This window comes from Phoenix dactylifera, chromosome 1 (assembly GCF_051530095.1).
Source record: "Phoenix dactylifera cultivar Ajwa chromosome 1, Ajwa_hap1_PhDact_Kaust_v1.1, whole genome shotgun sequence".
In the NCBI taxonomy this organism is placed as follows: domain Eukaryota; kingdom Viridiplantae; phylum Streptophyta; class Magnoliopsida; order Arecales; family Arecaceae; genus Phoenix; species Phoenix dactylifera.
The window spans coordinates 32,143,040-32,214,253 of record NC_143190.1 but is presented as its reverse complement, the minus strand read 5'-3'; the positions used below and the strand labels follow the sequence as shown (position 1 = coordinate 32,214,253).

General features: G+C 38.1%; 5 protein-coding genes across 10 annotated transcripts; 4 read left to right on the top strand and 1 right to left on the bottom strand.

The window, feature by feature from the left end:
- The first annotated feature begins 15,660 nt into the window (after positions 1–15,660).
- LOC103718221 (uncharacterized) lies at positions 15,661–29,541 on the top strand. 3 transcript variants are annotated; one of them, XM_008806935.6, is made up of 7 exons: positions 15,661–15,962; positions 18,340–20,601; positions 20,704–20,785; positions 20,967–21,033; positions 28,423–28,608; positions 28,737–28,797; positions 28,881–29,541. In XM_008806935.6, the coding sequence occupies exons 2-7, from the start codon at positions 18,459–18,461 to the stop codon at positions 29,051–29,053; spliced, it is 2,712 nt and encodes a 903-aa protein (XP_008805157.4). In that variant the 5' UTR covers positions 15,661–15,962; positions 18,340–18,458; the 3' UTR covers positions 29,054–29,541. The 3 variants fall into 3 exon arrangements, 2 of the variants coding, with proteins under 2 accessions (XP_008805157.4, XP_008805156.4); XM_008806934.6 differs by having other exon boundaries at positions 15,676–15,818; XR_015986984.2 differs by lacking the exon at positions 20,704–20,785 and having other exon boundaries at positions 15,676–15,818.
- A 7,095-nt stretch (positions 29,542–36,636) lies between these two features.
- On the top strand, positions 36,637–43,926 carry TRM4 (LONGIFOLIA protein). 4 transcript variants are annotated; one of them, XM_088721642.1, is made up of 6 exons: positions 36,637–37,061; positions 37,158–37,339; positions 38,168–38,235; positions 38,321–40,573; positions 41,057–41,210; positions 42,869–43,926. In XM_088721642.1, exons 2-6 carry the CDS (start codon positions 37,186–37,188, stop codon positions 43,696–43,698), a joined length of 3,459 nt encoding a protein of 1,152 aa, XP_088577768.1. In that variant the 5' UTR covers positions 36,637–37,061; positions 37,158–37,185; the 3' UTR covers positions 43,699–43,926. The 4 variants fall into 4 exon arrangements, with proteins under 4 accessions (XP_088577768.1, XP_088577774.1, XP_089786666.1 ...); XM_088721648.1 differs by having other exon boundaries at positions 36,773–37,352; XM_089930540.1 differs by lacking the exons at positions 36,637–37,061; positions 37,158–37,339 and adding an exon at positions 37,461–37,557.
- Positions 43,927–44,440: 514 nt separating this feature from the next.
- On the bottom strand, positions 44,441–53,071 carry LOC103718219 (transcription initiation factor TFIID subunit 8). The gene is made up of 3 exons (XM_008806927.4): positions 52,656–53,071; positions 51,259–52,542; positions 44,441–45,854 (listed from the first exon to the last, which is right to left on the bottom strand). Exon 2 carries the CDS (start codon positions 52,458–52,460, stop codon positions 51,378–51,380), a length of 1,083 nt encoding a protein of 360 aa, XP_008805149.1. The 5' UTR covers positions 52,461–52,542; positions 52,656–53,071; the 3' UTR covers positions 44,441–45,854; positions 51,259–51,377.
- A 1,594-nt stretch (positions 53,072–54,665) lies between these two features.
- On the top strand, positions 54,666–59,104 carry LOC103718218 (uncharacterized). Its single transcript, XM_008806926.6, has 3 exons — positions 54,666–55,044; positions 58,434–58,511; positions 58,857–59,104. The coding sequence occupies exons 1-3, from the start codon at positions 54,890–54,892 to the stop codon at positions 58,870–58,872; spliced, it is 249 nt and encodes an 82-aa protein (XP_008805148.3). The 5' UTR covers positions 54,666–54,889; the 3' UTR covers positions 58,873–59,104.
- A 2,023-nt stretch (positions 59,105–61,127) lies between these two features.
- Positions 61,128–64,387, top strand: LOC103718216 (large ribosomal subunit protein uL13y-like). Its single transcript, XM_008806925.6, has 4 exons — positions 61,128–61,449; positions 61,561–61,677; positions 61,833–61,920; positions 64,034–64,387. The coding sequence occupies exons 1-4, from the start codon at positions 61,178–61,180 to the stop codon at positions 64,175–64,177; spliced, it is 621 nt and encodes a 206-aa protein (XP_008805147.4). The 5' UTR covers positions 61,128–61,177; the 3' UTR covers positions 64,178–64,387.
- The last annotated feature ends 6,827 nt before the right edge of the window (positions 64,388–71,214 follow it).

Here is a 71,214-nt window from a genome sequence, read left to right as displayed (position 1 = left end):
CCTATTTTGTAAAGATCTGGACTGCCCAAAGGTGTCTGACTCCCTACAGAAATTGGAAACTTTAGAACTCCTAGTCTTGCAGACAATTGCTAATTGTTAGGATGGGTGAATCTAGAGGAGCTATAGATCTACTCCCAAAGGAAGAAATATGGTGTTGCAATTGGTTACTCTCCAAAATGTCATTAAATTTTTGTATACTGTATTTTGGGTTCCCAAGCATTTTTAGTTTCATGAACACATAGTGACTTGGGATATTTGTGTGGATGTCTTTTGATGTGGTTTCTTTACTTATTTTTGTTTATTTTTAGCAATGAAAGCTTCCCTATTGTTACCCATGAGTAATTCTCTACCAATCCTTAACGGTTCCAACTATATGGAGTGGAAGGAAAGAATGCTTATTTTGTTGGAGTGCATGAATCTTGATCTAGCGTTGAGAGTTGATAAGCCATTTGCTCTTATAGAAGGGGCAACGCTAGAAAAAAGGCTTTTTATGATAAGTGGGAAAGTTCAAATCGGCTAAGTTTGTTGCTGATGTCGGCGCATGTCGGTAGGAACATTAAGAGATCGATCCTTCATATCAGACAACCTACGAATTTATGGAGGCAGTAGACCATCAGTTTGCTTCCTCCAACAAAGCATTGGCTAGCACCCTAGTGGCAAAACTTTCCTTCATGAGGTACTCCGGTTCGAGATCCATTCGAGAGCATATAATGGAGATGCGGAATATAGCTTCACAGTTGAATGCGATCGAGATCACAATCTCTCTTCAAGATCTCTTATAACACGCATAAGGATATATGGTCAGTTAATGAACTACTGACCATGTGTGTTTAGGAGGAGGGCAGGTTGAAGCAAGAGGGATCTCTTAACATTCATTTGATCCCTCATAAAGGATAGAAATATATCAGAGGAGAGAGTAGTCGATTTGCTAGACGTGACTCGAAAAAGAAGAAAGCTAAATAGGCATCAGCTGCAAAGGGAAATCAAGTTGGCATTTAGGAATGCAGATGCTTCTTCTGCAGGAAGAAAGGACATGTGAAAAAGGATTGCCCTTATTTTGCCAAGTGGCATCAGAAAAGAGGTAATTCTTTTGTTTTAGTGCTCCTTGAAATGCATTCAATATTTGTTTCATTCAATACTTGGTGGATTGACATTGGTGCCGCTGTTCATGTGGCAAATTCCAAACAAGGATATTTGAACAACAAGTTGCCAAGAGTGGATGAGCACAGTGTGATTACTAGGAATGGCGTGCACTCAAAAGTTCATTCAGTCGGCACTTTTAGGCTGATTCTAAATTTTGGTTTGGTACTTAATCTAGAAAACACTCTTTATATTCTTGTTTTGTCTAATTTTTGTATCTAAGCTTGATATGCTGGAATTTTCTTTTAGCTTTAGCAATTGTCGGTAGCTTAGCCATTACTCGAAATCCACCAAGGCTTCTTTGAAGAAGATTGTGATTGTTTGAAATTCACCAAGTTATAGTTGTAGATATTGAAATCTATGAGGATGGCTTTAGAATTTACTAGAGTTGTGCAAAATTCATTAAGAAAAAAATTAAGAGTAACCACGAACTAATATGTACTTAATACAAACAAGTTTTCATTGATAAAATTTAAGTAAATAGTGGAGGGGGGTGTATATTTATAGGCTCTAGGACCCAAATATTGATAGGGACAAGCGGATGCCCATGAAATTCGACTTGTAACTTACAAAGTAAGCAATCTAGGAAAAATTCTTGACCTGAAGGGTATTTTGGATATAAATAGATAGTCTGTTGCAAAAATTTTACCATCAAAATAATTTGAGAGCTCACTAACTACCACGAGATACTTCCCACTTGACTTAGACTTGAACTAGTATTATTTTCCGATCATGTGGAACCCAAATTAGATTGCGGTACACTTTCTATCATCAAAAATAATCTACCACCAAGGGTGCTACGGTCAAATTAAACATATACTATAGATTCTACTATTAGAATTCAATGCTGGACTGCATTGACACAATTTAAGTAACTCAATCATAAGTTTCGCATTCAAGCTCCAATTGAAGCGATTCAAATAACGTTGGTGTTGCAATGGGCAGGGACAATAACAAAAGAAGAAGAATAAGAGAAGAATGAAAGCATACAATATTTATATAGTTCGGTCTATGGACTTATATCCATAGGTAGAGATAATGCAAAAGCTTCACTATAAAAAAAATAAAGATTACAGAGGATAAAATTACCTCATAAACTCTAGCTCCAATACACTCGATCTCTAAGACACTCAATTGCTCTCTTCCCTTAAGATTACAAAAAATATATATAATAGATTAAGTCGATTTAGACTCAAACTAGTATTCCTGCAATAATTATGTTAGGTCAATATATAACTGAGGTTCTAAATTGATGTGGACTTGAACTAGTATTCTAAGTCGACCTTCTACAATTGTTATGGACTTGACTTTCTAGAACTTATAAACTTAAGACATACTTAATAGTTGAAAAGCCTACCACAATATTGGATGCAATAAAAGGGGTTTGAACTTCAAATTAAATCTATACTAACCAAAATGAAATCATTTTTCAGACTGATGCATGTCAGACTATATCTATATACATCATTGCAACTTGACCTAATTTACAAAATATTATGCCCTTTAGGCACTTGTAAGTCAAGTATCACTTTATATTCTCTTATTAGCTAGATTAAAGGTAATCCAAAGGTCTCTTGGAAATCTAGTGACCACAAGGGATGCAGTTCTAGCCTATATTAGTCGAATTTGTTATTTTAGGTTATTCATCAAAAATGGAATTTGATCATATATATGTTTCATTGCATGTTTCATATATGTACTCATGTCCATTATCGTCAAAGTAGTGATGACAAGAAGTCACTGATTGCATAGATAGTGATTTCTTTTCAACCAAATTTGAAATATAATTGCACAAACTTAGCCCAAATGAGGCTAGATTAGGTCGGGCAAAACTTGCCACCTTCCATAGATCATAAATGGACAATTTCATAAAACTTATCCAGCTATGCTTTTGCTTATGTTTGTACCTTTTCATTAATCTCAAATAAACAACAATTGTTATAATGTAGATGCAAATCACGAATACTTTCCTAAAAAAAAAGTGTAAATCATGAGAATGTGTATTCCTAAATTCATTTATATGGAGATAATATGGTATACCCTTGCCCATGCTCAAAGTAAGGTATAGATCATTCTAGGGAGATTTATGATCTCATTTTAAGACATTATCCTCTGTTTTAGGTTGTATGATTATATCAAATTTGATGTTTCGTAAGTTAAAATGCATTAAGATCTAAGTTATGGTGGGTTTAGGTTTTTCTTTTTTAAATTTATGTTAAGAGATCTTATATTATGTTTTTATTATTAAGTTAAATTTTTAACTAAATTGTGATATATAAGAAGGCATTTTTCCAATTTTAATATTTTAACAAGCTTTTCTTGCTGACTTCAAAGGAAGGGTATGGAATAGAAGAGAAACTTATTTTTTCCTCCAAACCTATATAAGAGTTAGTTACTTACCATTTTAAATTTAGCCAAAATCCTCTCTAGTGTATCACATGTATCACCCCCATAAATTCTCCTTAGGACTCGTATCTTTCATGCTAGGAAACTAAGTGTGAAACCAATACAGATGACATTTCAAATTTTTGTAATATATATAAATATGCAAAAGCACCTTGCATGCTTACAATGGCAAGAAATGAAAATAAAATAGAATAAAAAAGAGGTGAAATGAGAATGGGAGAAAAAAATAAAGGATAAGAAAAGAGACAGAGGAAGAGTAGGATCCCATCTAATCTCATTCTTCTCTCCATATCTACTCATATACATTTCAAATTTAGTCAAAATTGTCATTTAGAAAAAATATTTTTGATTTAATTTTGTTATTATGCACTACATCACATGCATCACACTTCAAACACTCTTAATTAGAACCTATACTTTTCATGCACGCGATTGAACAAAAATGCATGCATCCATTAATTTTTTAGTTACAAGTATACAAAAAAGTAGTGCCACCTTTCATGTTTACTATGGAAGGAAATAAAAAGGAATATAGAACAAAAAGGAGGTGAAACAAGAATAGGAGAAGAAAGAAAGGGTAGAGAAAGAGAGGGAGAAATGTGAGGTACCCTTCTCTAATCTCATTCTTTATCTGTTATAGCATCATCAATACCAAATTTCTTTCTACTCTTCTCTTCACCATTGTTTATATTTGCCCACTCAAGAAGCATATTCAGAAAAGAAAGGTAATTATGCTCAAATCTATTTAATTAGATTTTTTTCTTTATCTATATGTTCTTTATCATCTCTGTCAGGATTAAGCGCTACCATTACACCAAAACCCGCAGGTGTTAGTGAAGGCGCAACTTTATTTCCTTAAACTAGCGCAGGGGCTCATAGCGCCATGAGTCGACTCCGACCAAGCCTCGCCCAACTCCGGACTCCGACAGGGCCTCGCCAGTGGGTTCAGGGACCCCCTAGTGGTATAACCCACTCTACTCCTCCAGCGCATCCACGTTGGCAGGCGGCAGGACTGACTCGGCCCTCCAGGCCTCCGCCAACGTTGACTCGGCCCCTCAGGCCTCCGCCAACAATCCCCCCCCCAACGTGATGCCTGGGTTTCGAACTCGAGACCTATGGCTCTGATACCAATTGTCAGGATCAAGCGCTACCATTACACCAAAACCCGCAGGTGTTAGTGAAGGCGCAACTTTATTTCCTTAAACTAGCGCAGGGGCCCATAGCGCCATGAGTCGACTCCGACCAAGCCTCGCCCAACTCCGGACTCCGACAGGGCCTCGCCAGTGGGTTCAGGGACCCCCTAGTGGTATAACCCACTCTACTCCTCCAGCGCATCCACGTTGGCAGGCGGCAGGACTGACTCGGCCCTCCAGGCCTCCGCCAACGTTGACTCGGCCCCTCAGGCCTCCGCCAACAATCCCCCCCCCCAACGTGATGCCTGGGTTTCGAACTCGAGACCTATGGCTCTGATACCAATTGTCAGGATCAAGCGCTACCATTACACCAAAACCCGCAGGTGTTAGTGAAGGCGCAACTTTATTTCCTTAAACTAGCGCAGGGGTGCTCTAATAGTACCCATTGATCTCACAATCAAGAGATAAAGATCATGACAATCCAAGTGGGATGTTCTATAGGAGAGGGACAATTAATTGATAGACCACCTCTATTTAATGGCACAAACTACACTTATTGGAAAGCTAGAATGAGGATATTCATTCAAGTTTCAAACTATGAATTATGGTACATCATTACTAGAGGCCCTCACTCACTCTCTCACACTATTAATGAAAAAGACTTAGCACAATTGAATGCTAATGCTATGAACATACTATATTGTGCTATCCATGAAACTGAATTTAATAAAATCTCTGCATGTTTATCTGCTAAGGAAATCTGGGATACTTTAGAAAATATTTATGACAATATTCTGTTTAGCTCACATATGCTTCAATTACATACTAACAGTGAGCCTGCAGAAAACGATGTTGAATCTCCCAATCCGGAAGAAAGAACAACAAATGAAGAATTCGGTGATGAAAACAAAGATCCATACCCAAACACCGAAAAATTCAAAAGCTTCCTAAAGACAAAGAAGAAGAGGAAGCAAGAAGAAAGTAAGAAAGAGATAAAAAGGAAGAAAGCCTTGACCAAGGAAGAGTCAAGCAAGAAAATAAAAGTTAGGAACAACAATGATGATACTAGCTCCAAAGAAGTACAAGGGGTAACTAACTTGTGCTTTATGGCACAAGAAGATAAGGTACAATCTGAATCTACTCTTACATCAAATGATTTTCAAGAAGAATTTTCTTATGATGAATTATTAAATGCTTTTCATGAATTGTATTGTGAATGTAGAAAACTAGCTATGAAGAATATAAATTCTAAGAAACTAAATCTAAAAATTTCAAAAGAAAGAAATTCTTTTGCTGAAATACAAGACAAACTAAATTCTGAAAATGAAAGCTTAAGGTTAAATTCAGAACAATTGATTCAGAAAAATCAGAATTTAATTAAAGAAAATCAAAACCTAAATGAAGAAATCAACCAATTAAAATCTTTTATTAACAAATTCACTATAAGTTCAGAAAAATTAAAAACGATGTTTGAAAGCCAACATGCTGTTTTTGATAAATCAAGACTTGGCTGGATTCCTTTGCTCAATAATAAAACCCTAAAGAAAAAGGTTATCAATTTGCCAAGCAAACCATTAAATAAGATAACTTATTTCAAATATAAAAAGATTGGGCATAAAAACTTTATTTATGGTTCTAATTCGAATAAATCAAATGGTAAAGTTATTACGATTAAACAAATTTGGATTCCAAAAGGAACCATATGCACTAACCCTCAAGGACCCAAGCAAGCTTGGGTACCCAAAATGAAAAATATAAGGGTATAGATGTAGGTGTGCCAAGCTACCCATGGAACAAATGAAATTTTCATACAAATGGGTGCATTGACACATAATTAAAGATAAGTCTCATTTTATTCATTAAATTTAGTATAAGGTTTAACATTCTACTTCGTGTATTGAAATTATCTTTTTTATGAAATTACGATACTCTCTGCATCAAAGTTTTTAAATGCCTCATATGTTAAATTTTATCTCAACGAGTTTAGCATGAAACTCTCTAGTGCTTGCATCATGATAAGAAAACAATGAATGGATATATATATAACCTTCTTCTTCAAGTTTACAAAAATCTAAATTTCCTCTCTAGTATAAACACTTGATGCTGATTTCATACCTTCATGTTAAAACTTTATTGAGCATAATACTTATGAAATCTTATTTCATTATTTGTGAAGGTATGAGTATAATTTATCATAATATCACTCATTCCTTATGTGATTATTTGAAATATATTATGATTTACTCTATAAGTCGCATGTATGCATCATATGTTTCAATCATAAATGATTAATGTGTCGTGATCATAATAAAAATTCTACTAAAAAGTTTTATAACAATGATTTTTTTTTGTAATTCTCAAGACTATTCAAAAAATCTAAGATTAATAAATCTGATCTTTAAAGTGTCTCATTTAGTATAATCACTGTATCCTTGATTGAATGATTAATATCCTTACATAAAATTATCTCGAATTCTATTGATTAATGTTAACACGTCATGTTTAATCTGAGCATAAAAATATTCTAAAAGTATGAATATTAATTCCTTTGTACCATCTCCCATAAGTCAAATATAAAATCTTAATTAATCTAAAAGAAAATTGCCTATCTCTCTAAAATAAGATTATTTGTATTGAAAGCCGAATCATAACCAGAATTTTGATAGAAACAACTATTTAAAATAACTTGATTAAAACTTAACTGGTATATCTTATTGATAATTATTTTAAGCAAATAGAATCTAAGCTAAATTGCTTCTGAAAATAAAAAAAAAAAATTGGTTTGACTTTGATAAATCTTCCTATTGCCTCACATGGGTGTCCTTGAACCATATTATTTAATAAAATTATCTCTTTAGTTCAAGTGACTTGTGCTTGCTTATATTTAGACAATCTCTTGAGTAAAGTGACTTAATATTCAATTATTGTCATATCTTATGTTGAGTCATCTAGCTAAAGAAATATATTGTATGAATGTTTTGTATCTTGAAGAAACTAATGACTTTCCTTCAAGAAAGAAAAAGAGTTTATTAATGATACAGGATTTATGAGCAAGAAATTTCAACTTGAAGGACACCTTGATGAAAGATACAATAAACATTCCTTTGCAAACAAAAAAAAGGAGAGAGATTTTCTTCAGCCAAGGGTGTAAAGAATCTAAAAGGTATTTGGCTTGAAGAATGCTAAATACACTGGTAATCTAAACTCTTCTCTTGTGAGTTAGTTGAGCAAAATCAATAATCTGAAATTATATGGTAGCATGATTAAACCTTTAATTGCTGATCATCTTGATATCATGCTTCATTCTCATGCTAGTGATGATTGTTTCATGGTGTGATTAAATTGAAGTTTACTTTTTCCTATATAATGCATAACCATGAAATACACAAGTTTATGCCTCAAATCTCTAATTCAAAATAACTTGTGATAAGCTATGAATCATTGGGCATAATGAAAATGCTGTTTGCATGATATATATTTATATGCAGCATATTAGATTAATTCTTTATTCTGCTCTTTCATGTAACTACTTGAAAATAACAAAAAGAGAGAGAGATAAAGAAAAAGAAAATGAACATTGCTCCGAAGAAGTAAAAGCTAAGTAAATACTCCAATCTTAAGTAAAAGCAGCACAAGCATAATATATTCAGCATATTTGTGAGACTTGTGTGAACATTCTTTTGGAAGGGATAAAATCCGTAATTAATTATATTTAAATAGGGAGAGTTTGGAGTGAATATCTTGTTGCTAAAAAGAATAGTTTAACATTTCTACATTGCTCATTATAGAGATGGTGCCAATGGAGAGGCTAGTGGTAGTACCCGGCACTATTTGACCCAACTATTCGGTGCAGGGCATATTAGGGACGGCACAAGAGGGAGGCTAGTGGTAGTACCTTGTGCCCCTTCCAACTCCACCGGATAGGGAGCAAATAGAATATAGAGCATAGAAAAGTAAAACCGAAAAATAAATGAAGATAATCAAAATGTTCATTGAATGGTTAAAGAAAGAAATTAAAAATTTGGGGAATGAATGATAAATAAATAAAAATATATAAGAAGGTTGTGAAAAATCAAATGAAGTTTGAATCACTTGAAAACACACCTTAAGGATAAAATCAGTGCTAAATTGTATTTAAATAAAGAAAATTTTATTTGAAAAGAATTGATTTTGATCCATGACATGCTTGTTATGTTTTGCATATTTTGAATTATGTGTTTTCAATATTCAAATAGCAAAGATCTTTCCTAGATATAACTTGTAATGCTTTATGCCTATAAATTTTGATTGAAACATGTTATTACCAACAACAACATCATTTTGTTTTAATGAATATATTTTGAAAAATAAAAAAAATTTAATTTGAATTTGCAAATTAGGCAAAATGGATTGATTCTGACATATCTTTTATCTTGCCTAACATTAGTACATAATATCCTCCAATTTGTACCAAAATTCAATATGAATTACAAAGATTCTGGATGTGCTCTAATGTTCTTGAAATATGTGTCTTCAATCTTAATAATTTAAGATGAGCTACAATGTAGAAGATGCATATCTCAAATTATAATCCTGAAAGGCTCCTTGAAAATTTTTATGAAATTCAGAATCTGATGTTGTATAAAAGCTTAAACTTAATTTAAAAATGCCTCTATCATTGTATTTTTGTAACCTTCATTATATGCTTCAATGATTGCATCATTTTGGGGAATAACTCAATATGAATTTCTAGATAAAATTACAGCTTAAGAAAAATAGAATAATTCTGATGCCTTGATTGCTTGCCCTGATACGCATCTGAAACATATCATTTCTTATCTTCAAAGTGTACTAATATTGGTCTGAATGATGTGTCTTTTGATGATCTTGATTGCAAACAAATATTTTTTAATATATGATTTTATTTTGATATTGAAAAGATTTATTGTGCTTCATATATACATTGCTGAAAAATCTTGATTAAGAAATTGAGTTCTATAAATACATATACTTCAATGGTCATCTATATATTTTTTTTTCCTCTCCTACATTGTTAAAGACTTTCATCAAAATATATATGTATATATATTATTAAAAGAGTGAATGATCTCAAGTCTAGAAATATTTCAGCTCACTCAAATGATTCTTAAAAGAAAGAAAATGTAAATGCTCTTGAAAGAATTTGAGCTTCAATTGAATCATTTTTTGATTAATATTTCAGTACATTTTCTCAAAGATTAAGAGGAAGCATAACTTGTTCTTAAAAGATTAAAAAGAGTGATTGCTATAAATTTTGAATAACTCTAGATCACTCTACATTCTTGATATCATAAAGGTTCAGTTTTATTCACGTTTATCATTAAAATCTGAAATTCAACTAAAGATAAGAGAAAGAATACTAAATGTAAAGTGGTATTAAACTTTGTGCTTCATTGAATATCTTTTGAAAGTTGGATTTTTATCTGTACTTAATTGGTAAATCACTTGTTTTGAAAACTAAGTGAAAAGGATTCCATTTGTCTTAGTATTGGAAATTTACTTTGGAATCTACTAATGAGCTCTTATTGGCTTGCACTTTAGTGTTTCAATCATGAGCCAATTCATTTTAATTGATTTTGATGCTATGATCTTTAAAGGAGTAAAAGAAAGTCTTTAAGAGAGGTTTAAAAGAACTTTCAATGCCCTGAATTTTATATATCCTACATTGCATAAATTCATGTCTTGGTATCTATGCTCCAATACTTTTATATCATGAAAGAACTTTGAAGTCATTAAGAATTAAGGATTCAACATAATCTTATATTTTTTGAGTATATAAGTTTTGATCTTTATCTGCTCTTATACTATACTCTAAAAATTAATTAGATTGCTCTCATGTTGCTATATACTTAATATATTAAAAAAAAAGGAGGATATTGGATTTTCATTCGTGCTTTTTTTGAATATTATTCTTGATACTCCTTGAAATAACTTGAAAAAGATTCCATCTACACTTGATTTCAAAACTATCTTTGGAATCTACATTTAGCGATCACTTCTGGCTTATATTCTAAATATCTCATTCCTAAAGCCAAACACATAGAAATAAGATATCATTTTATTAGGGATCATGTGCAAAATGGAAACATATGAGCATATATGCACTGAAAAACAATTAGCCGACATATTCACAAAACCCTTGAGTAAAGAAAAATTCTGCACTTGGGTCAACCCAACCCAGAATAGGGTCGACCCAACGTTGAGTCGACCCAAGAAATTTCTTGAGTCGACCCAACGTCGGGACCCCACTGTTAAAAGGGGGACCCGTGAGCTATCTAGGGCACTGTTTACCCTTTGTCCTCTTCCAAAAACCCTATTTCCCACTCTCAATTAGAGTCTCCCTAGGCTGATCTTAGCATCTATATTTAGAGCCTAGGCTAGAAATCTAGTTCTCGTATGTATCTTGCCTTTTCTCATATATATCTTGCTTTTTCCCTTATGAATCTTGTCTTTCCCTTATATCTTTAAATCTTGATTGTGGAACATTGTACTTTTCATCATTTTGAGCATTAATATATGAAAATGTTCCTATTTTGATCAATGAAGTCTGAAGTTTGTTCTTTATTGCATCTTTTCCCATATATATGTTTTTGATGATAACAAAAAGGGGGAGAAGAGAAGGAAAGAGTATATAAAGGAGAAGAGAAGGAAAGAGTATATAAAAGAGAAGAGAAGGAAAGAGTATATAAAGGGAGAAGAGGAAAGAGTATATAAAGGAGAAGAGAAGGAAAGAGTATATAAAAGAGAAGAGAAGGAAAGAGTATATAAAGGGAGAAGAAAAGAGTATATAAAGGGGGAGACGAAAAGATAGAGTATTCACTCTAAGAAAAGAAAGAGTATTTCATTTGAGAAGTAAAGAAAGAGTATTAATTTTGGGAGAAGTAAAGATATGTATAACAAAAAGGGGAGAAGTAAAAATAGTGTTTAGAGTATGTTAAGAAAAGAGGAATAAATGGGCAAACAAATTGGAAATCATATAAGAAAGCTTATACATTTAAGGGGGAGCAATTTGTAACAATGAAAATCATCAAATCAAAAATTTCTATCACAATTCAGAATTTGGCAAATAAAAATTCAGAATTTGGCACGCACCTCTAGCACCCCGATACATAAGCTGAAACTCATATTTTATCTCAAATTTTTGAAGTTTCATTGCTAATGAATTATAAATGAAAGGGGGAGCAATTCAAAAAGTCAAATTGGCAACATTTGAATGATATAGGGGGAGATTTCACAAGGATATATGAAAAGCTGAAATTCAGCAACTTAATCCCTTTTATAAACTGATTTTAAAGACAAGTATCAATAGGCTTATACTCTTTATTTTGTAATCATCAAAAAGGGGGAGATTGAGGATGATAGTGTTATTTTGATGATTAACAAGCAATTATCTAGAGCATGCTATAAGTTAAATTGATACTTCATTTATAAGTTCATTACTCTCAGTATATTTGTTTAAATTGAAAATATATATATGTTCTTGTTCATTTGAATGGATCTAACCTTGAGAATGCAGCAAAGTGTGGTTTGAGTCGACCCATAGGTTGATTGGGTCGACCCCGGCACATCAAGAAATCATTTGGCACACTCCTGCAAAAATGGCACAGATGAACAGTTGGTTGGATCGACCCAAGGTAAGCATGAGTCGACCCAAACTTCAAGAACCTCAAAACATGAAGGAAAAATGGTTCTCTGGATTTACTGAGAGGGTCGACCCAAGATGAAGTTGAGTCGACCCAAGCTTGAGTCGACCCAAAGAAAGGTTGAGTCGACCCAAGTGAAGAAAGGCTGAAATTCAAGGCTCTGAATTTTCTGAAGCTGACCTTGGGTCGACCCAAGAAAAATGTTGAGCTGACCCAAGGTTTGAGTCGACCCAAAGAAAGGTTGGGTCGACCCAAGGCAACAGAAGGCTGAATTTCAAGTTTCTGTGTTTTCTGAGAGGGTCGACCCAAGGAATGTTTGAGTCGACCCAAGTGAAGGTTGGGTCGACCCAAGGACAGGTTGAGCCGACCCAAACACGGGCTGAACATAACGGCTAGTTGTGCAGAAATGCTTTTTGGACTCCCAACGGCTATAAACAGCTAGTTTCTTCAATCCAACGGTCAGAAAGGACTATTTGGAGGTTGGAGAAGTATTTAAGAGGGAGTATTCATCAGAGGAAGCAAGCTTTGAGGAAAATACATCAAGTGCATTCAAGAGAGAACCCTAGCAAGACAAGCTTCATCAAGAGCTTCATTCAAGAATCAAAGAAAGGGATTGAGCAGATTCAAAGAGGCATTAAGAGCTCCTTCCCCCATTGAAGAGTGAAGCTTCCTTGACCAAGAAGAGCAAAGCGATTTCAAAGCGATAATTTCTTTCTAACTCTTCTTGTTGTTCATATTGCTTTATATGCTCATCTAGGAGTTTAAATCTTTTCTTTTCATTTGTATAAACACTTTGTAAAGGTTCGTTGGTAAGCCCGCAAAACCAACAAAGGTTCGTTGGTAAGCCCGCAAAACCAATAAAGGTTTTTGGTGAACCCGGAAAACCAAAGTTGTATAGGTTCGTTGGTGAGCCCGCAAAACCAACAAGGTTCTTGGTGAGCCCGGAAAACCCAGTGTATAGGTTCGTTGGTGAGCCCGTAAAACCAACAAGGTTTTTGGATTGTGAGCCCGGAAAACAATCCAACTGTAATCCGCAAGATTATAGTGAATTCCCAAGGGTACGCTTGGGGAGTGGACGTAGGTGCTAAGTAGAGCACCGAACCACTATATATTGGTGTGTTTGCATTGTGTTTGTGCTTTCATTTTCTCTTGCTTTATCTTCTCTTCTTGCATTAGATTAACTCACTTAAATAACCTAAGAGAGCATCCATTGCACTTAATTTAGAAAGTTTTAAAAGTACCAAAAATTTAGAAGAAATCAATTCACCCCCCCCTCTTGGATTGTCACCTTGGGCAACAATCTCTATGATGTGAAAATTTGGATATTAGACTATCATTGTACCTTTTTCTGGTGGCTAGTTTATTGGGTGCTATTTAACTTCGATTTTAGGATTTTTCACTAGTTATTATGGTTGCAAAGTATGATAAAATAATGATCTAAATAAATAAGTTTGTCTTATATGGCTAGCAATCTTATGTAATCATCAAACTTAGAAGAGATAGAGAAGAACGAATGTTCAATCTTGCTTCTTTCTTTTGATTTTTTTATAGTCTACATCATGGATCATGGTTTATGTCTCATGCCATATCAATGAATGGGTTTATCTATGCTATCTTTTTAAACCATCATTTTTAGTAATCTTGTTCATCTTATTTAGGCTGATTTCTTAATGTTTCTTTTCAAAAGAAAAGTTTTGTTTACTTTTGTGTTATTTTCATTAGAGCTGGCATTTATTAATAGAATCTTAAATCACTTGTGCATATGATTTTTTTTCTTTTATTACATCAATTTTTTTCCAACTTGCCATTTTTTAGGGCTAAGATGTCAATTTGATTTCACTTTAGCTATGCTAGGACATCTTATAATTTTAAAATCATAATTCTTTCCTCTTTATTAGTTTAACCATTTGAAGATCAGTGAGTTAAAATTTAGGAAAATGCTTTGGATTGCCTATTGGTGCATGCAACAAGTCATATGGGCCTATCAAAATTCGACCACCTTGTGTGTTACACCAATTCTTATGAGTTAATGCACTAATCCCCTTATGTCATGTGACATAGATAAACTTTGGTTGTTAATTAGGAAAGTTAAACAAATAAAATATATAAGATGATAAAAGAGAGAAATATTATAAACTTGATTATTCTAATTAAAAGTTGAAACTTCCTATTTTACTATTTTAGGAAATTTATGAATTTTACAATAGAACAAAAGTGCCTCACTTTTGTTATAAAAATCATAAATTATAAATTATCAAATATTCTATATTATAAAATATAATGATTTTACAATTAATCCACATGCATACTAAATTTTGAGTAAAATTTACCATTTGGTATATTAAATTATCATTCTTATTGGTTTGCATAAATTATTATGGACCTGAGGTGCGCTATTATGTATATGGTTGTGTTTATCTTCATCATTCTTTGTGAATGGGTTAGTTATTAATTTTGACTTCTATAATATTTAAGCCGCTTCCACCCACACATCGTAATACCCTAGTTGTGTTTCAAGCTTTTATTAGATTTAAATAAATTTAAGATCTTTTGTCAGTTATAGACAAGTTTTCTTTTTCCAAGGATAAATGATACTAGGCTTGGATGAGTTCAACAAGGATAAAATTATTATAAAAGGAGGAATATGACATCTTGTGAAGGTTATAGGTGGAACTATTGTGAAATAGAGTGAAAGAATATATTGAGATAAAAGGAATGAATAGCAATATAAATCATCAAGGATAGAAAATAAGGAAGAGCTTGTTGATCGAAAAAATGTCGGAAGAAACAAAACGGACCAAAGGTAACTTGGAGGACAACTTAATGTTAGATTGAAAACAAGTGCAATTCTTTTAGGGCTTATTTGGATCTATCCTGTTGGATCGTCAGGATTGAAAACAAAATTTCTAGTAATATAGAAAACGAGATTTGGTTCAGTTCTATGTCATACGTGTAGCTATTGTTGTGCAAAATTTCTATGGCCTTGTATTGGCTCTCTCTAGTATCTGGCAGTGGAGAGAGACTAAAGTCCGAGTTTGCCGCTGCCTCCCCTAGTCGGATAGATGCCCCTCGGATGGCGTCCTTGACATGGGATCTTTTGCTCCGTTCGGACACACGATTTCCCACGGGCGGATCCGTATGATGTAATTGGAACATGAGGGGTTCCCACAAGAGGAACACGTTATCTATCCTGTTCCCCTTTCCCCGAACATAAACAAAACCAAGCATTACTCAAGAAGGGAACGGATTCCCTGTTTCACATCCTTTGTCTACTTCGAGGGGAACACGTTTACTAAACAGAGGGAAAGGGAAGAAGTTTAGGCGACGGAGCTGGTTTCGCTCTGCTCGCCGGTCGCCAGACAAAAACCCAAAACGGAAAATTCTTTCCGAATAGAAGGAGAGTAAGAAAGAACGAAGAGGAAGGAGCGAAGAAAGAGAGAGAACGAGAAAAGAATGGGGAAACGAAGCCCGGCCTCAGGTTCGTTTCGCCTAGTCCTTCTCCACGCTCTATAATATTTCATCTAGGTTAGGCGATCAAATTCTGTAGATCTTGAATCTGTCCGAGACCGCTGTGAGGAGTGGAATCCACTGGGATTTGATCGGTATCTGAAACTCTCGTTTGGTACGATTTCTTGGAGGAATGCTGCTGATTGCGATATTTCTCGTTTCGTTTTTTGCTGATTATTTTTTTTTTAAAGTTTTTCCTTTCATGGTGTTTGTTCTTGATTCGATTCGCGATGAGATGCTAAGTGGAAATCGATGTTTTCAGCTGAGTGGGTGTTTTGGTTGAGTGATGATAATATGAATTTGATGTTTTCTGGTTATTTTTGTTGAGTTGGTTGGTGGTTTTTTTCTGTGGTGTTGGTTTGATTTCATGGCCTGCTGTTCTTGTTGATGAGTTAGGGTTTTAGCTGGTAAGATACATGCAATCCTTTTTCATATGTTTTATATAATTGGATAAGTATTTACTTAATGATATCTTATGAGCAGAATTTTCTAATTTTAGCTGAATTGACTTTTTGAACAATCTGAGTTAGTATTTTACCAAAAAAAAAATCAATCTTGGTTAGTAGATATGGAGTGACCTTCACTTTTAGTATATATCTATTCTTCAAACATGGTGATGTTAGCTACTATTAAACAATTAAATGGAGAAGATTAGCCATATCCATGTAATAGAGTTCTTTTGTGCAAATTCTAGACTACAATAAAGCAATCAGTGTTCCTCTGGCTTGTTTGAATACCAGAAATTCATGATAGGTAGCATAGTTGATATGAGTCTCCATGCCAATTCTCTGTGGCCCTCACTGTGCTTCCGGGCCATGTGGTGCGCATGATCTGTACTCGGTGCTGTTCTGCTGTTCGGGTCACTGGCACGTGGCACAAGCATGCCTGCCGCAGTGAAAAATAACTCGGTTTATACAAGAACAATGACCATTAATTATGTCGGGGAGCGATGCCACAAAATTGGGAGGGAATTGATTGGGTCTATGTTGATTATGGAAAGAATTACCTAAAAGTTTGTGGAGCTGCAGAATTTTGGTACATAAGAAGTAAAGTTTTTGTAATGATATTATAGTGGCGAAGTACGGAGAATAATAAAAGAATTTGGAGGTTTATGTACGACAAGAAACATCTTTTAGAAAATGAATTTGGAAGATTGATTACAAATTAGCTATGGTAATAAGATATAAAGCTGAAATTGACGTAAAACATGAACTGGGTCAGCGATTATGGTTAGTAATAACTGTGGGTACCAACAAGTCAAGACAAGCTGACAAGTCTGCTGCTCAGGTTTGACTTTTTAAGTTAAAGGAGTATTCAGTCTTGAGCTGAGCTTGCAATCATGTCTTTAAACTTGACTTGTTTGTGATCCGAACTGAGTTTGAACAAGCTTCTTATTGAGCTGAGCCGAGCTTCTTTCCTTCTTCTCAAGCTGAATTGTTCAGGCTTGGCTCAATGAGCCAAGCTTTAAAAAGAATTGAGCCAAGCTTTAAAAAGATTTTCAAGCTTTTCTAGTCTCATAGTCGAATCAAGCTCGAACGAGCCAGTCATAAAGAAAAGCCTGAGCTGTTCATGAACAGCTCAGTTCATTTTCAGCCCTAATAACATAGGTAGGGCGAATAATCTGGAGGCATGACCGTTTATAATAAAAATGTTAGAAGCCTATTTGAGAAAAAGTACTAGGTTTTTTGCAGAATTGTGAATAAGTTGTAACAGAGCATACTCAATATGAATTTGTAGAATAATATTCATAACCATGGTCTGCCATATCGGTCCAGCCTGGGACCGGTACCGGATCAGTGTGAAATCCGGTGTCGGTAGCTTATCGTTGGAGAACTGTTATGGAACCGATACGGAACCGGTACAGACCGGTACGAGATCGGTACGTATCGGTTTGGGCCACCACCGGTACGCCGACCGGTACCGGTACGGCGGACCTTGTTCATAACTGACCCAAGATAACTGATTGAAGGCTTTTTTGATAAAGTACAGTTCTCTTCCATGTTTTTTCTTTCTTTCTGTTTTTTTTGTTGAATATTTGTCTTGTTTTCTACACGCATAATATTCTTATCCATCCAAATTCAGTTTATGTGAAAAACTTCATAGTTTTGTTCCCCAGTCTTGATCACCTGATAATCTAATATAAAGTATCTCACAAGTAGAACTGTATGAATAATATATGATTTGCATTCTGTATTTCAATCACCTGTAATGCATGAAACCATGGGTATACTTATTTTATACTGTAATATGAAATGTATTCACTTCATGTTCCATATGTTTGGTTGGTAGATGCCTGCATAATGGAGGTAGAATCAGTTACTAATTTTGTGGTGTACTGTGATCTGATAGATCTTTCCATGAAACTCCATCACAGTCCAAGATTAATATCTGGACTCCTTTTTTATGCTCTGTTCATATATTGACTTAAGTGCTTATATTGTAAGCTTTTTTTCCCATTCAAAGAGGTTCATAAAATTGGATTCAAACTGCAGGAGATCGACCAAGTCAAGGGGAGTGCAAGAGGAAATGTGGGAAGCATAATTTGTCATCTGAAGACCATACTGATGCACTGGCAAACAAAGATTTGAGAAATTTATCAGAGGAGAGTGATATGGAGGAGGAAAAGTATGTCTTTTTGTCCAAGTTCAACAATGCTGGGGAAAAGGACCTTCAAACTACTAAAATTGTCTTGACAGAAAAAGGCAAAGAATATGCTGTACCAATTGACAGTCCTCTGTCTCAGAAAGGTGAACTTGTTTTGGAAATGGTTGAGAATCATACAGAAGTCTGTGTGGAACAGAAAGAAATAATGATGAAGCAGGAAAATAGTGCAAATGAAACTGAACCTAGCCAAAGAATGCCTGGTGAATTAACCTCTTGTGTTGTACAAGAAGACATTGCTCCAGTTTTTGAAACTGATGAAGCTAACAAAGTGAATAAGAACCTTAAGGGAGCATCCTTTAGTATGTCAATAGTTACAAAGGAAAGTGATGTTTCAATGATTGTAGGCTCTAGTGATGAGAAAAGACCTGAATTATCTTTCAAAGAGGATTCAAACTCTTCACTGCAAAATGTTCAAGACCATTCTTCTGCTGATGTTACAGCTTTATTGGATATCGTGGATATGGACTCCACAATGAAGAATGACAGGAAAGCATCCGGTAATAACAATTTTAATCCATTAGTCGGTAGGAATGTTGATAGTTTGACAGAGGATTTAAACATGGCTTCAGTAAAGACCAGCATGGTGTCTGGAATAAGTTCAAACTCACATGGTGTGAATGTCACTTATACAAAGAGAAATAAAAGTGCCACTTCAGAGGAGAAAAGTGTCTCTTTCGGCACCTTTGAATCTACTCAAAAGAATGGCAGTAGCCCCTTGTCTCAGGTTGCTGAAAATAATAATTTTGCTTGTAGCTCTGTATCACTGGAAAATGCAGGTTCAGATACAGTGTACAAGAACGACACTGAAGCATCGGTCGGTGGCTATCTGGTATTACTGACGAGGAAAGAAAGTTCATCAAAGAACAAAGATGATAATATGGTGAAGATGTGGGACATGCTACCTAACATTGATTCGAAATCCAACATGTTTTCTGAGATTAATTCAGTTCCTGAGCTTGCTAATAACAATGATTCAGTATTAAAGGAACGCAGTACAGGAGATGCATTTGCTGATGCAAATAAGAGCAACATGTTCACCGAGAATTCAGTTTCTGAAGTTGTTAGAAACAGTGATTCAAGTGAGTGTCAAAAATTGAAACAGAAGGTGGAGGAAAAGGTTTTCGACTGTTCTCAGTTTAACATAGAAGTTGATCAGGATGGTCCTCCTGTAACCACTTTAGTCTTGGTAGAAGTGGACAGATTTAATGTTGATGATTTCATCGAAAACAACCAAATCCTGGATGTCGTTGTAAAAACTAATGGTTCAGAAATGAGTGCAGGTGAGGTTTCATCAAGTGGGGATCACTTTGTCCCTGAGGTAGCTTCAAACTCATACCATGCAGAAGCTTCCAGAACCTCAGTAGAAGTTTTTGCATGTGGTGATGCTGATGGTTCTGATAGGGATCCTGTATCAGATGTAGAAAGAACAGTCAGGGAATTGAATGTAAGACAACCTATACATGCAGACCAAGAATCTGACAGTGTACCAAGACAGAAGAATGAGAATTTGTTGGATGACTTTCGAAAGGCTCCAGAGGGCTGTCTCATTTCTTCAGGAAAAAATCTGAAGATACTTCCTTCTGATAGCAAAGAGGGAGTAAGCTTGCCTCCTCCAATTAGAGGTGTCATAGAGACTTCTAGTTCTTTTGATCTACCAAGCAAACCAAAATTGGATTCATCCCATGAAAAAGGTTCTAATTTCTCACTCCAAATAGGAGAGAAAGTTCTCATGGATGACTCCCATCTGAATTATCCTGTTATAACTGGAGCTGGATCAGAGAATGTGAAAGTGGCTACTTGCCAACATAATGCTTCAAACTTTGCATACAATCATGGAGAAACAACTAATGATCAGGAGAAAGAAGTGGCATCTTCATCAATAAGATATGCTATAGAGGATGTCACCTCTTTAGGTGTAACCAAGGACCAAGATGAGGAAACAAAAGCAGGGACGATGCCACTTGAGGGGGCATTAGTAAATCGTACCGGTAAAAAGCTTCTTGTCCTTGATTTGAATGGATTGCTTGCTGATGTTAATTCAGATTATCGGAATATTCGTAAAGCACATAAAAGGGTTGGGGGCAAAGCAGGTTTGACATTTTACACAGTCCTTTAAACTTTTAATGATAAATTTGTCAGAGAATGCTTCTACTTCATAAGTACTGATGGATAATGTTATGTTTTGGACCCAGTATTCAAAAGACCTTTCTGCGACGATTTTCTGAAGTTTTGCTTTGAGAAATTTGATATAGGTGTCTGGTCATCAAGGAAAAAGTATGCCTTTGAATTAGTTCTTGCTTCATGCTTGTTTTCCTTCTTTCTTTATTCATTATTGTCTTTGTTATATAGTATCTTTTTTAGACATTAGCTTTCATGCTTTTGGTGTTTTGAAGTTCTATTTAGGTGCTGCTGAATAGTATATTGTGGTCATATCCCTTTATTGCACCTTCTGCAGATATAACGTTGATGCTTTGGTTGATTTTCTTGTGGGAAATCTGAAACATAATCTATTATTTTCTTGGGTAAGTGATCTTGAGACTACATTTATCATGACAAGTTTATATATCCTTTTTGACTTATTTAATAATGCATGATATGTTGGTCACATCCAGAATCTTGATTTTTTTTTTTTAGATGTTGTCTTTGTAGTCAATAATAACTTATCCGGCCCATAGACTGGTCTAAAATCAGCTCCCTGCTAGCGGCAAATACCAGCTTTTACTGAATTATTTCATCTATATTTAGAATTGACCATCTTCATTCTGCATCTTCCATTAATCATCAAAGCTTCACTTACAATTTGATTGCAAGTTCTAACTGAATACATGCATAAGTGCAGTTATATATATGAAATAATGCATGCATGATGTACACACTCAAAATAATGACAACCAAAACCAAGCCCAATTTTGTCAAGATGATGTCAACTTTGAAGAGTAACTCCAAATTGAGAGTGCTTCAGAACTGGTAGTTGGTTTCAAAGTCACAAGGTAGCAAAAAGAAAGGATATGGATGCAATAGGTTAAAAACTTGTGGAAATATGCTGGCTAATAGATTGTGATAGGTCTCAGTACGAGAGTCACAAGTAAAATAGATAGATAGCTCCGCTTAGGGAAGGAGCAAAGTCCACGATTACAATCAAGTTTTCTCCACCTTCAACAACTACAGACTCCTACTATAAATAAGCAACTACAATACGTAATAACAACTTCCTATTCTAATGGTAACAGACTTTCTATTCTCATGGAACACCACTCTCTAACAGTAACATAAACGTTAACATGACCCAGTCCTCACGTTCCTCACGTTCTTCATGCCTGGTCTTCCCCATCTCCCACTCCCTTAACTGTTGCCTTGCCCTTCTGCCTCCGTATCTCCCTGCTAACCACATGGTCCCCGAAATATCTGGGGTTGAGGTGCTGTGGCCTATCAATTCCTCCCCCCTTAGCAGGAACCTTGTCCTTAAGGTTCAGCTTCGGAAACCGCTCCTTCAGCTGATAAATATTTTTTCAAGTTGCATCTTTGGCTGGTAAATACTTCCATCGGACCAAAGCTTCAATAAAATACTTTGCACCATGCTTAACCCACCGATAATCCATGATCTCTTGGGGCTAATATCTGATCTCTCCGTCTTCTGCAAAGGGCGGTGGAGCTGCACACACCTGGCTGCCCTCGCCACCAACCTTCTTGAGCAATGCCACATGCATCTGGTGCCGAATTTTGCTTGTCGGGTCTGTAGATAATTTCATACGCGTATCCCATGAGCTTTGTCAGCCACTTCTGTTGTTCAGGGGTTGTGACCTGCTGCTCCAATAAGAATCGAAGACTCTTCTAATTCGTAAGAATTTGAAAGTGTCGACCCAACAAATATGGCCTCCATAACCGTATTTCCTCAATAATGGCCAGCATTTCTTTTGCATACGTTGACCATCCTCTCTTAGTTGGGCTAATTATCTTGCTCATAAATGCTAATGGCCTCCCCTTTTGACTGAGCACTGCTCCTACCCCCAAGTCTGATGCATCTGTTTCCACTACAAAAGTTTCTGCAAAGTTTGGCATGGCTAAAATGGGTGTACTAGTCATCGCCTTTTTCAACTGCTGAAAAGCTTGGCCAGCTTGGGGTCCCCAACTAAACTACTTTTTTTCAATAAGGCTGTTAAAGGTACAGCTAATATCCCATAATTCTTCACAAATTTATAGTAGTACCCAATTAGCCCAAGGAAGCCTCTCAATTCGGTGATGGTTCTTGGCGTGGGCCATTTGACCATTGCTTCTATTTTTGAAGCTCTGATTAGGGAAGGAGCAAAGTCCATGATTACAATCAAGTTTTCTCCACCCCCAACAACTACAGAATCTTGCTATAAATAATCAACTACAACATGTAATAACAACTTCCTATTCTAATGGTAACAAACTTCCAATTCTCATGGAACACCACTCTCTAACGGTAACATAAACGTTAACATGACCCAATCCTCACGTTCCTCATGTTCTTCATGCCTGGTCTTCCCCATCGCCCACTCTCGTAACTGTTGCCTTGCCCTTCTGCCTCCGTATCTCCTTGCTAACCACATGGTCCCCGAAATATCTGGGGTTGAGGTGTCGAATAGTTTGTGGCCTGTCAGAATGACAATGCTTAAGACCTAAAGTTTGCATTAAGCAAGTGATGAAGGATTTATGAAAGTAGAGTCAGCTTGTGTGAAGGCTTGGAGAAAAACATTCAAATCTATGAAGAAGCTGTAAGTTGAGACAGTAAGAGAATGGACAAAAGTGCAACAACGTGCTAAATAATGGGGATGCACCAAATTAATCCAATGAGGCACTAAAAGGACCCTCCTCGTCAAGAGCCATTGGGAAGGTTGAGCGAATAATGTGTCACGGTTGAGTGAATGACTATCTAGAGGTTTGAATAACATAAGAAGGCAAAAATAACAAGAACGACAATTAACCTGATAATGCTAAATCTGCAGTTGTGTTTGAGATGCAGCATAACAAGAAATGACATGCCTAGATTGTATGTCTTTGAAGATAATCATAAAATAGACTAACTTAATGAAGTTTAGGATCAATGTATCCTGCAAGGGGAGATTTAGGCCCTGTTTGGGGGAGCTTTTGGAGGGCCAAAAAGTACTTTCTGGCCCTCCAAAAGTACTTTTAGATAAAAAATGGTGTTTGGTAAAATTTTCGGAAAGCTGTTTCAGCTTTTGCGGGAAGCTGAAAACAGCTTTTGGGGAGAAGCTCCAATTTGGAGCTTTCCAAAAATGCTGTTTTCAGCTTTGTCGGGAAGCTATTTTTGGACCAAAATATCTCCATTTAAATCTCACTTTTTTTCCTAAAATCCTCATCCCACCTCTCTCTCTCACCCATCCTCTCCCTCTCCCTCTCTATCTTCTTCTTCCTCTCAACGTCGCCGCCTCTGTTCCTTCTTCCTCTTTTTTTTTCTTTTTTTTTGTTTTGGGAGCTCGTGGCTGCCCATGGTGGCAACCACCATGCCGGCCACCACCCATGGCCAGCGATCCTTCTATATTTCAATGAAATAAAATAATAAATAAATAAATAATTAAAATAAATAAAAAAATAATGAGTAAGTGACAAATAATCTGATCTAAATAAATAAATAAATAAAAATATTAGTAATTATTTAACTAATTTTATCACCTAGCTAGAAAATTTGTTAAAAAGATAAATGGTCATTAGAAGGATGAAAAATTAATTTACATTAATAATTATAATATTTTATATATTTATTATTGTATTATACTATAAATATAATATTATATTACATTATATCATAATACATTGATATGTTAAGTTAAATAATTTAATATTATATTAAATTATTATTCTATAATACATAATGTTATAGTACTATACTATAATAATATTATATTACATTACATTAATATTATATTATATCATATATTTATGTATTAATACATATTATATTTTATTATGTTCTGTTGTATAATACTGGTAATGTCCTTTATGGTCATTTTGCCACACAAAAGTACTTTCTCAGTTTGTTTACTAAATACATGTTAAAGTGCCACAGTATTTTAGAAATATAGTTACCAAACTGCAAACAGCTTTTTATAAATGCTCTGCTTTAGACAGCTTTACTTCCAACAGCTCTACTTCCAAAAGCTCTACTACTAACAGCTTCCCCAAACAGGGCTTTAGATTCCACAGAAGTCATTAGTCTTGACATAGATGGTGATGAAAGAAAAGGAGAAGAAAAACCTTTTATAAGTAACTGCAGTGAATTGTGGTAATTGGCTAAGGACTTGCTACTTTTAGCAGAAAACCACAAATTTAATCAAGGAATCTAGAGAGCGGAATTAACAAAAAGGTCTGCAGGAGAAAGCCATAGTCTGCAGGAAGCAACGTAATAAGGATGCAGTTCGTATTCTTGATTGAACCTTGTCAATTGCTGTGTTCAGTTTGTGATTAACATTTTTGAATCCTTTTGAGTATCAATTTCTAATGCATTTGGCTAAAGTTAGAGCCGCTAAATGAAAGGGCTCATGTTGATTTCATCAAAGAATCCTTAAGAGGGTCTAATGATTCTCCTGATGTTCCTGTAGCCATATCTCTACCATGTCAAAGAAAATGGTGGCCAATTGCATACTGGCCGTGCTGGCAAAATAATGGTAGTGCTACTAACATACTAATCCTAGTTAAGGTGTGCTTTCTTCTAGCTAAATGGACGTTCATGATCCATTTGAGTTTATTCTCTTGATGAATGGAACTTCATGGGGTTATGACCACAAGAAAATTATCAAGTCCAGTAGCAAAACCAGATGTCAGACACAAATTCGAGCTGCTGATTTAAAGTGGTTTCTTTGTGTTCCTGTAGCAAAAATGGAGGAAGAAAAGATACTCTTCTCAGATCAAGAAAGAACAGACAAAAGACTGCAAAAGAGAAGGGGCTTAAAAAAATAATCAAAAGGAGAGTCTATCATGCTCTCGACCTATCTGAGGAGTGAGCTTGCAGTCACAAGCTTCAAGAAGAGGAAAGGTTCATGAGGGGTTTGACTTTTGCTTTGGGGGGGGGGGGGGGGTCTCCTTACACAAACCTAAGTTCAAGTTTCAGCTCCTTGAAGAATGTTTGGCAGACCTCCGTAGTTTGTCAGAACCTAGCAGTTACTTTAGCTGACTATGGCAATTAGATCACTTGATTCTGTTAGCCGAACAAACTCATTGAAAGGTACAATTGGAAGTGGAATTTTGTGGTATTGTAGCCCCATGTAGAGATTCATATGGATGGATGGAATACTCATGACAGGTCTTCAAAGCTTTCATGAAGATTTTAGGTCCACAGACCATTAAGTCCATGATTCATAATAGAACGCGCACATGCACAACATGCTAAATATGTCCTACTTGTATAATATTAAAAGCTAGTTGTTGCTGCTTTTTCATTCTGTAGCATTAAGTTAGAGAAGTAAGGAAGCAATCTGCTTAAAGGTTCAAGTCATAATAAAACTCTACAAAAACTTTGTGATGCATTGCAGTGAAGACAGAACATGTTGAAAAGATAACTTTATCCTCAAGAGTTTGCTTAACCTAACAGGGAAACTATAGTAGGTTGTTCTTTTTGTCTTTAATCATCTTCTTAGTATCAAGGCTTTTTTTCTGATAAGATGCTGAAGAAAGAAGTTTGATTACTATTGATGGTTTAGGACGATCATAATTACTTTTTTCATTGTTACACCAAATCTTATATGAATTTTGATGTACAATTTATTTACAAAATCATGTAATATTAAGGAAAACACATGCACAGAAGTATGAAGATACAAATGTTGTTTTCCAAGTATATATTAGGGTTTGTTTGGTTGAAATAAGGGGCCTTGATGGCAATTAGATTCCAAGTCATTGTAGAAATTTATGACATGATGGTTAGGCATTGTAACATAAACATATAATGCTCAAGGAATATTCTACCTCCCTCCTCGAGTTTTCTTGACTTAGTAATAAGTCTTTATAAACTTAGTTGGTCTTTGCACCATTCATCTTCTAAATAGATAGAGTCCATTGGTATGTTTTAAGAAATACACTAGAGTCCCTCCTCAACAACTTATTTTCATGCATATTTTGTTGAAATTGAAGATAAATCTTCAGTTCGATTATCCATCAATGTTGTGTTTTGATAAATTAGCTTGGATTGATAGAAATATCCTTTGGTTGTTTCACATTGGAGTTGGGCAAGCAATTTAACCATAATCCTTTTTTGAGGTAGCAGTTTAAGCATACTCAAAGATTGCTTTCTTTATAAAGATATACTTGGCAAAGTTCACTGATATTGTTTAAATGCAATCATAACTAATATATATCTGAGAGTGATAATCAGCAATTCAGCTAGTGAAAAAATAAAGATGGATGCATCAGAAGTTCTAGTTAAGGTTTGCTAAACAATCCTGAAGCGGGTAGTTCAGGATTGGCCAAGAACCGAGACGGTTTGGCAACTCAATTGGGTCCTTGGTCAACAATTGTCCGAACCGGGCTGAAATGTTTGGTTCCACCCGATTTCAAGTGGTATTGGGTTGTTCCAAAGCCAAATTGGGTTTGGTTCTTTTATAACCCTTTCCTCTCTTTCAATCCTTCTGATCTCTCATGACTCTTCTCCTCTCACGATTTCCCTCACTAGGGTTAGGGTCCCGTCGCCCCCATCATCATTGACAATGATGATGACAACCACCGTTCCTCTCTTTCTATTCTCTCTCTCACCATGCCACCACCTCTCTCTCTCTCTTCCCCCTCACGACCATATTGTTGGTACTAGAAACAACAATAATAGGCATTGAGGGTTGGAGATCGCAGATCGCGGATTGGAAGTACGCTTGTCTCCTTCTTCCTCCCTCTCTCTACCTCTATCCCTCCCTCTCCCTCTTTTTCTCCCCCTCCCTCTCTCTTCCTCCTTCACCCTCTGCCTGGTTTTGATATGTCTCAGGTTGGTAAGTTCATTACGGTATTGACCTATTAACCGACTAGTATGATACTTGGTACTAGTTTGGCGAACCTTGATCCTAGGGTTGCTAAAGTTGTCTTCACGTCAAAATTCATTTAGAATGAGGTTTTTCTGGTTACTTTTGAACCATTTGAAGTTTGTATAAGCTAGGGTCCACTCTCTCAATCTTTAATGAGCCTTTGAAAGGAGATAATAGACTAATTGGATGGTAGGTGATAAACAAATAACAAAATGAATAATAAATAGAAGAAGGCTGTGTATTAGTCGCGAACTGAAACATATGCAAGCTTTTTTTCCCTCCTATGTGGATAATAATGTGAATATTTCTTTTTCCTTTTTAGGATCTTAGTTTTATATGTGATGTCTACCATCACCAAAATGAGTCCCAATGCTTATCTAGTGTTGTAAGAGGGAATTTTACAAGGTGCTGAGGGTATCATATGCCTATTTTTAAAATAAAAGGACAATAACCAAAAAAGTTTTAACCTTTAGGATGCCATTTAGTATATCTGAAATGTTATCAATTCTACCAATAGTGGATTGCAACAGCTAACCTCTGTGTATAATTGAAAAGTAATGTTCCAGATAATGGGGTGGGCTGTAAGTTTGAAGGTTCCATGTTATAGACAATCTTTAGGAACATATTCAAGGAGCGATCTTTCCCTCTTGTTTCTACCAAATTTCTCCATATACAGTTAATCTACTATTTAGGAGATATACGGTGTGCTGGTATAGAAAATCCAAGTCATATTTTATATTTGTAACATGAAGTAGACTGGATGAGGGTCGTGTAGTCTGAGTAATGTGAACGATTCATGTTATTGTACTTATCATGATTCCTTTCACAGAGTGAGATATGTGATTTTGTTATTTCACATATACCCTTCTAGATATTATGACTCACATGTTTTTTTAAATTATTTTACACAATCTTGTGCAGGATGAATCTAAATGCACTCATACTGGGTTTAAAACCATTGAGAACAAGCATAAGCCACTGGTGCTAAAGGAACTAAAGAAATTGTGGGACAAAGAGGAACAGGACCTTCCATGGGATAAAGGACGGTACTCACCATCAAATACATTGCTTGTGGACGACTCTCCTTACAAAGCCCTCTGCAATCCCGTAAGTAATCCATATGTGGTTTTCATAGTTGGCCTTATTGAACGAATCATAACACTTTAGCCATGTTTTAGTTCATTGGATGCTAACCATGGTACTCTTTTTTCCTCTTTCTTCCGTACATTTTTTAGCCATACACTGCTATTTTCCCTCGCCCTTATCATTTTGAGGATGTAGACGACAATTCTCTAGGTAAGCGTTCTGCAGTATGTGCAGTTTTTAATGTTTTACTTGGCCATACGTATTTCGAAATTTAATCAGATATTCATGAGCAGGACCTGAAGGAGATCTTCATGTCTACTTAGAAGGGCTAGCAGTGGCTGATGATGTTCAACATTACATTCAAGAACACCCATTTGGCCAGGATGCTATAACAGATACTGATCCTTCCTGGAACTTCTACCTTCAGGTCATTGAGACAATTGAGAAAACTTCAGTTGCAGCCTAATAATCATGATGATGTTTAAGTGTCCTTGCAGTGCTATATTTTTGAGAGATTGTAGGTCAATGGGCCACTTGTTTTTGGTTCCTATACCATAGATCATCTGGTGAGAGATGGTAAACTGATTCTGCTCAAGCATTGCTCAAACCGGATGAAAGACAGTGGTAACAGCTGCTGAGGATCTTTTCTTTTCTTTTCCTTTTTCACTTTTTCCTTTTTGGTGAAAGAGGCAAAAGCAATTTACTGACTATAGGAAGGCCAAATCTGTAGTATTTGACTGCTACAACAGCTCCGAAATTGGAAAAATCAACATTATGTTACAGGCTGTGGTTGATTTTCCTGTATTAAGAGAATCACAGCATCATTGTAATGAGTTTGACCACCAAGTTCTGTTGAATGGTGCAGTCTGTTGCAATCGAATTTCAGTTTTGTAAAACCGCAGCCACTTATTTATTCAGTAATTTCATACCAATGATCAAGTTGCAGAACAGAAATTTGTCTTTTCCTCTTTTCTACATCACTAGTAATTCTCGTCTTCTGTAAGGATTTTGAAGGCTGTCTATTGAGCCAAAGGTAGCCTGATGGTAAAATGTCTGGGGTTCTGTACATTGTTCTTGTTAGTCATTGCTGCATGTCATGTCATTTCATGAACTCGATCTTATTTCTGGCTTTTTTCTGTTCACAATAATTGTGAGCCATACATATCCATCAAGCCTTCAACGCTCATCATTGATGCTTTTTCATTGCTTGGATGTATTATGCTTCTTTAGTTAATTGGCCATTCATCGGCTGTCAACAGGCGGACACAAGTTTTGATCAGCAAAATTTGATTGGAGTTTGTATCGTAGCAAAATGATATGTTTTCTGTGTGATTGAAAGTGCCAAGCTCTCTGTTTCGTCACAATCTGCTGTCGTCTTTGCTCCCAAGTGATGCTACCAACTAAACAAAGTAAGAAGATGTCTATGATACATCCTACAGCAATTAGCTGGAGAAGATGAGTTGGCGGCCTCTATTTCAAGCGCATCACGGAAGGTGAAATCATCGAGTTGATCCTACTGCAGGTTTTAGATGGCTCAGTTGCTTGGACTTGAATTATTTGACAGCAAAGTCAGCACCATCTTTGGGCTTTCCTGGTGGCAGCTTTCTGGTACATCCATTGGCCTCTTGTTTCTTTGTCTGGAGATTCTTGGACCAGCATCAACCGTCAAACCTGTTGGAGATGTGGTTCATGACAAACATCACCTTATCCTATACAAGCAGCACATGATATTTTGTTCCATGTACATGTGTTGTCGAAAGTGATTTGAGTACTGATTGAGATTTTAATCCATTGCCATGTACATATTATCTTAAAAGTGAGGAGTGGCAATCGAGATGTACCTAGTGAACTAAGTTTGTCATGATGTAAGAACAGATACCGAGATTGATAAAAAAACATGAGCTAATATCTCTTAAGAGCATACTGTACTAATTTCATATCATCCTGAGGAAGATACAGGCGTCAGCAGCGCAGGAAAAACACCTGGAGGACCATTAGAGCTAAACAAATGAGATTCTGTTTGATAACAATGTAGATCAAGAGCAGCAAAATGGGGACCAATTCTGCTTCCTTGAGTCACTTGTTAGTTTAATGCCTGACGACATGATTAATTAAATTCAATTTGCCATGCGAGCAGACAAATGATCCATATGATCTAAAGTCAAATGCAAAGCGCACAATGTCTGCGGTCAGAATGCATGGATAGCTATGTTCTGCATGAAGAAAACTGAAGAATCTCTCGAAAATCCTTCGATCAAGAAGACTGGTTTTAAAACTGGTCTGGTATCAAGATCAACATTTTCTTCACAAGAAAGCCCCACTCAAGGCTCCCCATCAGCATGAAATGGATACAGTTAAAATGTCGCAATCCTTCCTACCATATCACATGGACCTTCACTTGCCTATGTCTCCAAACCACCACCAGTATAATGGGCTGAAGCAAAGGGACTGCCATCTCTTTCAGCTTCACATACACAAAGCAACCAGGATCTTTTGCAGTTAGAGGCAGTAATGCTGGCCATCTGCTTCAAGGACTCCATGATTGGGAGGATATCACATGTTCATTGAGGAAAGAGGGCCCTAGTAAACTGGCAATCTGCCCATCTCTCTTGGCCCACCCTCACATGATGTGAGGGCATTTTGGTTGGCAGTAATGATACACCTAGATGTTCTTCTGTGGATAAGGCTTAAGTTGGCATGATAGATGTTCTCCTGTGAACCAGAAGTTCTAATTATCTTCGAGTTGGGTGAGTGAGTTCCATATGTTGGGTTTCTATTTTGTCTGTCAATGTTACTTTTCCACCATGTTACATCTTTGTCATGCACATAAAAAGAGGAACAATGAAGTAGGCTTTGTAACATCAAGGGAAAGCTTAATCATTTTATTCTGTTTATCAGTCTAGGAAAACTATGTTGCTTATTGAGTGGGAGGCACCTTAAGTGGCAACCTTGATTGGATCTGAGGAGATTGAAAGATTCTTGCTGACCCACTAAGCAAACCTTATTAACATGGAAAATCCCTGGTTTCATGGAATATATGGCTCAGTCAAAATAAAAGGGCCAAGGATCACAGAGGATCAAAAAGAGAAATCAAGACCACATTGACTCCAATTTGTTAATTATAAAAAGAGGTTACTCCTAAAGATATGCCCTAACATGTAACATCCTTGTCACATGGTGAACCAATATTTTGTGAAGAGAGCGGAGGGAGCCTTATCTCCTGCAGTGTTCAATTGCTTCAACATGACAACAGAGGTTATATAGATGGAATTTTTTTTTCTATGTATAAATTCTATTTTCCCAAGAAAAAAGACCGACAAATTCCCAAATCTTATGACAACTTCCCATACTACTTATCTCATCTGAAGGGCAGATTTTTTTTTTTCAAGAAAAAACAACAAACAAGTAAACTTTCACATGAATGTCAAAGAATTAATGTCAATTACCATGTCGATGGTTTGAAATAAAGAAGAAGAACAAGAACAAGAAGATCGACTGGCGTATTAGAAGTTAAACCCTAACCCAACAAGAATCTTGAAGTCCCTGTTATGTTGCATTTATCCAAATGAGAAAAACTCTCTTTCCCAATTTACAATGGAGCTAAATAGTGCTCAGTGAACTTATTTAGCAAGCAGCCTTCATGGTATCATAAAAATTACGGAACTAAGGACCTGCAGTGAAACATATATCTAAGATGGTCAGTTCCTAGCTTGAGAGTGAATCATCATTGAAGTATGCATAAAAAGTCAAGGGGGCCGACATATGACATGTGGAACGCAGTCAATTTTGCTTATCCATGGATCCACCTTTAGATCTCATTACAAGCCAAATGATAGACTTGGGGGCTTTGAACCCACCAATACCCAACCTTCTGACATCCCTTGGGCACATGGTGATTTGGTGGGGAAGCTTCTTTAGAAAAATTAGGACATCATGTGGCAATCTAGTTGTGCAAATGGTGGTTGTTTCTTGGAACATGGATGAGATGATTGTGCTGAATAAGTTGGTCCTCCCAAGGGCACCACCCCATGTGATCTTTCAACTTTATGCATGTGGTGGTGCATCCCTTATTCTTATCCCACATCTCAGCAACTCTACATTACCTTCCTAATAGGGCATCCATTATTCCCTCATAGGGGCATAACCTATAGATGCACACATGCATGTGGGCACATGCATCTATGTAATAGTTTTTAATGTTTAAATGATCCATAGACCTTTTTTTGGGGGAAATAATCTATAGACTACTGGGCTCAAGAATGAATTATAGGTAACACCTGCCTCCCTTACAGATAAGATAATGCCTCTTGCATCATTTCAAAGGCACTAGCAGCTACACAAAGCCAACGGCCACCTAGAATTTACAAGGAATTTTGCATGATCACATTAAAGAATTGATAGTGGGAGGACATATTTCTATTCATAAAATGCTTAATGTCAAAGTCTAGGAATATATAGACAAAGTTAGATATCATTCTCATCTCAAAAGTTACAAAAAGCACACTGGTAAGACAAAAGCGTATCATTCTCACTCCGAGGAGAATTTTATTAGAGTTATTTTAATTGGATGGTGAGGCTACCATCATTAATATATTTCATCTGCAATGTAACAGCTGTAATTTGAATTTAATAGTAAGTTTGGAGACTTCATACTCCCTGTGGGTGGGTCTTGAGTTGTCTGATGAGCTTGTGATGAGTGTCAGGAGATAATATATGAGGAGAAGTTGGTTTTGTGCTCTGGGAAGTCTCTGCAAGTTCAGTGCTTTCCCACTGTCTGCTTCCAATCTGCTTTACTTCCTCACTACCTCCACTTATGTTTTGCTGCCTCCCTTGCTCATTGTTTTACCACTGTGAATTTCCGATGATGATATGCCCTTTAAAAAGATTTACCAATTACCATTGTTTTACTGCCTCCCCTGCTCATGAAATATCTATAGGTCTTTTTCTTACAGCTGCTGTAACTTATTTCAGGTCTCCTCTTTCGTTTTAGTGAGCCTATCTGTATTTTGTTGTCTACTAGTATTGATATCAGTCTTTATTCTTATTTTTATTCTAAATAGGAAAGAAGGAGTCCTTTTTGGCCCATAATCCACCTTGATTACACAATAATATGAAAGCAAATTAGTTCATTTCTCTTCCTTAATAAGATGTTAGTTGGAGTTCATACAATGTTTTCACCTAAATTAAGGGGCAGCAATGGCCGGACTCAGGTTGTTTCCCATAATAATCCAAATACACTAATAAATAGTTGGATCAAATTTTATTAGAGTCATGAGATCCAAATCAATAACTAAAACCAATGAAAGCAGTAAGTTGTAAAACCAAAAGCAAGTTCACTTTGAGATCGGATTCAATTACGTCTCAAATCTTCCTCTATTCATACAGGGCTATAGGATTTATATCTGAGTTGTTGGATCGATGTGAAGTGGTATCATCGGCCTTTGTCGCTAAAGTTACTGAAAATAACTATATGCCACATTCTGCAGGACTATTTTGTGACCACGGTAGCCATTTATATCGTACTAACTGGCAAGCAGTTTGGTGTAAATGCGATCTTCTTACAATGTGGTCCAATTCACAGTTGCCAAACAAACTCCTTGCATGAAAGGGAACAGCTCGCATCCTCCATGAACTCATTCTCATTGTCTCATTGCAGACCGCACTATATGTATTCCAAAGCAAGACTGAGCTTAATATAAAGCATGCATGGTCCTTCATGCAGAATGGTAGGGACCATAAGGGATTTCATCCTAAGATTCTTTTGCAATCAAAGCCATGTTTTTTTTTTTTTTTAATGAAAATAATCAAAGCCATGTTAGCATGCCCAGTGCTTCATGTCTTTCTGAGTTTGCAAAAAGAGTGAGGATTTATGTCCAAAACTAATATTTTCATGCAGGGTTGCATTAACATGGAAAAATGGATTGGAAGCGACATTTCCATCGAGCAACCAAAGCACATTAGACAAGGTTTGATGGTTATGCAGCCATTCGAGCCTATGTACATACTTCTGCAATGATCATTTATTTATCATTACATTTTTCACATTGGCAAAGATTTTTTTTTTTTTAAAAAAAACACTGTAGTTCAGAAATACATGCCTTTCTTGGTAGAGCCTATCAATCCTTCATGGGTGTAACTTCTTGGTGTCATTTTTGGTAGATTACTTCTTGGTGTACTTTGACAACTAGTTTTACCACATATCCAATTCAATATTCCTATCTTTCCAAAATTCAATTTTTTTCGAACCTAAAGTGAACTTGTGCTTAAAATCACCCCACGTTGCACAACATTGTAAAACACACATGAATCATCAAACTTTATCTCCACTCTACAGCTGAATAGATATGAAGCATGTAATCATTATATTTTTATTTTTAATCAAATTTGGTGGGCTTTACCCTCTTCTTCCATCACAAAAAATAAAGAAAAAAAAAGATCACACATCTCCATTTTACCATTTCCATATCCTAATGGTATGTTGTTCAATCTTTTTACTTAATTCCTATGGTCTTATTGTGAGGACTCGTGCGGGCGTGTGTTTAGTCCCACATCGGTTATTCGCTGGGTAGATCTTGGGTACTAATACAGAATCAAGGAACCCAAATAATACCTTTCGGCTAGCCATTTTGGATGAGGTCCTGGATTGTTACAAATGGTATCAGAGCGGACCCAGCCCATAACCTATGTGGACTAGGGACACTGCAGCACGGATCCATTGGAGCTGACTACGGGCCAAGAGTGGTGTTTGTGATTAGATTTGAATAGATTTGAACCCTTAGCCTGACGAGGACGTCAGGGCTTGAACGGGGGGAGTATGTGAGGACGTGTGTTTAGTCCCACATCGGTTATTCGCTGGATAAATCTTGGGTACTAATACAGGATCAAGGAATCCAAATAATACCTTCCGGCTAGCCATATTGGATGAGGTCTTAGGTTGTTATACTTATAGTCCTTTGGATCCAAATAAACATATTTAAAAAAATAAAAAAAAGGGATAAATATGTTTTCCTCTATGTCAGCCTCATACACAAATATCTAAATATTATAACCCTGACAGAAGTTAATACCTCCTGGTGAATCTATGTGCAAACTTGAGAACTGTGCATGCATGTTCTACGAATATCAATTCCAAGTGTCTACACTCCATAGGCTGAAATGGAGAAATTCCTTCTTGTGGCCTTGGGGACTATTCAGGTCATTTCAGGCAAACCAAGAGAAGCGACCCAGTGCTTGCCCCATTCTGTTCCCTGGGGCTTCAGCCTTCACTCTCTTTCTAGGTGGCATTTATGAGGAAATGAGAAGGGCGTGATGGCATGTGAGATTCCTCTGCTACATGATTGCCCACCATGCCTATGCCTTTGTCAAGAACTGCCGGCTTTCACAGGTCACCTATTAATACATTGTGGGTCACACTTCCCTCCATTCCTCTGCAATGGTTTTCCCCTATAGTTGTAAAATACATTGCCCTATACAATTAGAAATGCTATAATCGACACATGACATGCTTTGAGAGCATTTCTCCTGTTGAGATTTTTTTTTTTTTTTTTTTTTGTTACAACAGCTGCTCACACTACTTTAGCATAGGTACAGCCAGCAGAATCAAAAGCAATTTTATATCTAAAAAAATTCCTTAGGCACCTATTACCTATTGATCCCTTTGTTTTTTTTTATTTTTAAAACAAATGAACCATCTTATGGGCAATTAGTGGTTTTCTTGGAATGGGATATCAACAACAGTTGTGTTGCTTGGAGCCTACATGGAGCTGAATTGCCTCTACATAATATAAAACATTTTGGTGAGCACATAACATTACAGTGTGATAACTTGCATGAGAGGATATGTTTTCCAAGAGTTGTTTGCTCTAGTTCTTAGTTTCCAAGATTTACTAAAATAGCAATTACTTGTAAAAAAAATTGCACAGAGGAGTTGAAAACTTTTGAGACATACTTAATGCATGGATTGTTAGGCACATGGGTTAGAGTGGAGGTATCAAAAACCTTCTGACCTGTTCATACCTTTCAAAACTTGCAAGCCCAAACTCACCTCCTATTGAGAAATCTCAGTATCCTTTGGATATTTTTTGCTTTTCTTAACAGGAGTAGACCAGGACTGAGAAATAAGAAGACCAACAGAGCATTTAGCTTCACCTTCTTCTCATTTAATACTCCCTAGCCCTGCTCTCTAGGGCATACCACAATATTACAAGGCATAGAAGGTGGGCAAGGTGCTAATTCTACCTTCCTCTGTATCTCTCTTCTTCTCCTTTGTCTCTCTTCTTCTCGGAAGGCTTTAGGCGATTGAGAGAGGGTTTGGTGTATTGACATGATGCTGGCGTAGGAATCATTTCTCCTGTACTGCTGGTTGCATTTATGAGTTGGAAGGAAGATGAGAATTGGGTGGAAGGTTTATGAGGAAATGTGGAAGGGTTACCACCTCAGGATTGTGGGGGATTCTTTAAATGCTAGGCTTTAAGGTTCCTCTCAAACCCTAGAATTTGGCCCTGGAAATTTCTCTGTGAGGGAGAGTTTTGGGTTCTGTCGGGAATTATATTTTGATTCTGGGTTTTTAGGGTCTTGGGTGCTGGGGAGGTTCAAAAAATGTCAGCGAAGTTCCTTCACCCATTTGCCGACGAAACCCCGGAGTTGCAGAAGCAAATTGGGTGCATGACCGGGATCTTTCAAATGTTCGACCGCCACCATTTCCTCACTGGAAGGCGCCTCAGTGGACGCAACCATAAGAAGCTTGCTTCAGGTGCCTAGCCAACGTACTCCACTTCATGATATTAAACCATCTTCATTCTAGTAAAGGTTTTGCTTTGTTGCTGTATTTCTTATTTCCAATTGGCTCATTTCCAAAAAAAAAATTAGGAAGCAAAGAGGTGCTGGGATTTCTTAAAGTCAAAATGAATTTGCTATGATTTTCTAGTTGATTCTGTTTCCAAGCTTCTTTTTTCTACCAAATCTATGAAGGTATGTTTGTGTTCTTATTCTGATTCTTGTCTGCTCTTGGTTATTTGTTGGTAGTTTTTACTATTTCTCATCTCTAACACTGTGCGTGTAGCTTTGAGATAATTAAATTATATGTCTCATCTTTCATGACCAATTTGACGATCAATGTTGCCATCACGGAAGGAAATACTCAATTCATCATTTCAATCATGATAACATTTCATTTGTAGCTTGATGATTAGCGTTTCTTCATGGATTTTTTGCTGTCGCAGTTATATAGTGCTTTTCTTTTATGGTTCAGTTCTAGTAGAAATTAGTGGTGCTGAAGAAGCAAGGTGATGGAAATTGTGTCCGCTACCCCCTACTAAGTCATTTTAAGCATATGTTGTTTCTATGAATTATGTACAGATAATGATAGTTCATTGAAGGATATATCTACCTTCTCTAAAGGAAGCCTAGTAATCCTGGTATCTCTTTCTCACTCTAGAAATATACATATACATATGTACGTACGTATTGGCTTTTGTTAAACTTGGACAGAGTTGCTATTACTAATTTTGATTAGGCTTTATATTGCTTTACTCAATATGCCTGACTATTTCACCTAATTGATTGTACAATATTTCTGCAGGCCATGCCCTTCAAAACAGCAGTAATACTGAAGCATATCGGAGTACGTATTCTCCACAGATTGTTCTGGTAGGATTTCGAGTTGGATATCATGACAAATTTTCTTTTTTCTGCTATTTTTGAGGATTATAATCATGTAAACTGTTTGTTCCAGGAGAAAAATCACAGCAAGAGCTCAAATGAGAACCAACAAGCTTCAATGGAGTCATCAAGGACTTCTTTTTCCTCCTCATCCTGCTCATCATTTTCTTCTCTAGAGTGTAACAGATCAACTCAACAAGAGCCTGCCTCTATCAATCGAACTTTCCTAGAGAGGTCCGCAAAGAATTCACCTAGGTTGAAGCGTTCTGACATCAATAACAGACCTGTTCAGTTTGAGCCTCTCAGTGACCCACCACATGCATCCACTCAACCTGATCGCCAGTCCCTCGATTTCCGAGATGTTGTGAAGGACTCTATCAACAAAGAAACTCGCAGTTTATCAATTAAAACCACAACAAAAGAGGAGGTGAAGAACCACAAGCTGAAGCATAGAGACTCTCCAAGGCCCATGCTGCTGTCAAAGTCAGTGGATGGATCTTATGTGATTGGTGGAGATGAAAAATCCAGATTGTCTGCTGATCTCAATGAATCCCTTCAAGTCCTAGTGAAGCTCAAAGAAGCACCTTGGTATTTCTTGGAGGCTAGCGAACCACCAAGATCATCACTTGAAGCAAAAGATACCTCATTTTTTCCAGTACCGAGGGAAGCTCCACGGTTCTCTTATGATGGAAGAGAAATTTCACGCCCTTCTCTGGATTCTCGAGATGTCAGCAAACCTGCCTCCAAATTCAGAGAGCTTCCTAGGCTATCCTTAGATAGCAGGGAAGGCTCTCTAAGAAGTTCTAACTTTGGCTCGAAGCCAAACTCAATTTTGAAGGATTTAGACAAAAGTTGTATCAACCAAGGCGCACCTACACCTTCAAATTTTCAGCAAGAATGGGGAGGTCACAAGCGCCCTAGCAGTGTTGTTGCGAAGCTCATGGGCCTGGAGGCAATGCCCCACTTGGGCTTGGCTAGTCTGAAGCCAGCTGATCTGACAGAAACCTACACAAGCAAAGACAATGATCCTTTCAGTGGACAAAGGAATAGGAATCTCATAGCTAAGGCATCTCGAGGAACTCAAGACAGCAGGAAGGATCAGCTCTTGCACTCTCCAAAGAGCTCCCTCAAAGATCCTATTACACAACAGTTGAAAAAGTCTGATCCTGTCATGAAACCAGTTTCAAATTCAAGGCTTCCGATTGAAACTGCACCTTGGAGACAACAGGAAAGAATCCAAATTCCCAAGAAAACAACAATTGGCTATCGGGGAGCTCAGTTGAAGCAGCATCCTGAGTCATTTTATAGTGAAATAGAGAAAAGGTTAAAGGAACTTGAATTCCAGCAATCCAATAAGGATTTCAGGGCTCTTAAACAGATATTTGATGCAATGCAAGCAAAAGGGCTGTTAGAAACCAAGAAAGGTGAAGATCAGCGTTCTGAAGTATCAGTTTGTAAGAACTACAGTGACCAAACTACAACTGGGAATGATCAGAATTTCAGATCAACTGATGCTCGAAACCCACATAACACTCCTTCAGTTCCCACATTAATGAAAGGAAGCAATACTCCAAGAGCTTTCGAGTCTCCTATCGTAATCATGAAGCCTGCAAACTCTGTCAGCAATTCAAGTGATTCAGCTTCTTCAGATATTCCTTTGGAAGGCTTGTCTGGTCTTCGAAAGCTGCATACTAGTGATTCCATGTATAGAAAGAAGACTTCCGCAAACAACAGGATGGTTAAAGACCAAAATACTAAGGCCAGCACCAGGGAGCCTGCTTGCCAGCCTCTTGTCTCCATGGATAAGAAATCTACTGACAGGACTGAAGAAATTAGTATACAGAAAACTCATTTACGGATGGAGCAGTGCTCATATAGGCGCCATCATTCATCAAGAGAAAATAGTGGAAGCTCGCTTAAAACTTCAGGCTCTCTTAGCCCAAGACTACAGCAAAGAAAGATTGAAACAGAGAAGAGATCACGTCTGCCTATTCCTTCTTCCGAATCAAATAAGCCCCGAAGGAATTCTGCTAACAGACAAACTTTGGAATCAGTTTCTCCAAGAGGCAGGCTTAGACAAAAACCGGCACAAAAACAGCAGAATGATGACCAGTTGAGTGATATAAGCAGTGGAACAAGGAGTCTGAGTCACCCAGCTGATGAGATCTCTCTAAGGCCAGATATTAACATAAGCTTGGTGTCACAGGTTGATATCGAAGTAACAAGCGCTGATAGTGCAGAGATGGGCCTTCCTTGCTTACAGCAGGGCAGCTGGAGTCCATCAAGAAAGGCTGCCAATAGCACATCTTCAGTCACAAAACAGAAGGTATGTGCATCATAGACCCTAATCCTTGTTGTGATTAAATTCTACAATGTTTACAGTTAAAAAAAAAAATTTATAATGCCAAAAAATATTCTAAAGTTGAATTAATTTTGGGAAATGCAGATTAAATTATTTTTTTGAAATTCTAAAATTTTATTCATATGGATAATAAGTAGATGAGTCATGGCTATGATTGTCTTCCTCAACTGGTCTCTACGCATTTCACTGTCCTGAATTAAATTGTGATTCAAAATTTCATTTCTAGACTATATATTTGAATATTAGAGTCTTAGTAATCCATCAGTTTCATTTCTCTTTTACTTCCATACAGAAATTAAAGTCACAAAGACCTTCTATCTATTGACAACATGATTTTATTTTTCCAAATATAAGTTTTGTTTGCAAATAGCTCCTTGTCCTTGATTATTTACAAACGTTCCACATGGTTGATCAGTTTTGTGTTTTTATTTTCTCTGTCTGCTTCAGAGGTCCTCTTGTAGTCTGAATGAAGATGTTTCAGCCATGGAGCTTGCAGCTGTTGCTCCTGAACAGCCAAGTCCAATCTCTGTCCTAGATGCTTCATTTTATCAGGATGACATGCCACCTTCTCCTGTCAGCAAAGCTCCAAGTGTATTCAAAGGTAAGGAGATGGTTTCTGTACTGTTTTTTCTCTTTGTTTTTTCTTCATTGCACCAAAAAGGATAATGATTTGTGAAGTTCTTCATTTGCATGGTGACAATGCATACTTTTTTGCCTTATATGAAGCCATGGCTGGCAATCTTTCATTGAGGTGAAAATACTGTCACCGGTAAGTGAAATAGGCTATAGTTCACTCATCTATTTTTCTGAGGAAGTTTGCTCATCTATTTTTGACTCGTTTCAGATAAGAGATTCTTAGGGTTCATCAAGAAGTTGGTAGTAAAATGGATGGAAACTCTGATATACTATCTTCTGAATTCATCTTGCAGAGTAGATTAAACTAATTATATAATTTAACATTTGACTTAGGGTTCAGTCCCTTCGTTCCAAACTAGTACCTGCTCTGCAGCAAGCATTGAGCAGGCTCATTTAGCTCGCTCCTTGAGTTCTTCATATATGACTAAACGAGCAAGACAAGTAGACCCGACATAGTGCTGCTTCGCCAGTGGTTTAATATCTTAATTAAACAACTTATGCAGCTCCATAGGTTAAGCAAAATTTTCAAGAGAAGCCAAAAGGTTTTGGTGAATGAGCATCTATAAAAAGAACTGTGGGGCTAGTAGAAACTACTGAACAAATACTGGATTCAGCATATACTTCGCCCACTAGATGGACAGACATACATTTGTAGCTCAAGCACATAAAATGAGAGAACAAGACTCCAGCAACAAATGAGAGGCCCCCATTTTCTAACTGTATTTCAAAGGACAGGCACTATTGCCTGTCAGCTGTCTTCAATAAAAGGATAAGCAGATAACTGACAAGTAGCGAAACATGTCGGCTAAGTACCTGGTCCTACGTCATTTAACACCCACAAGAACAACTTATTTATTACCAAAAGAACACCTACAGTTTCTAACAGACCAGCTTCTGACATACATGTGATGTGTTCATTGACAGAAGCATGCAATTTATATTGGACATTGCAGTAGGTGTGACTATGAGGCCCCGCATCGTGGGATCACACATGGATCAATTCAGGGGGGCTGTCTATAACTGCTGATTAAAGAGAAGGCACTCCCAGCTGTCTCTCCCCCCACATTAAAGAAAAAACAGCTGGACGTCTCAAGCAATATGTGAAACCAAAAAACAGCACGGCCTAATCAATATGCTTGTGAAATATGTCTCGTGGTAAATAGGCTAACATAACTTTACACATAGGTCACAATTAGTACATTGTTCGTATTTGCTCATCTTATCTTTTTATATTTACATGTTATGCATGTAATCTTTAACACAAGTGGTAATGTTTTATGAACCACTGAACATAGCCATGGAGGCCTAACTTTTGGATTACCTGTGTGATAAAATTGTAGCACATGCATGTATACATACAAAGATATGCATATATAGAATATTTATACCATACAATCAAAAAGATGCATATCAAGGATCACATAACTAGTAATATAGACCTATGGACATAGCCACGTATATCCAGAATGCTAGGTTTTTGGATTTACTGATGTGATAAATTTGGAGTACATGCATGCATGAATACCAAGAATACATGCTTTGCCTATATAGATCTGCAACCACATAAACTGGCACTTAGATAGGAGAATGCGTATTATACTCTTTTCTTTTCTTGATGGATAGGTGATGAGAGTCAACTTTCAGAACATCGCTGGAGTCCAAAGACATCGCCTGACAGCTCATCACCCAAGTCAAGCTCTAAATTCAATCACAAGAAGCTTGAAAACATTGAAAACCTGGTTCAAAAGCTCAGACGGTTGAGTTCAACTGATGATGAAGTTCCAGCCACCGATCATATTGCATTGCTCTGTGAAACTCCGAGTCCAGACCATCGGTATGTGTCTGAGATCCTGCTGGCTTCAGGCCTTCTAATGAAAGACATCAACATTGGACCCATGGGTCCAATGCCTATTCAACTCCACCCTTCAGGCCGCCCAATCAACCCTGATTTGTTCCTTGTCCTGGAGCAAACAAAGTCTGGCATGCTAACCAAACTCGAGAGTATTCATGAAAACATTCCCAGGCCTAAGCCTGAGAGGGAGAAGATTCATAGGAAGCTCTTATTTGATGTGGTAAATGAACTACTAATTCAGAAGCTGGAGCTAACTAGTCCTGGTGCTCAACCCTACCTGATGCTTCGAGCAAGGAAGCTTGCTGGCAGCTTTCCTAGCGGTCAGCAACTGCTAAGAGAATTGTGTTCTGAGATTGAGCAGCTCAAAGCTGATACCTCAATCAGTGACTGCTGCAATGATGATAGCAACTTGATATCAGGTCAAGATGTGCTGCGGCAATCGAAAGGATGGTATGAGTTCGGTACAGAAGTGCCAGATGTGGTGTTGGAGATTGAAAGAATGATCTTCAAGGACCTAATTGATGAGGTTGTTAGTGGAGAAGGTGCATCTGGTTTGCAAACAAAGGCAAGCAGGGGCCGCAGGCAACTATTTGCTAAGTAACCAAAGTAGTCTAAAAATCTTCTGCTATGATTTTTTTTTCTTCCGTTTTCTTTTTACCTTGCCTGGCTTCCTAAGGGTATAATAATTCACAAAAGGAACAACTTTTCCTATCCATGTATCGTACAGACTATCTTTGTTCAAAATCTTTAAGCATTATACTGAGGACTTATAGAATAAAGCCATAAGCATTTATAAGTTCACAATCCTTACATAAAAGTGAGGTGAAAATACATTGTTTCTGTGTGGTTATCAGCTTTACGTTTCACACTTACGTGGGACGGAAATCGCATGCAAATGAGCTTTGATGAGGGTTCCAGCCATCAGAACGGAAAAAGTTTAAAGTACCAGAAGTACAAAATTCCAGTTACTGAGGCTGTTGAGATTGCGAGGCCTTAATCATTTGGGATGTATTATCAGATCATATGGATCTAGGATGATATGAGACCTTTATCAAGTGGGAAGGAAAGGCTTTATTGAACCACAAAGAATTCTCAAAGAAATCACAAATGTTTACCAGTGTTGGTGAGCTGTTACCTTGTGCCAAATTGGGAGAGAGACTGCCTGCAGCCTAGTCGTAACGTAATCAATCAACATAACTAGCTCTACAGCTGATAAAGGAGTCACCAAACGCCACCATTGCTGATATTCTACGCACCTCAAATAGGCGAGAGTCATTGGGAGGGGGGAACATGAGGCATCAGCTAGTCCTCCATTGTCAGCATTAGTAAGAATTATAAACTGATTAACTAAAGAAGAAGCCATATTTTTATATAACGTTTATAAGATATAATGTCACACCACCCTTATGACCACCATCAAGATCCAAGGTTACTGACAAGCAGAAGAGGCATAGCGCTGCCAAAACATTAACCCGCTTCATAATGAAAAGATTCCCATTAACTCAACTCCACAATTCAATTGTACTGGTATCCTGAATATTAATACCATAACCAGGACGATGGAAACGCAGTAAAGCTGGATTTACACTTGGAACTGCAAAAACTTGATCATTGATGTACGTTGCAAGGAGAACCTCTTACAGTGCATACACAACCAATTGCAGATGCTTTCTGGTGTCCAAACAGTAAGCCAGCAAAAAAAGTAGAGATTAAACCACTGTTATATCCAGCAGGGCTCCTTCAATCGTCATGCTTGTATAACCAAAAATAGCAGACATTCTTATCCCCCACATGAACAAGCAAACATGTTAAACTTCTATAATCCTCATTAGCACTAATGACTCAGGTTAGCAGTCTGATGTACACGTGTCCCACAAATAATGGTGCAGATAAGATGTTAAAAAATAGTGCCAAAAACCTAGAACACTCGAACACATCATCAAGTGCACTAACTCCATCCTAATTCCTTAGAGCCATTCACTGCACCACTAAATCAATCATGTCCATGCAGTAATAACCAAAAATATTTGAATCAGGTTGCAGCCCATGACCTTAAAACCTGAATGACTGGAATGCATTTGCCCACGATTCAACATTGGATGCATAATGATAAGTCATGAGCCTACCAAGACGTTATTGTCTTGCCATAAAGTGCCAGGCTCCTTTAATTGACCACGCCATTTTACATCTCCGAGGCTATGATCCTGCATCCGTTCTGTCAGCCTCCACCAAAGACCTCCTGCAACATGAGGAACAGCTCTCTGCAATCCATCATGGAACAGACGGTCCCACTTGCAGACACCATCATCCCAACATCTGCTCTTAAGATATTCCTGCAAATGCTGCGGCTGCTGGTCTGGTCCCAAATCCAGATGGAAAAAGGTGGAGGATTGATGTTAAACAGAACTATGGTAATGAATCCATAGAATTAACCACAAATATGTGGGCGAAGCTACATGGTTACAATTATGCAGGGAAGCAGCTTTTTATGTGATGTATCCTGACAGCTGGTCAATCTGGGGCTTTTTCATTGTTGGGACATATCTAAACTTGCTTGGCATATTTGAAAAGATTAATTCCAGCTGCCATATTACTGCTCTGTTATGGTGGTCCTTACCAAAGGGGAAACTTGTTGAGACATTCAAGCCATATTTATTGATCTCTGACTTTGGCTAGAGAAGCTTCAATCCCAATCAGCCCATATAAGGAGGAAGAGTTTTTCGCAAGTTGAACAATGGTGTATCAGATAGAGGCGACCTGCAATTATTTCAAGAAAGATGAGAAAGGCATTTTCATTTCCAAATATGGCTAATAACTGGTTGAACCAAGTACTGGCCTAAGGTAAACTCGCATATAATTGAATGTTTGAGACATCAAATATACTCACTTTGTTGTGGCCCTAAGTTTTGTGGAATTATGATTTTTGTTTATACTATGATACATTGAGAAAGAGGCTGCCAGAACATAAAAGGTGCCAACAAAAGGTGACCGTTTCATGGTTTCCCCCATTTGGTTTAGAATTTGAAATGAAATAAATATAAATAAAGGCGGCGGCGGCACCAGCATCATCAACTCAGCATATTACAAGCACCATTCTGTATATGTGACACACTTGACACATGAAGCAGGAAGAGATGCAGAATTATCAACACACGAAGCAGGAAGAGATGCAGACTTATCAACAAACAAAACAGGAAGAGATGCAGACTTATCAGCATATATGTCATGAGACTTGCATTTTTAATATAAGCTAGACTTAAGCAACTGAAAATATTCATGGATCTCTGATTTGCACTAAGTTATTTCAATTCAGTAGTACAAAATAGGACGTTCAAGTGAGACACCATGTTCAGCCAAGTTTTAAGTGCATTAAACAATGTTATATTCAATGCTAATTCCATGATATCCAATAAAATGACTCCATTATAAATTAATTGAGGTCCCATTAGTGAATGCCCAGAGGGCATTCATTAAGGGCTATCCCTTAATTTATTCAAATGACATGTCAACATCCAATGGGAGCTCAAACTATTTTTCTACAACAATTTGAGCTTCCACTCATTGGATTGGTCTCCTAAATAGATTGTTCAAATTTAATTGGCAATGCTAGCAGTCATATTGTAGATGAAGGATATGAAGATTGTCATTAATTTACTAGTTCCTTGCATAATTACTAAGGTGAGTAAGATTGTTAGTGTATGGTCTATTGTTATAAGTAGAGGTGCCAACGGGCCTTGTTCTCTCCAAGTTATGGTCAGCCTTAAATTGACAACATTAACACTTACGATCATAATGGAGATAAAGAAGGATAGAATTCTGTTAAGGTTTTCATCAACTTGAGAAAAAGTAGCTTCTTTCCTGGTTATGAATGAGTGAAAGATGTTACTAATAGTATATTGGCTACTGCTATAAACTGGAGTGCCAATGGACCAAGCTTGAACCAGACAATGGTCAGCCTGGCCCTCAATCTCTGGGCACAAGCCTGCAAAAATTAAAGGTCCTACACCCAGCTTAATTTCAGACTATCCATCACAGTAATGCAATACATTCCAAAGAGATGAAGAAGAAGCCCCATTTCATTTATCACTGCACAATTCTAAATCCACTAGTCATATGCAGCCTGCTTCCTCACTTATGTAGTTGAAAAACCAGCATCCATGGCTCACAAGAGAAAGAAGGTTTAGCATGTAGGAGTGGAAAGATAAGGAGATGGAGAGTGGGAGAGGGTGGATGAAAAGAAATAAGTTAGGGGCATGGGATTGGAACCAACAAAATGGGAGAGAATGAAGCCAGGGAGGAGAGAGGGAGGGAGGGAATATATATATATACATATACACACACACACACACACACACACACACATATATATATATACATACACACACACACACACACACACACACACACACACACACACATATATATATAGAGAGAGAGTTGTGTAAGGACACAAGAGAAGCACAGATGGGAGCAAGAGCAGATGGAATGTCGAAGGTTAAGGCATGAGGAATTGGGATAAATTCGTGAAATTTTAACTTTGACTTCAACCAAAAATCTTTAAATCGCCACTTTTATGTGTCTCCCTCGAGACAATTGGCAAAGGGGCTGCATTAGCAAGTCAATAGATGACATGTAGGCATACAATTATATTATATATATATATATATATATATATATATATATATATATATATATATTATCATACATAAATATCCTCATGGCCCAAGGGGCTCCATAGCTAGGTCAAGTTTGCCCCATTCGATCAAGCCCAACCTAAGCGACTATATCTAGCCTAATCCCTATCTCAAGTAATATAAGCTCATCAAGCTATCAGCCCAGCACAACCCAAGCCACACATAGCACAAGCAAGAGCAATTGCTTGCCACATAGAAAAATATAGACATTTGGCTGTCCATGTCATATCAAGGATTGCGGTGTTATTCATGTTGGCTGGCACAAATCAGGACATAGCATGTAAGTGCCCAACAGGGCACCGGCAAAGCTCCCTGCCAATGCATGTCCACATCATATGCCTCATCATGATACTCTAGAATTCACGCATTGTTAGCATAAGACTCAATCTACCACAAAATATTATGACAATTGATACAACAATAGCTCCAACAAAGAAGCACTTTAAAATCTTGGAAAGTTCTTACTACATAATTTTCAGGTTCTGAACTGGTTGAAATTCCTACAACACTTCAATCATTGTCTATGATATTCCAAATCAACAATCAAGAAATGGCACATATACCTTCAAGGGAAGAAAAGCTATATCCTAGACTCTTTTCTAATAAAACAAAAACATTTTGCTATAATTAATAGATGTGCAAAAATTCACATTACATTAAGGACACTGAATAACTTATTATGACTATTATAATTGTTTTCTTCTAAAAGAAAAAAGATTGAATGATTTTCATCTTAACCACGTACATTATGGTGTTTTAGCCCAACCAAAGACAAAAGAATAAATAAACAGTAAGAGAATCATATATTACATGTTTTTGCTATAAAGAAAAGATGGATTGAAGGGAAGAAGAAACAAGTATAGACTTTTTTTTGTCTCCATGCAAAAAAAATGTCTTCACAAAAAGGGTGTGATTTTGGAAGAATCCGGAACGAAAACTTAGGCAGACATTGTTGTTAACATTGGTGCTGCTATTGCACCAATGCCCACCATCATCATCACTATGACCATTGCCAATGCCACTTTACTATATCCATCATTACCATAGTTAAGACCACCACCAATACTGCCACTGATAGCACCACAATCACCCATAGCACTGCCATCTTTTCCGCCATATCATAGACAACACCTATGTTGTTACTATTATGTATAATCATCACCACCACCACCACTAAATATCATCAACCACTCTACCACCTCCACTATCATTGCCACTGATGTGACCATTACAGTCATAGCTACAACCACTGAACCTTTTTCCAATTCCCAATGACCTCTCTCCTTTACCCCAAAAAATGATAAAGAAAAGATAATCTTCCACATATACTTTTCAAGATTTGCTTGTTTGCTTCTTTACCTTTCTTTAAGTGCGTTCAACACATCATTCCAGAATTCTAAAACTTGCATAGATGCCATTCTAGAATTCTAAAAATTACAAATAAGCCCCTCCCAAAATCTAAAACTTGCATATATGCCACTCTAATATTTGAAAATTGCACACACACATGCTGTTAGATGGCATCCTTCAAATGAGGAGTAACATTATCATACTATCATCTTACCATTTTATCCTTTGAAGGATTTCTGCACACACACTCTTCAAAAAGAACTGAATTACTTATATTCATCAAAAACTGGAAAATACATATAAATTACTAGTACAAAGTTTTTGATAATCACCTTAAAATTTCAAAAAATATATGCAATTAAGTGCATAATAGACCATGGACAAGCTAAGTTATTTTAACGCAGCCAAATAAAAGGTTTCAATGGTGAAAATGTACAAATGATAGGAAAACCATACATGCAAATGTTTTGGGCTTGTATGCAAGCACTATCCAGTTTTAGAGGGATAAATACAGAAAGAAAAGTATTTTAAGGGATATACGTGCACAAATATGCCAAGAAGAATTATTAACAGTCAATTATTCTTTCTTCTCCATTCATTTTCTCAGTTGGATAGTTTCTTCCCCCCTTCCACTAGCAATCAAATAAGACATAAGTAATCCCTTACTATGAGAATACGTAAACTGTCAAGGACTAACAAAAAATAAAAAAGAAAAATGATACTACAGAATGGAAAGATGAGACTTGGTTGTCAATGGGAGACTAACTTTACCTCAAGTCCCTTCTATACTGAGAATGAAAAAAAAAAGTGCTCAATGATAAGAGCATCCTGGAGTATCTTGACTTAGTTGCAAGAAGATCTATTGTATAACATTTTTGATAACAACAGAACATAAACTGATCGAAGAAAAATTCATCAGTCCATAATGAAGCTAGAAGCAATGCAATATATAGCACATCGACTGGTTATAGCTTAAAGAAAGGAGGGGTTTAAATTGACTGACTATCTAAAAAAGATGTTGGAGCAGTTTAATGCTTGTGATTCAAAAGGAAGGAGGAATCAGTCAGTGAACAATGGAATGTTTCTATCCTATATAAAGTAGGCACAACTAGTGGCCATTATCCTAGCATAATAGGCCCCTAGAGCCGCTGGCTGTCTATGATGGAAGTAATGACTTCTATTTGCACATTTCAATCTTCGAACATTTTTTGTTGAAAAAATGGTTATTTTAGTGGCCTATAAAATAATAGATCATAAAAACAATAATAATTATATTCAACAACAACCACTGTTTATAGTATATAATTTTCTTGCATTAAAAGTTGGGTATGCTAATAAAAATATTAAAACAAAATATAAAATTTTATCTTGCAAACAAAGATTCAATAATGGCCATTATATAATTGTTATGTTAGTCATAACATATACACGGTGGTAGTTGTGTTGTGTGGCTGTTCTGTAAGTTATAATGTGACAATGTTGAAAACCCTTAGACAGCCATTATAATAGATGCCGTTTAGAATAATAATAAGAACTTCAATACCTAAAAAAGTTCAACCAGATAGTATAACTTCAATAAACCAGGAAAAAAGAACAAGAAAGAGAGATATATTGAGGGAGTATATTTGGGAGCAAAATTGAGCTGGATCAGCTTTAAATATAATTATGAAAAGGCATTACAAGCAAGGATTCACCATAATGTTAAGCAGATCAATAAATTATATCTTCCATTTAAACTAGCAAAAGCATGAGGCACGTGTAAAGATATTATCACGAGTAAGAGAATCTGCAAAGCCACAAACTTTTTTATCTAAAACAAAAGGATTCCCACCTAGTTCAGACTAATAGTTTTGATACCGAATAATAACATATTGCACGATTAGTGTTGTTCACTTATTAGCTCACGCTATACTTTACGGGGACCCAGATGACTCATTCTTGCTCCCTACAATTTAGTGTTGAAAATGAAATTACAAAAAAAATGTGGTGGAGCGATTATGTCTATCAGTCATCTCAGCATGGTAAGAAACGGTTACTCTACACTTTTCATAAAGAGAAAAACTTCATAACAATAACTGTCGACAAAGGTTACTGCCTGGTGGAAAGATTTCACATACCTCAAGTTTCTCATATGGATCCAACCATCAGAAGCCTAAGATCGTAGTTCCTCCCATCTTGATACACCATGCCAAAGTGACAGAACTCCACATCAGCAAAACCCATCTGCAATGTAACTTTACAACTGAGCAAGTTCCTGCGGGTTTTCCATAGCTCCTTTAAGTATCATCTCTGCTCTCCGCTTCTTGTCATCCTTCTCATCATCCCTCAGGAACCAGGAATCCATTTTAGCATTCCGAGTTTCCGAGGACAATGGCACCACTATGGATTTTTTGTGAATTCCAAACTTGAAATGGGGCCTTTCACTGGGAAGAACCCTTTCCTCGCTAATCAACGAAGGAAAAGACTCTCTCTTTGCTGCCTCGATGGCAGGTGCAAAAGTCTCGAGCACTGACAACTTCTTCTCATCAGCATCCTCATTCGGCATAACAATTTCAGATACTTCTTTCTCCCCATGTGGCAAGGGTGGGGTGAGGAAAGGGTTGTTAGTAACAATCTGCTTCCCCTTCCCAGCATCACCAGCAATGGCAGGCATAAACCCAGCTGTAGCATTACAAGCAAGCCGCTGCTGTAAGCTTAGCAAAGACCTCTCAGCCTTCCGCCGCTGCCTTGCTTGTTCAATTTTATCTGCCCGGGGATCTGTAGCCCTCTCGTTCCAAACTGGTGTGCGGATATAAGTATGTGGATCAGGGAATGCCGGCAGCCAATCAGGTATATGGTTCCCTGCGGGAGCCTCCCCAACATGAGCAAAGCTAGGAATTTGCTTGGGGGTCCGAGCAATTGGGAATCTGGGAACAGGCCGAGAAAATGGTACCTCCACCGACGTGCTCACAAACTGGCAGATCTCTTGAACAACACCTGAACTTGCCAGGCAACGGTATACGTCAGATGCACCAGAAAACCCTTGCGGCAAACCCAAATCCTCCAGCCCCTGAATGACATCAAACACATTGCTACTCGTCCTCCCAGACAAATTAGCATAAAAGTTTGCAGCTTTGCCTAGATCAGATATGTACCGGATCGCCACATCTGTGAGAGCATCGAGTGCAGAGTGATGGGAGCTGTGGAACCCAGTCGACCCGCAAATCTGAGTCACGGCGATCTTGGCAATGGCACGGCCAAACTCATCACCTCCGGATACCTTACTCTTCTTCGAGCTGGTCTGGTTGTCCGTTCCACTCTCCCTGCCTCCATCGCTCATATTCAACTAATCTATCATCGGTCCCGAATCCAGACCTTCACCAGCTTCAACAGCGATCTCAGACCTCAAAAGCACGCCCGATCTGGAACACGGATTTAGAAAGAGATACGTTTGGAAAACCCTAGATTTCAACAGCATTTGAAACGGAGCGAGAGAGGAGAGACAGGGAGAGAATGGAACTGCTCGAAGACTCACCGTTGGTTAGCGCGGCGACAAATCGGTTCCGCCATGCATATCGGCGGCTGGAAATCGAAGAGGACCGAAGCCTTGGAGCTCAATTGAGCCCTGGAAGATGGGGGGGAGAATCTAGGGTTCGTGGCAGAGAGATCGAGAAATAGAAGGAAAATCTAGGGTTTGGTCGTCCGTTAGGGGTTTTGGAGGGGAAAGTTTGAAAATTTCCAAAAAACCCTAGCGGAGAGAGAAAGAAGGAGAGAGGAGATCGAAGAAAGAAAGAGGAGGGGGGAAATAATTTATAGACGGGAAGGTATCGAACGATGAGGGAGTGGTTTCTATCTTTAAAAAAATACTAGCGGCGAGACATTGCGCGGGGGAGGTGGTTACAGCCGCGCCGCGTGGTGGACTGTGGTTGGATGGAAGAGATGAGATGGCTTGGAGAATATGAGAGGATTGGGAGATTTAACGTGGTCCGGCGGGATACTGGCTTAGGATAAAAGTCCCGGGGTTTGCGTTGCTCCTCGGTGGTCACGAGAAAGGCACCACGTGGAACCAGCGTCACTGGGACTTGATGGCTTCAAACGATGAAAGCCACGCGGCAGCTAAGATCACCGGACGCGTGGTTGCGTCTGGCTGTTTGCTGTTTGGTTGGTGCAGCAAAAATGTTATCTTCCTAGCTTATGCTATGCATGACCGCATTTACTTTGTTCTTTATTATTTTATAAAATGCTTGCTTGATGGGGGTTTATTAACTCAAATAATGCTTCATGTTTCAAATAATGCTACATAATATAATAGATTCAACCCCTAGGAGGTCTAGCATGTTAATTTATAAAGTTTTTCTTTAACACTCAAAAAAAAAAAAGCACATGAGCTGCCTTCATGACACAAGATGGTCTACTGATATGATGATGAAGATGTCATAAAACACATAGTCGCGGTTTTCAACATATTATGAAATTATATTGTAAAACCACTTAGAATTTATTCAATTAGAGATAATCTAGCATGGTAAAATTAATTTATATGGTAAATTATTATTTTTTTATAAAAAATAATGAGAGATGATAAAATAAATAATGAATCTCATATATGTTTTATTGAAGAAAAAAGGTAAAACAAATACTATCAAGAGAATGAATTTTTTTCTCACACCAGATTACTGAGTGGAGGCAATCTAAAATTATCATTGCTGGACCAAAATACTCCCACTTATATTATATTAATTATGTTATATATTTAGTATATTAATTATATTAATAAATCATAACTATATATTTTATCAAATTTATTAAATAAATAGTGCTACAACAATATATTTATTATCTATATTAAGTATAGTAAAATTTTATATATTTATATTTAATATATTATTTATATTCATATGATATAAATTTATTATGTAATTCATATATTGTAATTCTATATTAATATTAACTATTTATATTGATAATTTATATATTAATAAATATACTGATTTTCAAAATATATTGATTATTAGTATTCTAATATATTAATTATATTATAGTAATGATAAATAATAATATAGTTGCATATTAATTTTATTTATTAATAAATGTTAATTCTAAATAAATAATTAATTAATATTTATTAATTATCAATAAGTTTGATATGGGATTTATTAATAATTCATATAATTTATTTATAATAAGAAATATATTTTCTAATATATGTATAATAAATTTAAATATATTTTTAACTTATGTATATACTTCAAAATAGCATATATTGACAGCCTTTATATAAATAGGCCATAAATTTTGGTTAATAAATGTATTTGAAAAAAAAAGAATTTTCATTACTTAAATAATTTATTCAAAAATATTGTTGGAAAATTAGTTTTTATATAAGATTATTTCCAATGAAATATAATTTTTTTTTGCGCTATTTTTTGAAACAATTAATCAATCATATATAGTAAAATTTATTTTTATATTATAATTATTTTTTGTTATAAATATTTTTCAATAATAGTAAGATTACCCTACCCCAATCAAACGAAACTTAGGTCTCCGGACCGGACCAGAAACTTCAAGAAGACAACCTACTCCCAACTCCGGTCGTGACCATCCAAAACTCAGTCCTTCTCATAGAAGATTTGACCTGGTACCCTTCTTTTTTCTCCCTCGAAACTTCGTCGGAGGATGAAGTCGGTACCACAAGAAGAAAAGAATCAGAAAAAGAATAGAATAGAGAAGAGAAGGTAAGCAAAGAAGCGGCAGCGAGAGCGAGAAATGGAGGACTTCTGGTGGAAGGTATACCGGGGGGACGCGGGGGTGCCGCACACCGACCCGGATCGGTTCGTGAATACATGGACGGCCACCTTCGCCTTCTCCGCCGTAGCCTGCTTCAACTCCTTCACGCGGCAGCAACTCTTCCACCACTTCAGGTCAGCCACCCATCCCTCTCTCCCTCTTATCATATTTCTCGTTTATTCCCCCGGTAATAACGAGGGGTTAGGCCATGGATTATCTGGGGTTCTCGATGTTGCTTTATTCCCTTGAGTACCGATATTTATCCCGGATAGTCAAGCTACTATTCAGGTGTCTGGGAATTTGTATTTTTCACTGCTGCATGCTGCACTTCAAGGTTGAATACTGCCTTCAGGATGCAAGATTAAGTGTTTCGTCTTCCTGTGAATGGCGTTTGGAGTTTGCATTGTAGTAGTAGGATGTAGAATTACAAATTACCAAGGTTAATTGGATGGCCTGTTGGAAATATATAATAGATTGTAATATAAAAAGAGTAAATTCATGGTTTACTACAATTGTTGATCACACCGGATCAAACCTCGTGTACAGTTATTTTAAAGTGGCCATTGAATATGTAACTTTCAAATTAGAAAGTTTTGGCAATCTGTGTGGCAAAGAGAGAATGTGCGAGAAAACCGAATGGTTATTTGCTTCACGGGTTTAGACGGTTACGTATAGCGTCTAATGAGAGCGGAAATTGCTGCAACTTAAAACATCTATTTGGCAAGGAATGTACCGAACTGGTACATCGTTTTGGTGCCAATGGATGCACCAAAAAGGTTCGTTGTTTTGGAATAGGAGATGCGCCAATTGGGAAGGGGCATCAAGTCTCTATAAATAGAGAGCCTTGCCCTAGATTTTGGAATGCAATTTTCATTTCTTCTCCCACTTTCAGCAATTCCGTCAGCAGACTTTTATTTTCCTTTAGTTTCTAAAATAGTTTTCTGGAGATTTATTGGAATCCCTTCAGAATTGCTATCTGCAGAATTTTCTAAGGTTTTGTTGTATCCTGGGGGTGATTTGCTAGGAACCTGTTAGCAAACTCTTTTGAGTGGGGGCAAATATCACCTTAAAGAAAGTGATTTTATGCACCTCAAAGCCTTGAATTATTCTACAATTTTTTTTTATTTTCTTGTTTGAACCCACTTTCCTCAACATAGCCTAGCTCTCTCTCTCTCTCTCTCTCTGATAAATTTGGAATCGAGGTAATAGAGACAGTTGTGGCAGTTATGGGGATGCATAGTATAGGTGCGGCATGTCTTCAAAGTGATTGTGGTACAATGCATTATATGGATTTGCAAAGTTCCATCTAGTTACTCATTCATTGAGAATGAGATCTGTGCCCTGCTTCAAGTGTTGCAAGGTTTTTGTGGGGCACATAATAAGTGTTTGTATAATTCTCTTGTAATATATTCAACAAATGATTCTAGCAGAGGGGAAAATGCATTGTTGTGGCATTGAAAATGCCAGGTTTTCGTCGCTTCTTTCTAGATAGCGGTAAATGAGGATCTAATCTCATGAACTAGTTCTAAGAGGTTGTGACTTACCATCAAGTAATGCTTTACAGAATAGAATAATACTTTCGCCTTTGAGCTTTGATCCTTTTCTTTGATGTGGCTTTCTAAGTAATACTTTTAGGTGTAAAAACTTGGAAGTAGTCGCCATATTCATCCTGGCAAAAGCATTTAATTCCATAATTCATATATCTTTTAATGTTTGCATATAAAAATGTTGAATTTTAATTGGATATTGGAGCTTTATAGAAAAGTTGCAAGTGTTGCTTTTATCTCTCTTTGAAGCATTCCTCAGTATGCAAGACAACCAGCACCATTTGACTTTCTGTCCATACACATAATCATAATCATCTAGCTTTTCCTCAATTACATAGGGTTGGTTTGGCAAACCTTTGTTCATGGATCACTGGTATTAAGGTCTCCCTCACTGAAGTTGTTTCAAAATCTTTCCTGTTCTCTTTCTTGACCCTTTGACTCCAATGGTAAAGTAAATTGATTATTTTTTTATCGATCAGTATAAAAAGCTATGGCAACTGTTGTACTCATTGTCTTTTCAAATTCGCTTGCCACTTTTTTGTATGGTATTGTGGTGAGGGGGAATTAAATCAGGGAAAAAAGTGTTAGCATCGGTGTAAAAATTATAGAAGGTCTGCATTCTTCATTGTCTCAAAAATAAGCTCTAAATCATTTGCTGCTTATCATGCGTAGATTTTATATCTTGTGTTTCACATTCGTAGGTTTATTGACAGGTTTTTTTGTTTTTAAAGAAGCCTTTCAAATTAGACTCTATGGACTCTCTTCTTTATCTTCCTCTATGTCTTTACTAGAAAGTGTATAATGGGGTTAAAAATAAAATTAAAAAAAATGGAATGAATATCGTTGATACTAGTCAATATATTTGCTTTTACGCTCAAATTTTCTTGGACCAATTGGGAAAAAAATTGTTGGCTTTCTTAGCATTTCTGTTTCTTCGCATGGAAGAGATGAGGAAGGAGTGAACTTATGACTTTCAGGCTTCAACTTGTGACCAAGAAGAGAAAGATGCATAGTATACTGCATGGTGGGAGTTGTCGAACGGAAGAGATTAAGTTTTTTTTTTTGAACTTCTGCCTGCGCCATGATAAAAAGGCAGCTTAGCGCATGAGGCTCCCGTTATTGCAGGGTCTAGGAAGGTTCAACTATTTGTAGCCTTACCCCTGCGTGTGGAGAGACTGTTTTCATATTTCAAACATCTAGCCTCCATGTCACAATGGAGCGATCTTACCATTGCTCCAAGGTTCACTCTCTCCTGTCTTTACCATGATGAGTTTTGCAAACATATATGACTGATTTTTGTTGTTGTTTAGTGTTTGTTTTTTTTTCTTTTGCCTTCCTTGGTGTACTCTTCTAATGCCTTATGTAACCTTTTGTTAAACTTTTTGGAGTAGCAAGTTTCACCAAAAACTGCAGTGGCTGCTACCTTTTGCTACTTGTTATTAAGAATATTTGTTTTTACCTATGATGCTTTGACTTTTCCTGCACATCACTGTTTGAGAGTTTGCAATCGCTGCCTTTAATCTTACTCTTCTGGGGATCAAACTCGATCATGTAGCAGGATCCATGAAGTAATTACAGCTCGTCACATTTCCATTAACTATCTATTTGTTATATCTTTTGCAGACTAAGATTTTTAGTTCTTCGTTTTCTTGATTTTAGAAAATGCTATTGCTTCTTGTAGCTTTTGGTACCAGAAGTAGGACATGTGCTTGGTTTTTCCATCCCTTGGTGTTAATTTGACTAGTCTACTGTTTCTTCGAAATCCCATATGATTGTAAAAGTTTTAAGGAGTGATACATTAGCATGTTCTTGGTGTAGCTGTCCCACATTTGTTGTTGTTTTCATCGCATCAATCATGCAGCAAACATGCATATCATTACTTGGATCTCAAATATACTGTTTCAGAAAGTCTACATTCTAAATTTGTCCTGCATATTTCTTTCTTACGTTCTTTTTTTTTTCCTCTTTTCCTGCAGTTGGGATGACAAGGCCCTGATGTTTGATCACCACCATCGAAAGAAAGCTATGGAGAAGCAGCAGCAAATCAATTTGAGGTCAGTTACTGTGATCCTTGTTACTGACCATCACAGACATTTGCAACAGATTCTTTTGTTTCTTGTTCCTGTTTTGTTTCTGAACAAATTTTTTGATAGCTTTAATCAGGTCTATAGCTGGCTGCTTCTTGATTCCTAAATTTGTGGCCAACTTTTTTGTCCTGCCATTGTTGCATGTTGGCTCAGACAAATTTTTATACCATACGGCTGAGTCAAATATGGTTGGTCACAAGCTGATATATAGTTGTCAAGGAAGTGACACCCTGCATCTATCTAGTTGCATGACCTGCCTTTGCCTTGTATTAACTCATTTCTTTTTTTTGTTTGTTTATTCTATTTTTCCAGTGGAAAGAATAAATAAGCAAGCCATCATGGGAATATGCTTCTGCAGTTGGACTGTTTACATTCCCTAGCTGAAGTGGTGCTAATATGCAGCTTTGAGTTTCATTCGAGTCTGGAATAAGTAGCTCTAAATGTACATGGTTTGGGTCTGCTAGATAGGTTTTCAGGCATGGAACTTTGTTGATAAACTAGCTGTATACCATACAATTTTTTTAAATACAATCATAGTTACTTATTTTCTTGTCGTTTCATTCGTTCTATCATTAAATCAACTTCTTGCATTGCCATGGTTGTTCCAAGATAATATTTGGAGAGAATATGTTCACCATGGTGGACTCTTGGTTCCATGGTTTAAATGTTTCATGGAGGCCTTGAATGGCAAGTGTGCCTATTCTTATCCAAACAGATTTCCCTGAGAGCAGCATTTCATGATGATTTTATCAAAATTGGAGCTTGCTTGGCAGGTATGTCTGTTAATCCAAGGCTTGTATGGGTCCGAGGTGTTGTTTGTCTGTCACTGGCAAAGAGGTACGGATTGGAAAAATAGTATATGTTTTCTTAAGTTCATTTTTCTGCAGCAATGTAACTGTCAGCAGTACCTACAGGCCTTGGCCGTAGAATTGGAGGAGGACACCTGAAATTATTACGAGGTTGTTTGTAAAATAAAATGTTTGGATCTCTGTTATGGTAATTGTAGGTTGCATTTGAGTTACAAAAGGGGGTCCAAATTATGTAAACTCTAATTGCACTTCCAAGCAGCCTCTACTCTGAAATTTAATGTTCTATAATTTTAATGTTCTAAATATATTAATTATTTTAATGAATGTATTTAAAATATGAATTATTTATAATAGTATATGAATATTATAATATGAATTAATTTTTAGAATATTATATTATATAATAATTGCTATTTTAATGCTAATTAATATATTATTACTATTGTATCATAGTGATTCTTGCTATAACTTATAAATAATTAGTAATAATCATAATTATATTTTATTATTTAATAGCTATTATTTATCATAACAATATATATCACAAATATATGTATCTTGTTGATTAGATATCGATTTATTCCTCTCAAGAGGTAAGGTTATCTATTATTTGTGACTCCAAAATCAATGGTGGGCCATTGAAATCAAAGATCGAAGATCATTATGTGTACTATAAAAAGTACATAGGAACAAAAAATAATATATTTTGGTGGTTTTTAATATATGTAACATGTAAACCCAAAATTAGACAATTTTATTATGTCAATATGCTAAAAGACATGATAAAATGATTAAATTGATAATTTATTTTATTAATAATGAGTTATACATGTTAAAATATGTATAAATTTAGAAAAATCAATAAATTTTAATGCGAGTACCCCACGGGAAGTTGAATGAATCAAATCCATGTCAATGCCCTTTTGCATGCAACTAATCAAGGTTGGACATTGTCTCTCTTCCAAATCAAGTTCAAAACTTGTCCATTAATAATGCATGAATTGTTAGTTGAAATGTTTACCACGAAAGAAAATGTAAATAAATACATAGAACTTGTCATCCAAATATAAAGTAAGAAAATGGTCGAAAACCAGCTAAATTTGACCAAAACTCTTGTAGAGATGTTCAATTGGCAAAAGGTAGCAAAAAAGCGGTTTCTTCAACTTGTTGAAATCCAACTTGTAAATTAAGACTTAGGACTAATTAGGAAAATTCTCGTATACTCCCTTGAAAACTTAAAAATGTATTATCAAAAATATCTAAAGCATTTTCTGCCTTTTTTTTTCTTCTATTTAGATGTCCAGTTTTATCTCATTTGATCACCTGTGCAAGGCGAAGAAAAGGGAAAAATTGATTTCCAACCCCTCAAAAACTATATTTATGTAGCATCATGTCAACATACCTTCAAAAATTAATCAAATATTTATTAAAATTTATAAATAATAAATTCTTTTCTGAAAGATAAACAATTGCAGCCATCCATGCATTCTGTCAACCATAGAAATTTTTTTTTTTTATAAAAAAAAAGGTAACTCATGGCTTGTGTAAAACTCCAGTGTACCTGCATTATTATTGTCTAACACTCTAAAGAAAAGTACACTACTGAGAGGGAAAATCCCCTACGGTCATGATCATGATTTACTGTAGGCCGGGTGTAACGAGCCATTTCCTGATGCCGGATGATTGGACCGATCAGACGGTCCGGAACGGTGGGCCCTTCCGACACGAGATCACTCCCCGCCACATCCTCCACTTTATAACAGCACCCGTCCTCGAAGCCAACCCCAAACCCTAACCCTAATCCTAGCTGCGGCGGCGGTGGAGATGGTTTCGGGATCGGGGATCTGCGCCAGGAGGGTGGTGGTGGACGCGCGCCACCACATGCTCGGCCGGTTGGCCTCCATTCTGGCGAAGGAGCTTCTCAATGGCCAGCGCGTCGTGGTGGTGAGGTGCGAGGAAATCTGCCTATCCGGCGGCCTCGTCCGCCAGAAGATGAAGTACCTCCGCTTCCTCCGCAAGCGCATGAACACCAAGCCCTCCCACGGCCCCATCCACTTCCGCAACCCAGCCAAGATCCTCTGGCGCACCATCCGTGGGTAAGTTTTTATACGCCCATCCGTCTTTTTCGATCCAATTTGATCATTTGTGTTTGATGCTTGGTTGTTGCTCCAATGTGATGGTTGCTTTTGTTTCTGATTGATTGGTAGGATGATACCCCACAAGACCAAGCGCGGAGCTGCGGCGCTGGCGAGGCTCAAGGCCTACGAGGGCGTTCCGCCCCCCTACGATAAGACGAAGAGAATGGTCATCCCCGATGCTCTCAAGTAAGTCATTGATTTATTTAAAGCTTCTGACTTTGTTCAGCGTGTCTGTTTATCTATGGATATATAGATGTTCTGAGAAATAATGTGGCTTTTGGGTTTGTGGTTTATGCATCGACTAATTGATCGTTTGTGTTCTTTTTTGTTATGAATTTTAGGGTGTTGAGGCTTCAGGCAGGGCACAAGTATTGCCTGCTGGGCCGTCTTTCTAAAGAGGTCGGATGGAGTCATTACGATACCATCAAGGTGAGTGGATCTTCCTTTTATTCCTTTGAATTTAAATTCTTGATCCAATGGGAACTTATGGATTCTACCATTCGAAGAAATCCAACATTTTGTGTTTAGGATGTGGTTGATCATCCCTGGCGATTCCGGTCTGTATTCTGCTGTTTCTCTCTTTCTTTGAAATTGTTGATCCTTAAAGGCTTTCTATATTGTTATGCGGATCATAGCACTTTGGTGTATATTATCTATTTCTGTTTATGTATTGTATTTACATCCCAATGCAAAATGTAATTGCAATAACTATATATATGTTGTTTAACCAAGGAGTTGGATAAGTATGCGAAACAATTGATGATTGTCTTCAAATATTGCAAGTAGGGTGGTTGTTATTCCCAGGCTACTGCACAACTTCATAATATTGCTCTTTTCAGGAAAATTTGACATAAAGATTAAGCTAGAGGTTCCAATTATGGTTTGAAGTTTTCTTCTAACTCAAGCTAGAGGTTCCAATTATATTTTGTTAACAAAACTATATTTTTTAAGGGTAAAAAAATTCAACTTTAGTTTTAAATGGACCAAATGACTTTCCAGTTGGCATTTTGATGGTTTTAATGGTCTTGCTCTAGTTTGCAATTTCTCTAGGAAAACGTGAAGGAATTAAGAAGATTTCAATTAAAATCAAGCAACAATAAATTATTGTGAAGAAAAATGTATTCAGTAAAGAATGTTGGAATAGACAAAATTCATAACATGTATTGATGTCTAAAGTCATGTTCAGAATTGTTATATTGTTTAGGACCTGGAAATTAATTGTTCAAAAATCATGTTTATGGTGTATATATTATTGGCAGTCTAACATATGATAGTATTGATGTATATAAAATTAGAGCTCTAGGATGATTTACTTTTCCTCTAAATTCCTTTTGGAATCAAACTTAATAGTGCTTTGGGAATGCCCTTGGGATTTGCAAAAAAATAAAGTTTAATCTACAGAAAATATTTCCTGATACATATAGAAATAAAGAAAATGCAGTATGTATTTTGGAGAGATTCTGAAGTGGGTGCAATACACTAGTTATAAGCTTCCTATTACTAAGCCTCAAACCATGACATTAGGTATTGTTCCTCTTTTTTTTTTGTCGGAGAAAGGATGGCAAGACCTTCCTGAGATAAAATCCTAGTTCCAGATATTTGGGTATTCATGAACCAAAACTTGAATCCAGAAACTTCCCAAGAAGAACAGGGATGTGAACACTAGGGAATTGCCAAGTCCAATTGCACCTCAAATCTTGGATTTAGAATGTGCGATTGTTATATGGAAGTCACAGTGTAGGAAAAAAGGTTACAAGTAGATTTGGATCAAGTAATGTGATTTTGAGTTGAAAACTATGAGGAGAAGTGGTGTATTAAGGATGATACTGCTATTACTTGGGGGCAATCCATGGAAGTGTGATGTGAATCTGGAACCTAAAAGGGACTTGTCACTGAAACTTACGGTCTCAAACTATGGCAGATAGTATAGGATCCTTCCAATTATACAGCTATCTGCTTGTAAGAGAGGAAAATAAAGGGATAAAGAGGTCAAGGTTGAGGAAGAGAGTAAAACTGAGGGGAAAGAATTGGCATGGCAATAAGTTTTTTCCCTTGTTTTTATCCACTTGTGTTAAATGTATTAGGGAGATCTCTTGGAATTGACAAATGACAGAGTTGCCCCTAATAATGTAAGTTCTCTACATCCATTCCTGTGTGGATGGCTTCCCTGTGAACCATCGGTGATGGCTGCATGAAAATGAAACCCGTCAGTTCAACTGATAATAGCAAGATTTGGGCCCATATGTTCCCAGACCAACCTTTACTGGGCACTGGGGCAACTTTGGCACTTATATTCCTGAATTAGCCATTGCTAGCAAAGATTGCTTTTGAATTGGTCTATGGTTGGTTCTTTTGTGTGAGCTGTCTACTATAGGTAGGAAATATTTTTTCTGTTTTCCTGTCTACCACTGCTAGGACTGGTGCTGGTTATTAATGAATTCTTTATTTTTTTCAATTTTCCTATAAATTATGCTAATTCTGTTATATACTGCTTGTATGCTTTCTAAATATTTTGCTCGGATTTTGTGTATTTGTGTGATAGGAATTGGAGGAGAAGAGGAAGCAGAGGTCTCAGGTCGCATATGAGAGGAGGAAGCAGCTGGCTAGGCTGCGCCAGAAGGCAGAGAAGACAACTGAAGAGAAGCTCGGCTCTCAACTTGACATTCTGGGCCCGTTGAAGTACTGATGATAGCCTTCTTTCAATAGAGTGTGGACAGTTTTGCAGAATATCTCCTTTGGCATATCCGACTTTCTTTTGAAATCTTCTTATATTTGAAATCTGTAGTTTTGTGGCATCTGTAGCTTTGTGTTAATCTGGTTACATCTATTTGGACTAAAATGGTTGTGTGGTGAACCAAGTTGCTTTGATCTAATGAATGCAATTTTTTTTTATCAAGCCTCAGCTTAGATGCTTCGGTGATTGGTAGATTAGTTTCACAGCTTCAGTTGCAGCTGTCAGTACCGTAACTGATGGTATGAACGTGAGAGCATTTTGATAGTTCTGAGAGCAGTTCAGAGGAGGCAGCCGAAGTGCTGTCAAACTGAAGAGAATACTTCAGGCATACCCATACCCTTTTTTATTTCTACGATGGATGGAAGAAGCCTTATATGGGGTCTCAGTTTTGTACTTAAACCTCCCTTTTTCTTTTTTTTATTTATTTTTTTAAACATTGATGGCTAAAATGTGGTATCTCAGTTTTAAACACAAACATTGATATCAGCAGCATATTGTGCCCATTCAGCCAGCAGTGAAAATGCTTCATCAGACGTGGTCCATCAGTTCAAGCTTTGGCTTCATGGCGTTGTCTGATGTGGTTTGATACGGTTCCAGGCTGTGGTTATCTGTCTTAAAAATAAAAGAGGGGCTTGTTTCAATTAAAGCAGGTATGACCAGGGTAACTATTCCTGTTATTCCCTTTTTAAGTCTATTTGGCGGAAATAATAGTCATTCCTGGCCTTATTCCTGCCTTTATTCCCAGGGAAAACACAGCCAGGGCTAACAATATCATGATAAATCGGCACTTTGGAAGGGGATATTTTATACATAGTTCATTACTAATCAATGCAGGGCGTAGCATAAGCCTCTCTTGATCATCACAGGTTTGCACAACAATGCTCTCAGAACTAAATCTAAAGTTTCAAAAGCACAGGCATGCCAATAAATGCACGCCTGAATCAGCTACAAGAGTTATAAAACCCAAGCTCTCCACCCTGTAAGCCTCTTGAGGTGCTGTTTCCTCCATTAGCAAGTGCCATTGTAATTCACTATTTACTTGCAGCTACATTTTTAAAATTCGCGGTCACAGAGTTTTACCATAACCTTCCAGGCTTTTCTTAACAAGTTGGGATTGCCTTTTGTGGATCCCCACTCGAAGTTCAGAACAGGTTTTGTATCGTGCATATACTCATGCAGACAACGTGAAATAGAGTCCCTGCATTTTTAACATTCAATGTCATGTAAATTGTGAATAAAATCCTGAGGTCTTCCGTTATATCTCCACCAGCTGCCTCCTTTCTCGTGGTGGTGGCGGTGGTCCGCCATGGCGGTGGTCCGGAGAGAGTAGCTGGTGGTCGGAAGATAGAGGAATCAGGGAGTAGCTGCTGCTGCTGGTGGTGGTGGTCGGCAGCTGTCGTGGGCCAGGTCGGCAGAGGCCATGGTGGCTGCAGTGGTGGTCGGCCACGTTGGATAGATTATAATATTTAATTAAATAAAAAAAAGGGGAAGGAATAAAAATGAGAAGAAGGGGCAACGGATGTGTACGGTCACTTCTCAGAAATAAATAAATAAAAAGAGAGGAAGGGACCAACGGAAATTTGAGATTATTTTTTTAAAGTTACTTCTTTTTACTGTAACTCTGCAGGATAAATTTTAATTTTAAATTGAAGCCTCCTGACTTTGGAGAGGTGCTTTTTGCGCTGGTTCACTATTATGGGACAATCGTTGGTACTAGACTTCAGTTTAAACTAAATAACTATATATTTATAGGTTGAAGGGTCATCTACAAATTGAAAAATCACATATTACCTATTTGGCCTTCATAAATATATAGCCTTATGACCAGAAACAACAATCTTCTCTCTTCCTTTCCGCCTTAAAATTTTTATTCTTCTTTTTAGCTTCTAAAGGGTTTCCTAAAGAGTTCCAAGTCAGGCCAACAAAGAAGCCCGGTGAGCAGGTGCGTTGAGATTCGTATGTTTGGGGGAAGGGGTCTCAGGGGACTTTCGTTGAACGATCACAGGGTCACTGATATAGCCGAGCAAGGAGCTGGGCCATCGGCAATGCTGGTGTCGGAAAAGTCCAGAGGACGGAGCAACAAGACTCCTAGGAGTGCGGCGAAGCACCCGTCGTGGGCGGAGGTGGCAAAAGGCACGCCGAGGCAACTAGTATGGACCAACCATCACATCTCTCCCTATGAGCTGGAAGTGGTGCAGAGCTGGTTCATCGAGATGGTGGAGGTGCCGGAAGAGGAGTTGGAGGGTACGCGGTCAGAGTGGAGGAATACCACGATCCTAGTGAGGAGCTTGGGGAGGAGCATTCCGGTGGACTGGGTGGCCAAGGAAATCTGCGGGCTGGGAGACTGGCGTATAAGGTCGAAAGCTTTCCGCTGGTGGACGGCTGCAGCGCCATTAGATTTGCTAACGAAATGGACCGGGAGACTGCGATGAGGAATGGTCTGTGGATGGTGGCCGGACAGCTGCTCGCCATGGATCAATGGCACCCCAACTTCATTCCGAGGGTCAGTGCTATCGGGAGGGTGGTGGTTTGGATCTGGTTGCCTGGGTTGCCGCTGGACTACTGGAAGAAGGAAACTATTCTAGATGGCTTCACGGCGTAGGGGAAGCGTTTCGGCTTTGCCAGAGTGAAGATAGAGCTGGACGTCTCTGCTCCGCTCAAGCCGGGGACCTTCGTGATGGGGAGATCGGCGGAAAGAGAGAAGTTCTGGCAGGGCTTCACCTATAAAAGCTTGCCAGTTCCTTGCTCTTTGTGCGGGCGCATTGGACACTCATCGGTGGACTGCGAGTTTCCTCCTCCGACGATGGTGGGGTAGGAATCGGCTATGGGGAAGGAATCAGCAGCGGTGATGAATGGATTGGAAGAGGATACAAAGGGGAAGGCCGCCGCAGAGGTCTCCAAGCAGGTGGACAAGGTAGGTGATAGGTCAGGGGAGGAAGGAATCTACCGAGCATGGATGGTTACTAACCAGATGCGAGGAAGAACTCAACGCCCATCACAAGCCCGGGCCGAGTTCGACGAGAGGTAGGCCAATTCCTAGAGGTTCTCCAGTTGACCTCGAAGGATGGCAGAAACCCACCAAGGTGGCCCGCCGGAGGATGCTGGAGAAGGATGTCTCATAAGCGGAAGATGGTGCTGGTCCGGGTGGTCCATGTCAACCGGGGTTCCGGGTTCGGGTCGGGCGTCGAGTTAGGGTCTGAGCCGGAATCGAGTCAGTCGAAATCAACCTGGGCCGGATTGAGGTGAGGCCCAAATCAAGTGGCGGATCGCAGTCATGTGGGCCGGGCCTCAGCCCGATGAAACGGCCTAGGAGCCCACCATTGGATCAAAGGGGAGCGGGCCTAACGATGGGCGGAACATCTCAAGTGATTGGGAGTTTCACACCAGTGTCGACGAAGGTTAGGCGGTCGGTGGTTATTGTTCGCCGGAGGAGCAGGAGCTCCCCCTCGCCGTATGCTATGGCATGCGGCCGGCCCCCTCAGGTGGGACACGAACCAGAGGTGCTACCGATGCCTCACGGAGGGGAGGAATGGTGCCTCCTTGGCGGTGATTATCCCCAGCTCTCTCGATGGCGGAGGGTCTGGCCGAGTCGGGGGCAACGACGATGGTCGAGGATGAGCGAGAGGAGGTGGCGATGTGGCTGTGTGGAGCGGAGGACGACGTCGTCATCAGCTCTGAGGAGGTGGCCGCAGCCGGTTCCGATTTTGATCTCCCGACCAAAATGAGCCAAACGACACGGATGGCCGATTTCCACAAGGTGAGGCTATCAAGGGGGAAGGCCAAGTGTGGGGAATCAGGTGCAGGCTTTGAAGTGGAGGTGGAGGTTTTGAACATGGGCGGAAGGCAGGAAGAGTTAACGGCTACTGGCACGGGCACTACAGCTACTGCATGCCAAATGGCACAGAAGTGCAGTGGGGGGCAGCATGACCAAATCTTGCTTCAATTAGTGGCTTGAGCTAAGGGGAAGAACATTGGTGTTCTAGGAGGTGAAGGAAGCGTGGAGGGGGTTGTAGGCGGTGGCAACAGCTCCAGGGTCGGGGGCTGTGCGGACCCTTTGGGTGATTTATGAAGATTTTGCTGTGGAATTGTCATGGGGCGGGGAAACCTTCCTTTGCTCCCGCTTTTCGAAGGTTGGTGCAATTGCACAACCCTGACATCTGTGTATTGTTTGAGATCCGACTCTCTGGAAGGAGTCTACAGAAGGCTAGAAGGGCGTTACCGAGATCATGGGGGTTCTATGCTGTGGAATTCCACGGATTGTCGGGAGGCATTATAATTACTTGGGGACAGGGGCGATGCAGATTGGATAGTTTCAATGTGTGTAATCAGGAGGTAATTATGGTGATTTCAGAGGGTAATAGGAATCTTTGGGTTCTCTTGTCTGTGTATGCTAGTACTGAGTATAGAAAAAGGAGGACCTTGTGGGAGAAAGCTTCTCAGGTGATTAGTCAGGGTTACCCAGTGTTGATGGCCGGGAATTTTAATTGTATTTTGGACTCTCAAGAGAAGATGGGGCGGAAACCCTTCTCCCACAATAGGAAGATTAAGGAGTTTCAGGACTTTCTCACTTCCAATGGGCTGATTGATCTAGGCTTCTCGGGTCCTAGGTTCACATGGTGCAATAATCAGCAGGGGCGGGCCCGAGTCTGGGAGAGATTAGACAGAGCTTGTGCTACAGCAGGTCATCATGTTAGACACTTGCCTAGGACTGCTTCGGATCATAGCTCCTTGCTGATGAGTACTGAGGCACATATTCCAGTTAGTTTTTCCTTTAGATTTGAGAAGTTTTGGCTCTGCTATCCCTGATCCTGGAAGATGGTGAGAGAGGCATGGAGTGCCCCGGTTAGGGGAGATGCTATGTATCAGGTGTCCCACAGGTTGGAGTTAACTAGGAGGTGGTTGCGGAGGTAGAACCGAGAGGGAATGGGGAACATTTTTAGGAGGATGGAGGAGGAAGAGGCGGTTATTGCCAGATTACAGTCTCAGGAGGCGCAGAGGGGTGGATTATCGGAGGAGGAGGTGAGGGAGCTCAAATCGCATTTAGCTCTACATGACTCACATCTCTGACAGCGGGAGACACTGTGGAGATAGAAATTCAGAGTTCAGTAAATTTTGGAGGGGGATCGGAACACCAGATTTTTTCGTCAGGCGACAGTGATCAGGAGGCACTAGAATCGGATCAGAGTCATTAGGGGTGAGGATGAGCAGCTGTCAGAAGATCATGCTATGATTCGGAAGGTGGTGGAGGGCTTCTTCATAGCTAGGTGGATGGAGCAAATGGGGGATGGGAGCCGAGTACTGATGCCAATGCCGACGGTCCAGGTGTCAGAGGAGGAGACTGCAGCATTGATTAGGCCGGTATCGGAGAGGGAGATTAGGAAGGTGGAATGGTCCTTTGAGGGGGACAAGGTGCTAGGACCGGATGGTTTCCCACCCTTATCCTTTCGGAGATATTGAATAATAGTAGGACAGGATGTGACGACGGCTATACAACAGTTTTTTAGTACGGCAGTGATGGCAGTGATGCCGTCAGATTGGTAGAGGACTTTCATCACCTTGATACCGAAGCGGCAGGATGCTACTGAGCCGGATCATTTTCGACCGATTAGTCTTTGTACTATCCTGTACAAGGCTACGACGAAGTTACTTGCCGTTAGATTGAGGGATATTCTTCCGAGATTGATTAGTCTAGAGCAGGGAGCTTTTATTGGAGGGCACAGTATTTCCGACAATGTCCTAATTGCATAGGAGTTCATGTTTGATTTGGGTAGAGCCCCGATGAGGAGGAGCTTGATGGGAGTCAAGCTTGATATGGAGAGGGCTTACGATAAGATGCGTTGGGATTTTGTGGAGCAGTCTGTGCAGGGGTTTGGCTTTCATGAGACATGGATTCGATGGATCATGGGTTGTGTTAGGGTTCCGTCATTCGCCATCCTGGTGAATGGCATGCTTTCTTGTTTCTTCGAGCCCTCGGAAGGATTGCGCCAGGGATGTCCTCTATCCCCCCTACTATTTATCATTTGTGCGAATTCACTATCTAGAGCCCTGCATCACGCTGTAACCACTCAGGAGTTGGAGGCTTACAGGCCAGTGGTGGGAGCCACCATGATTTTTCATTTACTTTTCGCTGATGACTGCTTGTTGCTAGCCCGATCGTCACGGCAGGACGCCCGTGTTATTGGTAGGATTTTTAGGACTATTGTGCAGCATTAGGGTAGCGGGTTAATTTTTTGAAGTCAGCTATTTGTTTCAGTCCGAAGACCAGATAGGAGATGAGGCATCCCATTCTGAAGATTTTGGGGGTGAACGAGCAGGATGGCATTTTGAGATACTTGGGAGTCTCGATCTCAAGTCGGCGGTTGCGTGGCAGGGATTGTTCTCCCCTTGAGCTCAGCATTAGGAGGAGGCTGGAGGGCTAGCAGATGCATTCATTGTCTATGATGGGCATGATCACTATGGTAGGGTCAGTTCTCTCCCAATCCCCATCTACTTACTTTCCAATGCCTTCATCCCAGTGTCAGTTTTGAGATCTCTTGAGCGCAGCTATTCAGAAACTTCATCTGGGGAAGGCATGGAGGCAGAGGAGGTATTCATATGTTAGCATGGGAGGTAGTGTGTCAGCCAACCAGATTTGGGGGTTTGGGGGTGCAGTCCTTGTTGGAGAGAAGGGAGGTGTTAGCGGCTCGACATGTCGCAAGGTTTGTACTAGAGCCCGATAGTATGTGGTCTTCGTTGATGAGGGCAAAATATGGAGTATTGGTGCCTGGAGCGAGAGCCGCTCGTCGCCATTCACCATTGTGGAGGAAGATGTATGCCAGAGCTATGTGAGTCTCCCGGAGATTAGATGGGCCATTGGTGACGGTCGGTCCATCGATGTTTTGGAGGATTGCTAGGTGATTACACAACCGCTTAGCCATATGCCGACCATGGTGGATTCGGGATGATTGGCGGGCCCCACGATCAGTGATTTGCTGGTTTCAGAGGAGGGC

What these genes read in the sequence shown, in the direction of transcription:
- TRM4 (XM_088721642.1), top strand. Translation starts at nt 37,186, where the DNA reads ATGTCAGCGAAGTTCCTTCACCCATTTGCCGACGAAACCCCGGAGTTG. An exon ending in ATTCTCCACAGATTGTTCTG is followed by an intron (nt 38,236 to 38,320) that starts GTAGGATTTCGA and finishes TGTTTGTTCCAG; the next exon opens with GAGAAAAATCACAGCAAGAG. An exon ending in AGCTCCAAGTGTATTCAAAG is followed by an intron (nt 41,211 to 42,868) that starts GTAAGGAGATGG and finishes CTTGATGGATAG; the next exon opens with GTGATGAGAGTCAACTTTCA.
- LOC103718219 (XM_008806927.4), bottom strand. Translation starts at nt 52,460, where the DNA reads ATGAGCGATGGAGGCAGGGAGAGTGGAACGGACAACCAGACCAGCTCG.
- LOC103718218 (XM_008806926.6), top strand. Translation starts at nt 54,890, where the DNA reads ATGGAGGACTTCTGGTGGAAGGTATACCGGGGGGACGCGGGGGTGCCG. An exon ending in CAACTCTTCCACCACTTCAG is followed by an intron (nt 55,045 to 58,433) that starts GTCAGCCACCCA and finishes CTTTTCCTGCAG; the next exon opens with TTGGGATGACAAGGCCCTGA.
- LOC103718221 (XM_008806934.6), top strand. Translation starts at nt 15,794, where the DNA reads ATGGGGAAACGAAGCCCGGCCTCAG. An exon ending in ATAATCTATTATTTTCTTGG is followed by an intron (nt 21,034 to 28,422) that starts GTAAGTGATCTT and finishes AATCTTGTGCAG; the next exon opens with GATGAATCTAAATGCACTCA. An exon ending in TGTAGACGACAATTCTCTAG is followed by an intron (nt 28,798 to 28,880) that starts GTAAGCGTTCTG and finishes ATTCATGAGCAG; the next exon opens with GACCTGAAGGAGATCTTCAT.
- LOC103718216 (XM_008806925.6), top strand. Translation starts at nt 61,178, where the DNA reads ATGGTTTCGGGATCGGGGATCTGCGCCAGGAGGGTGGTGGTGGACGCG. An exon ending in GTCATCCCCGATGCTCTCAA is followed by an intron (nt 61,678 to 61,832) that starts GTAAGTCATTGA and finishes TATGAATTTTAG; the next exon opens with GGTGTTGAGGCTTCAGGCAG. An exon ending in GTCATTACGATACCATCAAG is followed by an intron (nt 61,921 to 64,033) that starts GTGAGTGGATCT and finishes TTTGTGTGATAG; the next exon opens with GAATTGGAGGAGAAGAGGAA.